The 71829-nt window shown below is 41.3% G+C and overlaps 2 protein-coding genes across 4 annotated transcripts; both read right to left on the reverse strand.

Moving 5' to 3' along the window:
- Nucleotides 1-21326: 21326 nt before the first annotated feature.
- Nucleotides 21327-39123, reverse strand: ASB9 (ankyrin repeat and SOCS box containing 9). 2 transcript variants are annotated; one of them, XM_054086005.1, is made up of 8 exons: nucleotides 38782-39122; nucleotides 32381-32460; nucleotides 31115-31222; nucleotides 30056-30206; nucleotides 29645-29779; nucleotides 28088-28279; nucleotides 24641-24804; nucleotides 21343-23459 (listed from the first exon to the last, which is right to left on the reverse strand). In XM_054086005.1, the coding sequence occupies exons 1-7, from the start codon at nucleotides 38873-38875 to the stop codon at nucleotides 24680-24682; spliced, it is 885 nt and encodes a 294-aa protein (XP_053941980.1). In that variant the 5' UTR covers nucleotides 38876-39122; the 3' UTR covers nucleotides 21343-23459; nucleotides 24641-24679. The 2 variants fall into 2 exon arrangements, with proteins under 2 accessions (XP_053941989.1, XP_053941980.1); XM_054086014.1 differs by lacking the exon at nucleotides 29645-29779 and having other exon boundaries at nucleotides 21327-23459; nucleotides 38782-39123.
- A 14068-nt stretch (nucleotides 39124-53191) lies between these two features.
- ASB11 (ankyrin repeat and SOCS box containing 11) lies at nucleotides 53192-70282 on the reverse strand. 2 transcript variants are annotated; one of them, XM_009565572.2, is made up of 7 exons: nucleotides 70084-70282; nucleotides 66996-67075; nucleotides 63926-64033; nucleotides 61390-61540; nucleotides 61048-61182; nucleotides 59950-60141; nucleotides 53192-57006 (listed from the first exon to the last, which is right to left on the reverse strand). In XM_009565572.2, exons 1-7 carry the CDS (start codon nucleotides 70265-70267, stop codon nucleotides 56882-56884), a joined length of 975 nt encoding a protein of 324 aa, XP_009563867.2. In that variant the 5' UTR covers nucleotides 70268-70282; the 3' UTR covers nucleotides 53192-56881. The 2 variants fall into 2 exon arrangements, with proteins under 2 accessions (XP_009563867.2, XP_009563870.2); XM_009565575.2 differs by lacking the exon at nucleotides 70084-70282 and adding an exon at nucleotides 68735-68868.
- Nucleotides 70283-71829: the final 1547 nt, after the last annotated feature.

Genomic DNA, 71829 nt, shown 5'->3' on the forward strand with positions numbered 1-71829 from the left:
CAGATATAGTGCAGCATCCATATGAACCCAATTAGATTCAAGTATTCCAAGTAGAAGTAATGTTTCCAGTCCTGAAGTACCAGAGCCCTCTTTCGTGGACTACACTTGTGTGCTCCTGGCACTCACAAGATAGATACTTCTCTGTCTGTGTCAGTGGAGGGGCCCAATCCACCAGATATCCCTACACCATGTCAGCTCAGTATTGTCACATTACAGCCCAGTGACAGCCAGCTGGGCCAGCGTGCAGAACCTGTGTTCTCCTGACTTAGCCTATGTCCTCCCCCTCCAAAACCAGCTGTTTAGCTACTAGATCACACACCTGCTCAGACTTGCTGAACAGAGAAGAGTTTCAATAGGTATATGTCTCCTCATGTCCAGAGCACCTCTCAGATTACAAAATAGCCTATAGCTTTATGATTAGGACACTCTGGCTGGAGGGGAGAAAAAAAAATTAAAAAACAACGAAACCAAAACGAACAGACCAAAAAAATACTGAATGACCTGAGTACCTATGCCGGTTTTGGCTGATAGTTGGCTGGGGTTAAATTATGGCAATGCCTTTAAACCGACAATGTGAATACCCTTAGTCTTATTGCCTTGGAGAAAAAGATTAAGCTTTGATGATCCAATTGAGTTCTTATGGCAAATCTTGGCTAAACACAGACTTGGGGAGAAAGGAGAAGAAGAAGAGTGGGTTCAATGTGAAACCGTCAGGCAGGAGCGTGTGGCCAAACAGTGGGTGCCTACATCCTTCAGTAACTGAGATTTTGTATTCTCTGTATTTCTGAGAGATGATATTAAATGTCTCATTGTTCAACATGCTAGTCCCTCAATATCCTTCTCTGAGACCTCCCATTTTTCCACCCTTCTGCTTTATGGAATAGTAGACCCCATTCTGAAGGTCAGGCATCTGAAAATTTGGGTAGCAGATCACAGTGCCCTGATGCACCACCATTTCCTCGTGTTTTTCATTGTTGGCATTTTCACAAGAGAGAAACTGAGATGGAGACATAAGCTGCATTCACCTATGACCTCGAATCCAACTTGATTGAAGGTTATCTAATCAAACATTATCTCTAATGGACACAGGCTCACAAAGCATTAGCTTTCTGTGATTGTTTAAATAGGTGAGGAAAAGAAAGAAAAAGAATTCTTTTTAATCTAAACAAATTTAGGAAAAATAAATAACAAAAGCAGAAAATCCTTTGTGTGGTTGTTTAAAAAAATAAATAAATCCTCTTTAAAATGACTACACAAAAATAGAAAACTTGGTTTCAAATCCAATGCACGTTGCCAGGTACTTTTGAAGGCTTTCTGCAGCTTCATGTGACTGTAGTCATAAATCATCACGGCAGGCCACAAAATGGATGGTGTGTGAGGGGGAAAGATGCTATATGGTGGCATCTGGTTAATTTTATGTGGATAAAGTTACCTTCTTTCTACCTAGATACATCCAATCCTTTTAAACAAAAAGCCCAGAAGTAACTTCTCTTATTGAACACAAGGCTGCTCTTATTCTGAAAATAACTCTTGCCAAAATTGCTCTGAGCTTTATTTCCATCCTCTACCAAATGCTGGCAGTGCACTTGCCGGCACCAAGACAGGCACGAGCATGTGCTGGAATGGGATGTACGCAGCAGAGAAGGGACGTGTGTCTGCCTGCACAGCAGCCCTTAGTCGGGAATTCGCTGGCTATCCCCAACTTGGCAGATGCAGGCAACTCTGGCTAAGTGTGAAAAGGGGCACGCAGGAGACAGTTACAAGGTCCTTTATAATGTATAGTCCTTTTCTTTCCCCTCTGTTTTCCAGTATGTAAATAGAATATTTTTGTCTTGTTAGGCTCATCTTCATAACAAATAATCTACACTATTTACCTTTTTTTATGATATAATACTCTTAAACCTCTTTCGTGTGCACACACACAGGTTTATGAGAAAACTTTTCTTCAAAATCTTTACCAGCTACAGGCATGAGGAGCATCAAAGACAATAAATTACATAACCTCCAGGAAGAAAAGACTGTACACAGTAGAAGTTATTATCTTAGATTCCCAAGGTTCAGACGATTTATTTGGTGCAAACAGCCACCCCACAGCCTACCTGCCTGAAATTTCTGGAAAATCATGTTTGTTCCATGTTAAAAGGTTAGGTCCCCTGACCTGGGAAAGGGAGTTTCAAGCATCTCCCTGGGCAACGGTGTCTTGCCTGGTGTATCACACCATGTACCACAAGGCACTCATCACCTGGTAAACGGAAAAAACCTCACAGATTATTCTTTACTCAAGGATTATGCAACATGCATCGAGTTCCACCTAACGTGCTTTGATGCCTGGGAAAAGAAAGGCATCACAAAATAGACTGAAAAAAAGGAAAGAGATTCAGACAACTCTAAGTGCGGTATTCTATGCCAATGTTTTCTGACTAACAGACAGCTGAATTAATTCACACACGGGCAGAGCTGCACCAGTCACTGCAGAAACAGGGAGGAGATGGGTCTTCCCCTGGCAGCAGTATGCATGCCTCTGTGTCCACCAATATAATTGCACTGTCATAGCCTTGCTACTCCGGATGTAAGGATCCTTTGGTGCCTTGACTAGGGATATGAAGACATCTTCATCTTTCCTCAGAAACAAAAAAAAAATCCTCCTTCTTTCCTGACCCCCAGTTCCAAAGGGTAATGTAATCCTGATAATATAATTGCTTGTGGATGGATACTAGCCACTAAATTAGTGGTGACTTACAAAAGGTATCACTCAAATCAAAAGCACTGGTGTAATTTTGTCAACTTGACTTTATACATATGCAATACAATCCAATCTTCTTTAAGATAATCTCTTTACAGAAGCTTCCCTACTTTACTGTTTGTTTAGCCTGAAGGCTGAATGAGTCAGACATTTGGAAAACCACATCCTCGCTCTCCTCTTGCTGTTTCTCTGGGAGAGATGGGAGAGAGATGGGAAGTCTGAGTAAGCCTGCCACTCTAAGGTGGTGCAGGCAGTGGTCTTTCCCAAGAGAGACCAAAGAGTAGCTACTTTGCATATAAAATCCAATGGTTTTGTTTGCACTACCTCTTGGCAATGCTTTGGATGGGACCCAGCTGTGGGACACCCTGTGCATCCTGTGGAGCTCAGCAGTGCTGCAGACTGGCCCTGCAGTGCCCTGTCACGCTAGTGGGCACAAGCCCTGCTTGGGATTCTCTGAGCTTTGTGGCCTCTCACCATGTCCTCACAGGGAGACGGATGTGGGAGGCTGCTTCAGGTATGGGCTGCTTATCGGGAATGAAATCTCTGCGAGAGACCTGTTTCAAAGCAGTAGGCTTGGTGTTTCCTGACTGTCAAATCAGAAGGAGTAGCAGAGCTCTACCAGACAGGAATATGAGATGGTGATGACCAAACATTTGTAAGCAAATGCTGTATGCTTCAGACAAACTCCACAGAAATCATCAGAAAGAGAGTGTGTGTGTTTTCCCCTGTTCTCCTTTATCTAAATGTCTGTCAAAGAAAGTTTTTTCATGCTGACTGAATGACAGGATTTGCACACCGTCCTTAATGATGTTTATTGATAGAGACAAGGCTGGGCAAAGCTGAAAACAGGAAAAGAAATATCAAAGCTTGCAACTTTGCTATGGTATAGTTTATCTGGGAGGTTTTCAGAGCTGTGGTTACAATTTACCGTAATATCCTGAGGTAAGAGATCACTTCCCTCCCAAAGTACATAGCATTTATTGCTTTCCCCACCCCCCCCCCCCAGCATCTTGAATAAGCATTTTGTATTGGTTCCTAAAACAAATAATTGACAGCTTCTAGAAAGAGGGGTGGGAGAGGGTCTTGGGAAATCACATTCTTCCGAAAGCAGAAGCTAGGAAAATTCAAGTTGAAATTGAAGTGCAATTAATCATCAGCCAGGAATTGCGAAAGCTCAGCCAGAGATGCGGCAGATTCCCTAGCATTTAGACTTTTCTCCCCTGTATTTCAAAGCTGTCTGGAAGGGACAATTTAGTGAAACGCAGCTGAGATTTTTCATGCAGGAGTTGTTGAACTAGTGCTCAATATGGATTGTACTGATAAATGGCTATAGTAGTTCTTCTGTAGATTTAAAAAATATTCTTTTTCTAAAAACAATGCATGATACCCCACAAAGCTTTACTTTGGAAATCAGAGGAGGATGTTAGTAAGGGAATACTTCTCTACCAGGGATGAGTACAATGTTTCTACATAGTCTGTCCTCTCTGAATTGCAGCCATGAGGGTGTAAAAGACCTCAGATACCCACACACACTTTCTTTGCTTGTTAGCCTGGACTAAACATGTGATTTGCAACCTTTTTTGATCTGCAGACCCCTAAATACTTTCCAGTAAGCCTCTCTGTAGTGTGCTGCATCTTGCTGAGAAAGGATTTGCTTTTCCTGATTACCATAACTGTAACCTGTACAAATAACCATGGGAATGGATTTATGGATCTGAGAGCCCTAAGAAGATCTGCACTGAATAATTTTTTTCTGATCCCTTGACTGTTTCTAGTTCATGCACTGTTATCCTTCTGCTACCCATGTTAGCCTGCAGCTGGCATTCACATTTGCCTACATGGTACAAATTCCATTCAAATCCTGTTTGATTCTACGAAGTCTCAAAGTTTCATTCACACAGCAGAAAAAGGTGCGTACAGAGAAAAAGCAAACAAAAACTTCCAATAAGCCTAAGAAAAGTAAGATCAGTTAATTTTATTCAAGTTGGAGGAAGAATTAATTCTACTTAACTCCACTTGTCATGTTTCTTATATCTCATTTTCTAACTCTGTGAAAGACTTAGTGGGTACTAGAGGTACTTCGTTGTTACTTTGTCTGTCTGTCTGCCTGATATAAACAAAAATATGTTCACTAATTACTTCCTTGGCTTAGCGTACCCCTGTCAAGAGAATGAGGCTCCCCTACTGTCTTCTGCCTTATGCCTGGTTATTTATATCCATGTAGGTGGTTGATATTTAAGCTGGCCAAGACGTAGTAAAAACCTAAAGCAATTAAAACAAATGTATCATATCTCTCTCCTAGGTTTTGCCAGGGAGCCAATATTTAATGAAGCTTAGCATTATCTGACAGCCGTTCAACTTTCCTCTAATTAACTTGCAGCACTTTGAATAAGCCCTTTGAACATAGAGGGACTGCCTGTGAATGCAATGTTTTACATGCCACTTCAGAAGACATTGACCTGCTTGGTGTGGCTGTGAGCCTAGCTATTTAGTTTTTTTCTCCACTAATTGCTCTTTCCCTCGGGAGCTGTATTGATGCATTTCCGTAAATAGAAATTTTATCGTACTTCTGTGAGAAGACTTAGCAGGATATTGCATGTGCTCCAGAATTCAAAATATTAACGTCTGTTTTATTAGGCAGGACTCCTTGTATTCAACTGATTCCAGTCACTTTCTCCCTTTCAAACAGTGCCAAAATAATAGAGACCATCTTCAAAACCTCTGTTTTCCCAAATGTGTGTTGCTCTCCTCTCCATATAAAAAAAACATTCATCATAACAGAAGGATAATTCAGAGAAGACTCCATCCAGTACACATCCACAGAAGAGCAGTAATTTTCTTGCACTTTTTAGGGGATACTTCATTTTGAATTTTTTGAAAAGGACATAAATATTAAAAATGAAAATATGGTGAGGATGGAGGATAAAGTGAACCTCAGTATGTGCAGAGTGCTGCTGATTTTCACCAGCGAAAACTGTGTTCAACCTCAGTAACTGCATAATTTTTGAGGCCAAGAATAATTGTATAAGCACCTGAGAACCTGTGAGTACCCAAGAATCTATATACTCTCCCAGTATGTGCCACTTGCTGTAATACAAAGATGAAGCTGACTCTAAAACTACTCTTTGCTTAATGACTCGTTAACTATCACTTATCAGTCACGATATAGCTTAAAAAACACCCTCTAAGACAACTGTAATATGACAGAAACGGAGCCATGTTGATCCTTCTTGCATAGCTTTTTGAAACCACATTTGACGACACATTTACCACAGTAACAACTCTTTAGTGTTTGTCAGTCCTTGACCCACTAATGTACAACACAGCCATGTAGCTTTTTGCATTTATACTGAAAAAAACCCTTCACAGACATTTGAAAAGTCTTTCTGTCATTGTTCCAGTCATTTACTAGGATATTGGCTAATAGCCCAAACTTGTACAGCTCTTCTTTTGCTTCTACAGGTCATACTACTTTGTCACTTCTTTTTGGCACTGGAAAACTAAAATTCACTTCTTGAGCATACAGCTGCTCTTCTTAAGACTTTCCACAATATTCTCTACCATCAATGATTTTTAGCTCCTCTTTTGGGTCCTCAGATTATCCCCTTCCAGGGAAATAGTACTTTATTTGTCATTAATAGCTGAAATTTCTATTAGTCTTCCCATTTGATACACTGGAAAATGTCACTTTTTTTTGGTAGAAATTGCTTTTGCAATTTTTTGCAGTAAGCTCCTTTTTTCTTTCTCCCTCTTTCTCTTTTATGTTTGGGAACAGACATTGTCTCACAACTTTGTTGGAGTCCCCTTTGATATAGATTATATTTTCTCCTACAATTTCACAGACGAAGGCTAACGTGCAGGGTGAGAAAGCTAAGAAGAGACAGAGACATAGACCCTGGACTAAAGATGTGAAATTCTGGAAAGAGAAGCAGGCTTGGTATGATGGAGAGTTTCCTAATACTGATGCCTATTGATTCACAGATTAGTCTCCAAAGACAAGAAGAGAAGCTCTGATAAATGACACATTTTAAACTACTTGGGAGTAGAGCTTGCTGGGAGTTTTTCTGTCAGAAAAAGAATGTAAACTGCTTTAAGGCAGGGTTTCTCACTTTTGTGCATCAGCTACAGTTGATAGGTTGGAGTTTAAAACATGAGTGTCAACGTGTATCAGCCTCCTGATGGCCAGCACTTTTATGATTAGGGTGCTCATCTGTGCTGTGATCCCGCTTTTCACAAATGCTAGATATTGGTACAGAGTTAAACAAGGTCTGGAGCAGAAGAGACACTGGAAAACTCAGACCTGAGGCTTGAGAAATCTGTGTGAGATTCTGATGGCAAGTCCTGGTCTGCATCAGACAGAACAGCGACTTGAGCACTATGACAGGATCTCAGACTGGTTGAGGCTGGAAAGGACCACTGGAGGTGGTCCGACCTCTCCGCTCAAGCAAGACTACCTACTTCTAGACTACCCAGAATCCACAACCCCTCTGGGCAGCCTGTGGCAGGGCTTGGTCACACACACAGAGTAAAAGAAGCGTTGAAATTTGTATTTCTGGTATTGCTGTTCCATAATGTCTCAGAAGAAAGGTTTCTTGTAGAGACATAGAGTTTTCACTTAGCTTCCATTTTGAGAAATGTATATGGAAGTTGCAGAAAAGTAATTTACTGCAGTCCTCATTTTTTCCAGAACTGCAAGGACAATTATCATCACAGCAGTGGGATACAGGTGCCTCCTCCAATAGCACTAACCTGGCCATTGGTGTATGTGTAGAGCCTGGGAATGAAAAGACAGATCAAAGGATCAGAGGGCAAACAGTGCTTGAACCTCTGCATCGTATTCTGAGGTAACCTTGTTTTCGCAGAAGTCTTTGACCTCAGATACTGCTCCGTGGATTTTGAAGGCTTTGTGATTTTCTCAGATGAGAAACTACTTGTAGTGGCTAAATATTAACAGAAATGAGTTCTCATGACAGAGGATCCCTTAAAACAGTTGTGGAGAGCAGAGGATGCTTAGTCTCCTGTAGACCTTCAGGCAGAATAACTAACAACATTTTATCAATGGTCAATTGCATTCTGTGTAGGAAAGTAGTAAACATAACAGAAATGGTAAGCTTACCTGAAGACATTTATAACCAAGAGCCTGTATAACATTTGATGTGAGCACAGCAGCAGCAAGAAGGCAAGATTAAAGAGGATGGGGTAACATCCCATAGCCACCTCCAGCAAGACGCTTCATACTGTTTTCACAGTCCACATACCACCTGCTCTTCCAGGGGTGAAGCCTGGAGTAAGAAAATCCTTGAGTGAAAAATTCAAAGCACAAGCTTCCCAATAGAGCCAACAAATACATTTGCATTTATATTCCAAATCTGAATAATAAAATGGAGATGAGAGAAGACACTGAGGTGGCTTCCCTGCAGCAAACCCTAAAATAGGAACTCAGGGCACCGTTCATAAGAGGGGTTCTTGCCACTAGTACTAGACCTCCAGTTCTTTCAGCCAGAGTGCATCCTTGGACTACAAGGTAAAAGAAAAGCACCAAGAAGACCATGCAGTTGTTAAGAAACAATTCCGATTGCACGTGTTTGTTTAATCTATAACTTTTTATTTCCTGCCTTGCAATGAGAAACTTGATCTTGAAGTCTCAATGTATAAACTCTTGCCTTTTTTCAGTAGACCTTACATCTTTATTCCCTTAGTGGCACAGTAATTTACAGACTGAGAAAGACATAACAGTCCATTTTTCCAAAATGAGAGAGTTGAAAAAGAGTAGTGTATTGAGGCAATCAAGAGTAGCCTACACCACAAGTATTTAGAATGTTTCCTGATAAATTGCAAAAGGATCTTTTAAGGACTGCCATTAACAAGTATAAATTTTGAAGCAATATTTCCTTCTGCCTTTCCCATAGCAGGCATTATCTAATGTATATCTCACAGAAAGAAAAAAAAAGAACTCATCTCGCCTTTTTTAATAACCTACATGCATCACACTTGCCTAATAAACAGATCACGTCTCCAAAGTGTTTTATGGTAGCAGAGGAACCAATGTGACTCACTATCTGTCTTTGGGGATGCTTTCTTCAAAAATCTCTTGCATGAATGGACATCTTCTTACACAATCACAGTACTTTTCTTACAAAGGATGCCCTTCAGAGAAGATATTACTCAGAAAGGTCTTCATTCCACGGAATGACTCAGATCTCAAACTGCTTACAGAACCCAAACTTCACAACAGTAATGATATCACCCTATTGTCAGGGATAAGAAGGAATGGAAGCAGAAAAATGTGGGCACGGGGCTCCTAAGACAATCAGTATATTTTTACTTTCTACCTCCTGCTACTAAAGAAACTCCCCATGCAATTTCAGGCAACATCAAGGACAGTATTATAGGGGAAGAAAGACACATCAATTTATTTTTTGTCCAGGTTGTACTTCTCGGCTTTTTGAAGACAGATGCAGGGTAAGCAATTCTCCAGTTAAATGACTAAAACTTGGTAAAGTCCTTGATAGAAGTCTTGTAACTTCATATGGTGAGTCTTTTAGTCTATTACGGTAGAGGTGATCTGATCCCTCGATGCGAGAACATTAATCCGTTGAAGCTTTGGGATCAATTCAGAGATAACAATTTTTATTTCTATGTTTTTCTTCTATTAGCTGTTCCACCTTAGCCCCAGTTCTCTTCCTTGTTTATTCCAAGGAATAAAATCAAAGGAAAGCTATGAAAAAGTTTGCAGGCTTCTTCATCAAACTCTTTCAAAGCCTACCAGCTTGGGAAGTCTTAAAGCACAAGAGCCTTACTGGGTTTAAAGACCATCTCCTTCCTGATAGCTCAGCAAAGTGGCAGAATGGTACAGAAACACAAATAATGATTTTGAAGATCTAGAAGATCAGTTGGCATTTGCAACAATCAGCAAAGCTTTACTGTGAATGACTTAAATGCTAACTGTTGAATGAAATAACATCTGAGAGACAAATTGGACTTGGTTTGAATCAAGAAATCTGTCTGACGGTTATGATCTTACAAAGTGCAGAACTATGGAAGCTGCATTGCTGGAGGACCTTACCAACTACCACGGCCTGGTTTAAAGGTGGTTGCAATCACAGAAGTCATAAGGATTTTGAGATCATCCACTGACTGTGGATTTGTTGGTGATTATGAAGTGGTATGCTGCAATTTTAAAATTAAATAAAAATTTATAAAAATTATAAACTTAGAAGTGTTACGCTCAAAATTTTGTTTAAAAAATTTGTTGTTAGTATAACTGAAATCTTAACAGCATAATCATTATTTGTCCAGATTTAATTATTGTAGTTAAAGAAGGAAAAACAATGCAATCAAAGCTGATACACAAACACCTCTTATTATCCACCCATTTGAGGAGTTATATTGACACTCTCCCTCTACTGGGCCTACTCCTCTGGGCCCCAGTGTAGGTGGTTGAAGTTAGGGGGTCGTTACACAAGTCATCTGCATTTGAAGGCTTTTGCTGGGAAAAACGTGATGTTCACTTTAATGGTTTCTTCCTTCTCATCCCAGGGTCCACTCAGGCAGATAGAAAAGTTTCCATAAGATCTACTGCCTTGCACACCACATCTGCAGTTCTGGTCCTGCAAAATGTACTAGTTTTAATGCTAGAAAAAAAAAAAAAAAGATAATGGAGAGAAGTTTAATGGTGTTTCCTAGTCTGGGAAGAGTTTGCAAATCCCTATCAAAAAAACCCTCAAAACAATCAAAACCAAACAAATACCGAAAAAACATTCCAGCAGCATTCCCTTCAATTTCTGTGAAATTGCCTTTCAGTGCCAGAAGCTTGGTGTCAGGCTTAAGCTCATAAATTACCTTCCAATTAGTGCAGGTTAGACATGAAGGTGACATGCAGGTAATTGAATATTGTTGTTGTGACTGCCTGGAGAAATGTAAACAAACTGTGGACCAATCCCCCTCCTCTCTGGAAGCTACCTGTGCTAGCAGAATAAATTGCAGAATGATTGAGTCTGAAGGGAACCTCTGGAGATCTTTTAGACCAACCCCATGCTCAGAGCAGGGTCAGCTAGAGTCGGTTGCTCAGGACTACACCTAGTCGAGTTTTGAATATTTCCAGGGATGGAGACTCCACAGCTTCTCTGGGCAACATGTGGCAGACCTCAGTCAGTCAGCCTCACAGTAAACATTTTTTATCTTCTCCCTGTGTTTTAGTTTGTGTGCACTACCCATTGTCCTGTTACTGGGCACCACCGAGTAAAGCCTGTCTCTGTCTTCTTTACTTACCTCCCATATGGAATTTATACACATGGATAAGATTCCATTGAGCCTTTTCCTCTCCAGTTTAAACATCCCCAGTTCTCTCAGCCTCTCCTTGTATGCATTCCAGCCCCTTAATCATCTTTGTGGTCTGAGCTGGACCTACTTTAGTACTGCTGTGGACCCAGCTCTCCAGGTGTGTCTCACCAGTGCTGAGCAGAGGGGAAGGATCACCTTCCTCCAACTGCAGGCTACTCTCTGCCTAATGCATCCAGGAGGCTATTAACCTTTGCTGTAAGGACATATTACTGGCTAATGTTTAACTTGGTGTTAAAGGACTCCCTGAGCTTTTTCATGCATGAGTTTTGTGTTATTTGCAAACTTGCTGAGGGTTTTTGCCCTGTTGTCCAGGCCATTAGCCCTGGTATCAATCACTGGTATACACCATTAGCAACCAGGCTCAAGGTCAGCTTCATGATGTTGTTTGTAATCCTTCGAGCCTAGCAGTTCAGCTAGCTTTCAGCCCACCTCACTGCCCATTTATCTGCCCATTCAACAGCTTGTCTATCATGATGTCACAGAGCTCAGTTTCAAAAGCCTTGCTAAAGCTGAGATAAATATCACCTACTGCTTTCATCCACTGAGCCAGCAAACTTGTTATAAAAGGCTATAAGTTTTGTTAAGCAAGACTTTCCCTTCATAAATCAATGTTGACTACTCCAAACCATCTCATCTTTCACGTTAGTCTACAGAATGCTGCTAGCAGCTGGAAACTGAAGGCTAGAAATGAGAGCTTTATTAACCTCATTACCACATTCAGGTGAAGAAGATTTTCTTTCAGCTGATTTTCCTAACCACCAATGCCCATAGTGTTCTCACCATTGGAGAAGGAAGCAGCAAGTGTTTTTCCTGTGTGTTCTCTCTACAGGCTCCTGAGTATGGTACAACAGAAACCCACCTGACAAGGACGAGACCTGTGAGGTAGGAGAGTGGAAATGACTGATGAGAGAGATTAGGTAGAGAAAGCTAAATCAGAAAATGCTTGGAAGGAAATCGGGGCTGGAGTTGTGAGCATGGAGGGGCCAGAGGGATATGGAAAAGTTACGGAAAAAATATTGAGTCTGTATGGAGATGGAGACTGAATATAGGAAAGGTGTGGATGGACAGGTGAGAGATTACTGAGGGATGGAGGAAGAATTTGGGATGAGTTTGGTGAGGAGGTTAAAGAAGGAAAGGCTTCAGGACATACTGAACCACTAGGCAGGAATGCTTAAGCCACAGCAACAGTGAAAATGTGGTATGGCCAGAAACAGACACCAAGCTAATAAAGTTTACTGGGATTATTTGTTTATATTTCACAACTGGTTTGCATTTCTCCAGCCACTGTTAATGCAGGTGGAAAGGAGAAATAAATGGAGGGGCAAAGGAGGAGGAAAGATAAGGAAGAACGGAAAGAGAGTTGGCAGAATATGATACAGGGCTGGGAGCAGAGGTCACCCTCTCCCACTATCAGAAATAGCAGCTCCATCTACAGTATTCACTCTTCATCCCTCTGGTCCTCTGGAGTTCAGAGATGCTGTTAGTCCTGTGAGTGTATTTCTTATGGGAGATGGAAGCTACATTTCCTGGGGGAAGGATGGAGTCCTAGTGGAGGGTGTTGTAGGCTGTCCTGGATATGTGGGTCTTGCTTTGCCATTACCAAATGCTCTATAGATAATGCCAGACAAGATACATAAACATAACACTTAAAAAGAAGCATTTTCTCTACATTTCTTCATGCATTTTCTCTACATCTAGCTTGATTATGAATAACTTTCTCACAGTTGCAACTGAAACAAAAAACAGCTGCACATAAACTATTTACAGTGCTACATATTACTAAACAGCTGGGGAAAAAATATGCCAAATACCACAAATGGGCATCCAAAATTAGGAGTCCTGCTGCTATTCTACTTCTTGATTGTACAGCGGGGACTTCCTGCCGAGGAACTGTAACAATGCATTGACTCATACTTGTGCAGAAGACAGTCAAGGCAGTGATCATCCACAAAGAAAAGCACAGGAAGAAAGTAATAACCTTATCACGGTTTGAATAGCCTACAATGTATAAGGCAGGGTGCCAACACTGAGAAATGACAAAGAACCACATTACTCCACATGTCTGTAATGACAACATAGGGTCTAGGGGAGGAATAGCTATCATAGAGTTATATAAGACCAAGGGACAAGGAAACTGAACTGAGGCTGAAGGGGCAGTATTACTCATAGCACTGTCCAGCTTTTTAAGGATTCATCCTGAAGCTTTACTTCTTGTGATTTTAATTAGATGGTATGGATTAGTAAGAAATACACTAGAAAGAAGAAAAAGGAGGCGAAATTATTTCAAAGTTTTTCTTCAGCTTCATGCATGTTAGAAGAACTACAGACTTAAAGAAAATAGTTGGAGTTGTGAAACATTGGTGCTACTATTCCCAGTAGCATTCAGATTAAATTCCATAAACTTCCCACCACTAATATTGAAAGATCTCATCCACCTATGACTTCTAGAGCTTGGTCCTCTCTTGAAGAAGGTGAGCCCTGAGGGTAACAGGGTCCTGGTACATGTCTAGCTGGGTAGGTTAAACTGGGTGCTTGCCACAGCCCCTCACAGGGAAAGGCAGGAGAAAATCAGCACACCTGTTCAATGGCCTACCATCCTTTCCTTCTCCTTGGCCCATCTTTCATCTTCTCTGTTATTTTGGCTTCCAAGGATATCCACATTCCATGCAGTGCATGACTGAGAGATGCAAGCATGTGGCAGGTACATGCCATGCCTCTCCCTCATTAATTTTGAACCCATCGTGTTTAATGTATCATGAAAACATTTGGCCAGGCAGAGGAGAGAAATTCTGTAGCTACATCTCTACCGGTGTTACAGAGAGAATTTCCCAGAAAAAACAAACTAAAAATCTCTTCCTACCCTGTTACACTGTTAGGAATGCAGCATTCCTCAAACAGGTTGGTTTGGGAGCTAGTGCAAGGCCAGGAAGGACTTGTCCTAATTTTTGAGGGACTCACTTTGTTTTGGAGAGGGAGAAACTAACGGTAGGGTCTTGGCAGATTTCTCTGTTATTGGCCTAAGAACCAGCAAACATGCCCAGTATATGTACTAGCACAGCTGTTGCTTATCTGTGTCTGCTCAGAAAACAAAGTTTCTGCCTAGCCATTATTAGACCTCAGAGAATCCACATAGGAGAAGTTAGTACCTGTTCTGTAGAAGTGTGAAGAATGACAAGAAAATCCAGCTGGGGTCTCTGGTCTGTGAGGTTCTTGGGTTAAGGACCTGTGTGTTAAAAAGGAGAGAGCTTATTGTTTAAGTTCTTGTAATATTGCCCGTTAAAGCAGTAGTTCAACATCCATGCAGAAAAACAGCCTTAAATCACACTCTTTGTATTTTATTACAGCATTTTGTCCCTGGTAATGTGTTTATATGACAAAGCCCCATAGTTTCAACTCTGCAAGAATGTGCTACACAGCATTCTTGGTGGCCAAGAAGAAATGGTGCTAGTGGAAACAGTTACGCCAGTCAAATTTTGCACCTGGGATCTTAACACCTAAGGATTTGAACATCCAAGTCGGTGTCCTGAACTGAAGCTGGACATTAGGTGAAGCCAGTCATGTCTCAAAAGTAATGCCATTAGGTTCTTCCAGTGTCTATTTTTTTTGCTGAACAATTGGGCAACTTGTTTTTGCAGCAGCTGTAGCTCAAGTACTCCCCAAACACTGCTGACTGTACTACACAGTGCATTAATACAAACCCCAGTCTTGAAGTCAAGATATCTTGGGTGAAAATATGTGTTTTGGAGAAACACATAAAGCTTTGTGCCAAGCACAAAGCCTCCAGGATTCTTTATAAACATAGGGGAGAACAAGGAAAGGGTAGGAAGATGCATTACATTGTGCTTATCACCCCATTGATGTTCTTCCTTCTCAAATAAAGCTGTAGCACAGATGTTTTGTTTCTTTTTTATTTCTCCACCAATATTTTTTGTCATATTTTCACTTTGTTTCTCTGGGAGAAGTATGACATCCAATACTTCATGAAACAAACCAGCCAAGCATTTTTTTTTTTTTTTAATCTGCCTTTGGTAGACCTTCAAAAGTGTTTTCCAAATCCTTCATCAATGTTCTTGTTCATGTCTCATACTTGTGGCACTTTAAAAATACTAATGCTAACAGTCACCTTTCATAGGCTAAAGGAATAGAAATGCTTCTTAAGTAACTACAAAATGCTGCAAACAAAGAGCTGTAAGTTTTTCCCCAACAATGTTTCTCTGGAGATTCAGCAGTTGATGTTTTATTGAACTTATTCTGCCTGTGGGCAATCATAATAGCTCTCCAAAAAGTAATCCACACCAAAGCTTTGAGGTACAAAGCAGAAAGCTGCAGGAAATTAGGTTTATTTTGCTGTTAATGGAAAGAGACAAAATCCTGCAGTAACTTAACTGTTTTTTTCATTTTTAAATGATTGAAACAGATTAATAAAATTTAAGAAACAGAATGAACTTGCATTTGCTATGAAAGGGCACTGTATACCAACAGTAGGTTTCTGGGGATAGCCATAGAGCAGAATTTAATGAAATTGCTTCAGAGAAATGCAGCAATAAATACATGTGATGAGCCAGGAAAAGGAGCCGGAAGGCAAGGTGCTTCCACAGATATGAGTCAGTAAGTGCATTTGCGGAAAGAAGAATGAGATCTTATAGAGGAAATTGTTTAAAGTGATCAGAAAAGAGAGCAGAAGTCATTTGTACAAAATTCCATCAAGAAAACTTTTTTTTACCCTGGTTATGTTCGACTATCTGCACTTTAATAAAAGTATGAGAAGGCCCAATATAGTAGTTAAAACACTAGGCTTTTAGCATCAGCTGACATAGCTTTGAAAGCTGATGTGTGATATGAAATTAGGTTGTTCATCCCAGGCAGTGTTAGGTTTATGGTTAGTCTTGATGATCTTAAAAGTCTTTTCCAACCGAAATGTTTCTGTGATTCTGTATTACCAACACAAATACACAAAATACAGTGCTTTTGAGGGAACAGCAGCTTCAAGATGGCCATAGCTGGAGCTTAATGATAAAACACATGTCACTTAAGATCTTACATGTCTATGGTACATGATTTCTACATGGCTGGTGCAGCATTCTCCCTCTCATCAGCTCAATCTGCAAGGCTGACTTCTAATAAAGTGAATCCAGAGTCATGCAGGTGATAGAGGGCAAAGCAGAGCTCCTGTCTCCTTTCCTTTATGGCTTTTCTGATGCCAGAAGAAACTGCTGAAGGAGCTGTGCATCTTACATACACTACCCAGCTGCAATTTGCTGTACTGATGTAGCACAAACACTGGTGCTGTTCCTGCTCCCTACATTTTTTCTTACTGATATTTGTAATATTCTAGGCAGGCCCTGCAGAAGATTCAGAGAAATGAGAGCACTATCAAAGTGCTTCTTCCGTTTGCATAAGGCAAGTGCACATCTTCACAGAGTCACTTGTATATTTTACTAAATTACCTTACCTAGAGGGATGCATGAATATCTGGCATAATAATTCACGGCATATGTTACATTTTAAAGGCCTAGTCTACATGTAGTCAGTATGTGAAGGCATTTATTTCTAAGACACAAGACTGGATTAGATCGTCATGTGCAATGCATACATCTCTTGGGCAGTAGATTGTGGAAAGTGGAATAAACAAAATATTGTAGAAAGGACACAGAAATAAGGCATTTCTTTGAAATCAAAGTCACTGCACAGCATGGAACACAGATGTGATCAGTCCTGGCTGTGACACCAAATGGCATACTTTTTAGGAGAAGGCTCCAAGGAGCACTCTCACCCAAAATAAATTACAGGAAGGACTCTTGCCTAGAGCTGCTGTCCAGAAAGTGGAGCAGTCAGCCTGTGAAATTAGGAAGCTGGCAATAGTAATTACTTCCTTAGAAAGGGATTTTAAGGATATTATACTCCAGTAAGTACTCATTCTGAACATCGAAGCAGATTTCAGTGTCTAATTGGTTAATCATAATATATGTAATTTCAGTAGGTATGGATGGTCCATTTTCTGGAACAGATTCTTTTTTTTCTGTCAATTGTTAATGGTTGTTAATGGAAAATATCTTAGAGCAAATTGCTATGTAAAAATCTAAGTCAATGATCAGACCTCTCTGATACTGGGAGTGCTGTAGGGTACCTCTAATTGCCAGGTCATTGTCAAGCAGCAACCAAGCGAGAACGTTTCCATTCATTTTTTTTCCATAGCTGTCCAGCGTTTTCTTTACAGCATCTAGGAATGGTAAAAATATTAGTCTTCACCATAAAAGTACAATAAGTATAAAGCACGGTTAATCCATCAGTTAAGAGAAACCTTGGGCAGTGCATGTATCCTGCTGAATCCCACTTTCAGAGAATCGATGCAGAAAGCCTGGGCAGTAGTAGTACAGTAGAAAAAGGAAAGTTGTAGAGATTTTGGATGAAGGTGGCAAAGATGGGTGATTCCGTGGTCCATGTGAACCCGAGGTTGTGTTTTCTGCCAGCACCTCAAGTCTCCTAGCTCGATTTTTTCCCTCTTTTTTTATTCCTCTGTATTTATTATTCCTCTTGCCGACTTTTTCTCAGCGGCGTGTGCCAGCAATACCATCTGCTGGCTAAACCTAGAACAGTCCTGAGGAGTGGGCAAAGGCAGCAGAGCTGACAGCCTCAATGACAGCCACCTTTCAGCCCCTCACCCTCCAGCCCTAGGAAGGCTCCTGGTCCTGTGGCATCAGGCAGCTACCGCCGGGATGCTGCTGTGGCAGGGGAAAGGGCACAAATCCCTATCACAGCCTCCTGAGCCAGAATTGTATTCAGTTACTTCTATCCCACATCTCTCAATGTTTAGCTTTCTGTCCGGGTTCATTTAGGAGTTGGGAGTTTGGGGGCTTTCAATCATTATGCTTTAAGAGGAAAGGAATGTCTTGCTTGAACTCCTCTCCGCTCAGCTGCCCAGGCATTCAGAAGAGCAGAGACAAACTATGGACTGTGCACAAGGATCAGGCACAATCCCTTTTCCTTATCTCAGGAAAAGAAGAGCTCTTTGTGTGATGTCCTTTGCTGGAGCTTCACATGTAGCAGTTACCCTTTAACCCAGAATAAGCATATAAAACAATTAAGATCATTTTTATAGAATGAGATAACTGAAAGGAGAGAGCATGTAAAAAAAAAAAAAAAAAAAACAAAAACAACCAAACCCTTCAGGAACTGACCTGAGAGTGTTTTCACTGGGTATTTCTTTTGGATCAAGCTGTCTAGCTATATGAGCCAGGAACACAGAAGTATCTGAGTAACACTACAGGGCACACAAGGAAAGCAGAACAGGAAAACAGCAGATAGCCCCAGCCATTTTTTGGGGTGTGGAAGGATACTTTATTTACAAATACTACCACAGTATTTAAGTCCCCCAGCTTCTGTCCAAGAAGTGTTTAAAGAGGCTGGGAGTCTGTCCTGGGGAAAAAAGGAGACTATGAGGGACTGATGAAATAAATGACTTTTAAGGGAGTACCAAGGAGAAAGTAAGGAACAATTTTTCATTTTCTCAGATAAAATTAGCTGAAAATTCTTGCAGAACAAATCCATACACAATATATATGCTAGAGCTATGGATCTCCCCTTGATATAATAGCATGGATGCTAAGAATTTGCATGGCTACCCATATGTGCAAACCCTGAAGGCACCACCAGCCCTTACTGCTCCATGGCAGTCCTCTGGGGCTCTCCTCACCCTGCCCATGGCCCCAGACCCCATTTCAGCCTGCGCAGGGTTTCCAGTCCCTGCCCCAGGGATGCCCTAGTCCCAACATCCAGTCCTATCATAGAATCACTGGGTTGGAAAGGACCCACTGGATCATCGAGTGCAACCATTCCTAACAGTCCCTAAATCATAACCCTCAGCACCTCATCCACTTGTCCCCTAAACACCTCCAGGGAAGGTGACTCAACCACCTCCCTGGGCAGCCTGTGCCAGTGCCCAATGACCCTTTCCGTGAAAATTTTTTCCTGATGTCCAGAATGCTCTCATGTACTGCAACACGACACTTGTCAGAGAGAAGCTACTAGTGGATTCAAATCAGAGAGTCTTGTTCTATAAATGGGGGAAGACAAACATTTAGATTCACCAAAATATGAGGACCATCTATCCCCAAAGCACCAGGGATGACAAAGATAGAGATTGAATCTGTTTCATTTGAGAAGGGGACTTGAATTTCCTTCTGTCACCTCTAAAGAATATGTCACAATAGGCCACCTAGTGGGTAATGATTTTTGTATGTTTTGTTCTGTTCCTGAAAGAAAAATGAGCAATTCCCTTGATTTGAATTGAACTGCTTGGGGCTAGTTTTATTTACTTTATAGCCTCAGAGATAATAGAAGTAATTATAGCTTGGAAGAGAGAAAACGTTACCTTGTACTTACTGAGGTGTGATTAGTTTAAGAGCAAAAATACCTTTGTTGTCTGCTCTGAACCCACAAACATAAGTGCAGCTGTTCTGGAAAGAAAGATTTGTAATTCTTGTTGAAGAGATTTGGAAAAGTGGAGGGAAAAATTAAATATAAACAGTTGGAAGGGCTAAAGAGTTTGTCAGCCTCAGTCCTTGTGCTCATCAGGACGGCACAGAAGCAGAGTTGTGTACGGGGTGACCCGTCCTTGGAGAACACTGGGGAGAGCAAACCATTTTCTGGGAGCTTCACTCCTTGCAGAAGTTTACAACACAAACAGTTCCTGTTTTGAGACATGTTTAGTCAAAGATAAAACCAATGGAGTCCCCTTTCCCCAAAATAAATTGATAAAAAGTGCAGTTTCAATCACAATGAGGCAGTCCTATACTTGTCATATTCATAAAATCTTTCCAGGGTCTTTATGAACCTTTGGGATTCAGAGTCAGCATGTTTTCATGAAACAAAGAGCTGTTTTTAATAGCGCCGCATTTTGCAGACCATACAAAGGAAAGCTCTCGGGATTTCAAAAGCCCCAGACTCAGCAGAGTCGCCACAGTTTAATTTGTGAAGTGAAAGAGCTGACAGATATCAAACTCAATTTTCCCTCAAAGGTGCTAAAGCTATGCATCTAATCCTGTGTCTCTTGAATCAGTGATGATTAAGGGGTTTCAGGGCCTTTGAAAATACAAAGAGCAGTAGTTCAGAAAGTACAGGCTTCACCTGGCACAGAAAAGAAACAAGCCCTTGTTGTACGGTGACGTGACCCAGGTATTGTTCAGGTTTGCTACCTGAGCACTCAGGTACAGCTGGAATAAGGATTACTGTGTTGAATGGCGATGTAAGAATTTGAAACATTTCTCTCCCCAGCAATTGTTCACTGCTGTCATTTTAAAGAAAAGTGGACTCCCTGAGGCATCCTGGAGAGCAATTCTGCATCAAATGTTGCCTGTGTGCATGAAAGCGAGTATGTCTCGGAGCAGTGAGCTGAGCAATGTATTAAGGAATGACAAATAATTGTTTGATATGCAGAGAAATAACTCCTGGGAGTTTTTATCCAAAGCCAGCAGGGTTCAAGCTGGGACTGCTGGGCAAGGTAGTTTCCATTTTGACAGATACAGAGCATGTGTTAAGCAAGAGAAAGTGTCTTCAGGAGCAACATCTCCTGGACCTGTGCCTCTCAAGAACACGAGTCTGAGGGGAACTGAATATATCCCGATTTAGGGATACAAGCAGTCTTTTCTCTCTCTTAGCAACACTAATCTGCTATTTTGCAGCTGATCTGTCCCATTTTGCTAAGCTAGTAAAGTAAAAATTGTTTTTCTTCTTGGTCATTTTAAAATAAATTCATGTCAACGGAGAGGCAAAAGGACAGTCTCTACATATTCACCAAAGCTATATAGTACATTTACTAGATTAGGATTTCTGCGGGTTGCAACTAAGAGAAAAAAATGAAATGGGAAGTAGTGGGTGGGGCAGAGCAATGGGTGGGGCAGCTGTGGACCTTTGCATGTGACAACAGAAGGGAGAACCAAGTCCTGGAAAGTGGCTGATGCCATCTAGCAACAGCTGAAGAGCCAAAACAACTTAGCAAGGATTTGTTGTGCCAGGTATCTTTCAATAAAACAGAAGAGAGTGTTCTGGCTTAAATGAATTGTCTTGTTTTGTGAGGTATTGGTTGTTTATTGTGAGGCACTGGTCGTTTCTTAAGCAGAACAACAAATCCAGCAGAAACAACAAATTGTAGAGCAATTTGCTGGAATTGTTCTCACTCTTTCAGTGGGTCCATCTGAGCAGAGACACCCAGGGATGCATCTAACAGAGAGGGAATTACTGCTCTCCCACATCTCTTCAGCCCCACAATGTACCCACTGGATTCTGACAGACACCCCTAGGACTTCTGACCGTACAGGGGTCTCTACACACTCGCTTCAAGTAAAGGGTTCCTGTTGTGTAGGGACAAGGGCACTCAAGATCATTACATGTGACTCTTGCCGAGGAGGCAGGAGAAACAAACTGATGCAAACTATTGTAAAAAAACATCTAAACGAACTAAAGATGTTGACCATCCTAATTTACATCTTTTCCTACTTTGTGAAATCTCTGGCTTTTTTCACTAACCCTCAAGCCAGAAGAAGAATTGCAAGAGCCCAACTCTACCTTAAGACGTCAGCAGAAAGCAAGATTTGCACAGTATTTGCATTTTAGTCTTACCTTTACTATAGGTCTATTTTGTACTCTGCCTGCCTGGAGGCAGGATTGCAAACAATTAGAGTTCATTCCAAAACACAATCAGTCTTAGTATCACACAATCCACAACATTTTTGGTATCATTTTAAAACCAAATTAATTTTTTTTAAAAAAAGAGTATAAATCATTTATTTTTGAGGAAACATCCTATACAATTGTAGCTTGACTACCATTAAACTGCTATCAAAATATTAGCAGAGAATCTCATAAAAAATATTCCTGACAATATTTCAAGTCCTGCATTACTTTTGGAATAGTTTTAAATATAAAAAAGATCCAAACCTCACCTATAATGAGCTTATACAGTTTGCGTCTTGTAGAAATTTTACAGTTTATAACTGGATAAATGTTGATGCATAAAGCTGTAATTCACCAGTGTAGATCACAATTTATATTAAAATAAATAAGAAAACATACTGAGATGGTACAAGCCAAGCACAAAGAATTCATCTTAATTACTGTTGGTCAGAGGGATTCAAGTAAACAGAGTCACACTATGAAATTTCCAGAAGAAAAGCAATCTAGAAGCAACAATCCCCACCTTCTCAGAGCAATTTTCCCGTGGTATTAGCAGTATTCCTATAAAACCATTGGCTGAAATTACAAAATAAGATGCTTGAAAGCAAATGACAAAACTACAATGTAAAAAATTGGTTGTTCATCACCTAAAATATAATAAGATGGATTTTCAGCTTTCAGATGTGTCACCGAAGCAGGTATTCTTCACACTTTAATCTGCAAAAGGTAAGCACTAGGTTTTTTGTCTGTTGTCTGCCTGTTCATTGCAGATTCAGCTTAACCAAGGTACTGACTTATAAGAAGAATCCACCTTTCCCATCCAAGATACCTGCTTTCAGCCTATGAAGACATGTACCTGTTTTTCTTCCCCATCAGATGGGAAAGTGTACAAATGGCCATCTTAAACCAGCCAGTGAATTTTTATATGGCTCAAATTATGTGTGATGACTTGGGTCAAACCAGCAAAGATTTCTGTGTGTCTCTATCACAAGTGGAGTTATGGACTTAACTGTGTTTGTCATTTTTTCCCCTTAGGGTACAATGCAATGTCCCACAAAACCAGCAGAATTGCTTTTACTGTGTTTGGTCAGCACAAAAATGCCAAACCGTCGTACAGGATACCCATAACAAGCAGTCATGTCATCCAGCTGAGCATCTGAATTGTAATTTACATCATGTATAAACATGCAGGTAGCATTTGATCCATTATTTTTAACTCCCTATATGTGAAAGGAGGCTTGCACTGTGCACACTGGCACACTAGTAAACATCAGAATGATTTTGTGTATTTGAAGGCTGCTGGTCTCACCACTAACGAGATGAGGTCTGCATATATATCGTTGCTCGCGCTAAAGATTTCATCACACTTCTCACGCACCAAGCCCATTCTTGCAGGGGTCTCCACAGCAAAATGAAAAAGACAATTATCTCCAAAAGAAACAAAGTGCTTGGTGTGCCCCTACGATGCTGGGGTGATGTGGCAATAGCCCACAGGGGAGGAGGTGGGTGCACTGCTGCTCCCAGGTAATGCAGATGCACCTGGTTCAGAGCTGGAGAGGGGAATAGGGCAGAAGGCACGAGAGCCAGAGATTCAGCATCTTCGCTCCCCCATGTATCAGGCAGACGGTATTCCCATGGGAGCTCTCGGGAGAGCACAGAGTGGTCATAAACGTGCTTTGGTTTGTGACAGCAGGATATGTTTCTGCAAAGGAAAGAAAAACACACAGTGTTAAAGTTCAGCTGGAAGAAATATTTGTTCTTACTACCTCAGTGGAATAAGAACCATATGTCATGTTTGCTTCAAGGACACCAAGCCAGCAACTCAGCAACCAGGCAAGGGTGCAAAATAATCCATTATCTTTTTACTTTAGAATGGACTTCAATTTCAGTATTTTCAATAATTGTTTTATTATCACACATTAGAGGCATCATTATTACTATTCCCATGGAAAATGCTACAAATGATGTCGCACATCTCCAAGAAAATAAATTATCTCACTGTTTAGGTGATCTCTTTTCTTGAGTGGGGAAAGGGGGTAGAAGCTGATGCATGCTAAGAAATGCTTAGGAAATTTCATCTAACTTTGAGGACTGAAAGGGGGAGGACTTAATGCCTACAACTGATAACCTGTCGGCCTATTTCCTTGAAAAATAGTGCGCTACAAGGAGAAAATATGTAATACTGAAGTGTGGCATCAGGAATAAGGGATTTAGAAATGGATGATTAAAAACTTTACCCCACTGCACTGTAGGAGCTGCCATCTGCAGTGACTTGCTTGATGTAATGACAGAAACGTGTTTCGGGTGCTGGCCTAACTGCAGATGATTGTTGGTTGGTGCTCATGTTTAGGAAATAAATAACGTCTGTCAGAAAGCCTCTCTTGCTTTGCAGCTATGTCCAATTGGATTCCCTTTCCTTGCCTGTACAGCAGTGTGGGTACAGCACCCACAGATGAGAGGCACGTTTGCGCTGCTTACGGAGAGAATGTAGCTACTCTTAATATTCTTAATATCTCTGTGAAGTGCTGTTAGCGCGGGGCCGGGATATGTGTTTCTCTGTGAGGGGCTGTGGACCACAAGCCCCTGTGAACTTGTGGTGAAAGTTCAAACTGAACTTTCTGAAACTGTGCCAGGATATAGAGAATCAAGAGATCTATTTTAAAATGCTGTGCTCATTTTCTACACCTTCTAGGTGGGGTCTTGAGTCCCATTTTCAAGCTTCAGATGATGGATTTGCCACGGTTGGTGGCAGTGAGGACTGAGTGAGTTGGCCAGTCTTGTACTTCTTGGACACAGGGCTTTACTAGGTACAAGCAGGTATCATAAATTAGCATTGCAGACATTGGCAATACTGCTGTTGAGAAAACCCTTTTCTCAACAAACCTTGTTGTGTTATTAAAGGCACCATTTTGGAAATGAAACTTAAACATGGAGAAGGAAATGTTTCAGCTCATCCGGAAGGAGAAGTCCAGTTATTTTTTGATGCTGCTTGTGTCCAAAGCACCTCCTGATGCACAGACGGCACAACTGCATCAAGGACAGCGGGCCTGGAGAAAGAACCAGAGAAGAACTTACACATACGGCTTTATCACTCCAAAACTGTAAAGCTGAAATGGTGATTGTGCATCACTGCTCCTACCAATTCCTATAACCCACCCCATGCAGCCACCCCAACACACTTAGAAGCGAAAAGCCAGACCTTCACCCACTGAAGGACATCAGCTCACCTGGAACTCAATTCAAGCCCAGTCACTCTGCCACTACACAGTCATAATTAACATTAAAGGCATCAGTCTTTCCTTTTAAGCTTCACAAGTGTGAAATGGTTTGTGTTGTCAAAAGAGATGATCTATGCTGCCTTCAAAGCCCTTTCCCCCCTATTTCCCCAGTGAGATCCAAGCACGCAGCCCACTGCTTTCTTGAGATATATTTCATAATTGTGACAAACATGTAAAAAAAGAAATACTATATAATCCTTTATTTAAACCTTTCAGATTAATTGATCCCATGCTGATAAATACAAGCCCTGTTGAAGAATATATGGTGGTTTTTTTCATTTAAGTATAATGGCATTATACCCTTCCTTGTGGGGCTTATCCTTTTCACAAAGAGCTAGATGCTGTGTGATGCTTTTAACTGTGGTACCAGTCAGTGTTCAGCCCCATCAAAATGTCATTGGTGCCTCAGTGTGCACCACTGGATCTGGGGTTTGGATGCTGGGAGTGGGGAGGAGATAAAAAGAGAATGTTAAAAACAAGAGGGAGGTAAGTGGTTTGGGAAGAGGCAGTTTAAGTGCTACTTGCTTGCCTACTTGCTAAGTGGGTAAGACAGAAGTCACCACAGAGCTGAAATGTTAGTGCTGAGGGAGATGTGCACTGGAAAGGAACCAGAGGCTGTGGAAAAAAAATGCACTGAGGTGGCAGATTTAGTCAGTTTTTGAGTCTTCCCCCATATGGGACTCCAATTTTCTAGCACCTCTGCAAGGATGAAGACTGCTTTGGGATTTGAAGGGCAATGCCCTCCTGCTAAGAGTCAGCAAATGAGTTACCATGTGCTTAGATACAGGACAAGTCAAGCCGATATGGGGCAAGTGAGACTGGCTATTGCAGTGTCACACTGCCTGTGTGTTTCATCACTCAGATGCCACACATAAGCACCCTGTCTGCAAACACCTTGTTTAAAAAAGCTTCCATTCAAAAAAGAAAAAGGAAAAATAAAGACTTATCAAAATACAAGCAGTGTCACTGTGTGGCAAATCTTTAGCATAAGCAAGTTTGTTCTTCTAAAACACAGTGCATTTCTGGATCATCAGCTAATTCTCCAACCCACGTGTAAGATTCTCCCTGCAACACAAGCAAGGTAGGGCATGGTCCGGTAGCATGGTGAAGTCCTGGGAAGGGAGACCACTCCACATGGTATACCTTCTCTGGACTAATCCTACAGCAATTCTTGGTCAGCACACTCACCGCCTTATCTCTGTTGGAAAACACACTTCCTACTGCCCTGGCCATGAGTATAGGACTGCTGCCCCCCAGCATCTACGGCATGGGGGGAGAAGAGCTCTGTGTGGGACTGGGCCAGAAGAGCATTTGCTCAGCGGTGCTGGTGCTGAGGTGCTGTGGGGTTGGTGTGGTGACTATAATCCCTGCAGCACTTTGCCAAACCAATACGTGAAACCAGATGAGTAATGGTTACACTGCTCTTCCATGCTGCAACCATTCAAATGGCCAACTAAGTTAGACATCAGCTGCCCATCAGAAGTGATCCTAATTGAAGAAGGGGATGTTGGAGAACATGAGCTAAGCACTATTCAGACACAAAGTGTCCTTCAGACATTTATCTTTTCTGATTTTGACTACTGAAGTTCACTTAGAAAGCTCCCTTACTGCCCGAGCTGTCAGCTCAGCCCAAGCAGCTCTGCAGGGTGTACACGAAATGTTTTTTTATCTCAAATAAACAAGACACATGCAGTGCCACAACAGTCAGGAATCTAACACAGCAGGGATTAGAACTTGAAAAGATCACTGCTCCGTGCACCATAGATTAGGCTGCAAAACGAAATATCTGTTGCTGACACATAACATGTGTAACACTGCTGTTTTCACGCTATTATTTTTGTGTTACTCTTTCAAGCAGGGCCTGATTCATCATTTCATTATTCCAGTTTTACCTTGGTATAAATCCGTTCATGAAATGATCACATCAACACGTAACTGAAATAATGAGAGTCATGGACCACAATGTTGGCAATTTGTTTAAAATAATGAAAATCCTGATTATTTAGTAATGTGTATAGTTTACTGACTGAATGAGACCATCTAAAGAACACAATTACATCAACAATCAGACATGAGAGACCTTTTTCTAATTTTTCTGAAGTTCAGTAAGATTTCTCTCCATAATTTATTAAAGTATTCATAATCCATACAATAAAATGGACTTGGAACTATTTAATTTGCAAGTAGAAAATAAGCACTTCCTAAAGGTTAAGCCTACAATTTGATACTGCTGCACTATTCAGCACATGCTGTTAGCCTTTTAAAAAAGTCTAGTTTGTAAATACATATACATACATACATATTCATTATACCATTCTTGTACAATTTTCCTTAATCCTCACAAAAAACCTAACATAGTGTCTTTCATTTTAAAGATACTTTTGCACCTGCATGAGAACTTGACCCAACAATGAAAATAAAGTTCACAGAGTCTTTAAATACATTTTTTTTTGTTTTCAGTATAATATGCATGGATCATTTTCTAGTTGCAATTTTGCGTTTATGCTGAGACCAATATTTGGCACATATCTGACCATCAGCATACCGTATAACCAAATATCCCATCCTGAGCCCTCACCACCTAGTCTCAACTTGTGTCACAGAAGATTTTCTGTCTGCATTTGTCAGCACGTTCCAGATAACACGCCTTGATTTACTCCATCTCAGAAAAAAGGGAACTGAAACTATCATTGACTTCAGTTCTTTATGTATTAGAAAAATCCACCATTAATTTCTAAGAAGCATTTTGCTTGTTTTTTCACCCTAAATCTATTTTGCTTAATATTGCAAGTTATAATTTCTCCCCAATGCAGTAGATTCACAGCCTGTAGCTTGATAGATGATTTACTGTTGATACCTTTACTACTGTTAGTGTGCCACTAAATTCTGACTCTAGAAAATATGCTGTCTGTATGTCAGCAAATGGGAGTAAGCTTAGTTATCCTGTTTTGTAGTGCTTGTCGAATGGAATAGTGTATTCTTTGGCAGCAGTTTGTGTACTTTTTCTGTAATGAATCCCAAGTAACGGAATAAAACAAGTGCTAAGGGGCACCTTCTTTTTGCAGGAAAAGTAGGCCTACAGGGCTGCTGGGTGGGACCAGTTCCATTGGCCTCTTGCCTTCAGCGTTCTTCACCCAAATGTCTGCTCCAAAGTCAATCAGCAGCGTCACCAGCTCCACACTGCAGTTCCTGGAAGCCACGTGCAGAGGGGAGTCAAGACCCTTCCCACTGTTCACATTTGCTCCTGAACACCAAGAGATAATGAGAAAGAGTAATGAGTGTAGTAGCTTATTTCCATTTCTTACACTAATTGCTATTTCTCTGAACAAACCGTAAATGCTGTAGCATCCATCCAGAGGTGGATTTCCGTACACTGGGAAATCTGCACATGCACAGCTCTCACTGGTTTAGGAAGATTTGGCTTATGACTAAGAAAATGATCCTGGAGGAACAATGCATGAGGAATTCCTTCATCCACAGCCCAGAATATGCATATTTTGAAGCAGGACAAAGTTGTAGCTCCACCTATGACCCATCTTTTCTCCTCAGCCCAGTAAAATACATGCAGCAAAATACTCTGTACAAGTGGCTTAAGCCAGTGGGATTTCTAGATGCTGAAGTATCTGTTGTGAAAAAAAAAATGTAACAGAAAAGTTCTAGAGGTCCTTGGTAGAGGAGGATAGAAGCAAGTGTCCCTGATGGGTGTTCTTCCATCTGTTGCCCTGGGATATTGGCTTCTCAAACACCCAAAGAAGGGTGACCTGCAGAACTGATTCAGGACTGTTTATAATGTTTGTATAGTATACATTCTCGTATATAGAAGACAGCAAAAGCAAAATGGCAGAAAACAGCAACAGCCAAATAATAGCCAGAAAATAATAGCCAAACATTTAATATTTAACTTAATTTGTATTTGACTTCTTCAAAAAAAAAGATCACTGTGCTGAAATAGTGCATAAGGTGATGTACACAATGTTTGTTATTTTTTCCAAAGTGGCTTTGTTGGTCCATCATTTTTGTAATAGCTATGTGGCTGCTATAAGTTGTACGACCCCTTTAGTTAGAAGAGATGCACTACTCTAGATTGAAAGCAATGGTTTTGTATAATTATCAAGTACTTAGATTTATAGTTAGGTTTATTTGCTGCAATGTATATAGCGCTGAATGTTTTTCTGTATTGGAAAGGTTTCATACTTTTTTAGAACTCATTGGGAATTAAAACGTTTGCAGAAATAACATGTAAAAATTATTGAGTTGACTGTTTGGCGTAAAGAGGGAGGAAAACAAAACAAGGAAATTTTTTCCTGCCCACTTCAAATAACTGTAACATCACACATACAGACACTGGACAGGATGGTGTTTGTTTGTGGCACCATTGGGCATGTGAAATCCAGGATCACCCATAAATTTGTTGGGAGTTGTAAAGCTGGGTTCCTGGGTCAAGAAGACCCTTGTTACCTTGCTACCCTATTTAACCCAGGGCTGCCATGAAGAGCAAAACTTTTCCATGTTCCAGAGCGGAAGTTCTTCCATAACTTTGATGCAAAGAAAATCCAAAAATAGATGTTGCAGGAAATGAAAATACACCATCCTTTATTTTTCTTTTTACCTGACTCAAGCAGCTTCTTGGCACAGCTCACTTGCTGGTTCTCACAAGCTACATAGAGAGGAGTACCCAGATGCTTGATGTTGTGATCTATATTTACACCATTGGATGCGAGGAATTCTACACATTGCACATGACCTTAAAAGGGATAAAGGAAGAGTCAACTTACAGAGAACAGGCACTTTTTCAGCAAATCCTCTATTGGAGTGGTGTAATTTGGTCAAGCCCTGAGTGCCCAGACGAGCTGCCCTCAGTGAGCACCACAGGTTGGAGGAACCATACTGCTCATGACAAGACCAACAGGGAAGGTATTTCAGATGACACAGATCAAGAAAATTATCTTCTTTATCTCTCTTTTCTACTTCAACAGATTGCTAGTAGCGCGAAAAGTGGTGCTGATACCCATGGCGTTACCTCTCTTAGCAGCTTCATGGATGGGGGATGCCAAGTCACAGGGTGGGTGTAGGTTGGCTCCATGCTGCAGCAATAAATTCAAGCAATCCATGCTGCCACTGACACAGGCACTGAACAACGGAGTGTGCCAGTCAACAGTAACTCCATTCACCTGGGGAGAAAAAAAACAAACAATAAGGCTTTTTGTTCGTTTTCTCTGTATTTCAAAATAGATTAAAATTATTCAGTTTCTCAGCAGAAAATAGGGTTCCAAATAATTTTTGCTTAATTCCTTGCAAAAACTGCCTACTGCTTCTGAGGATTACAAGTTTTTCCTAAAAAAAAATCATTAAGAAAAGTCTTTTTAAAAATTGCCTCCAAGTCTCTTGCAAAAGAATGTTTAACCTGTGCCACTCTGAGGTGCATAGGGAGTTACCAAGTTAAAGAGTTGTATGTGTCCCCATTTCTCAATTATCTCAGCTGAAATATACTTGACCGCGGCTTTGTCCTATAATGGTTCATTTTTAGCTGAAAGTGTGCAGCCCACCCTTTCTTACAAAACTTTAAAGTCATATATGTATAATTAGTTTATTTTCTTAATCACTATAATTTTGACTTTAGCTTGAGAAGTAGAGTCCATGAGATGCCAGTTTCACCATCATATCTGCATGTTTTTCCCATTGTCTTCTGATTTTATAGTCAATTGATCCTAACAGTCCTACACCTCTACTTAAGGCTCTGTATTGACACCAACGAGATTAGCGTGTGAAGAAAATAAAATACACCTTTAATTGCTGCAGTATTAGAAACCCTTTCCAAGTGAATCTTCCCCTTATTCTTTTAGTAAATGATAAGAACATTGCACCATCATCTAAAGAATAATAGTAACTATTGTTTATAATTGTGATTTTTGGACTGTTTCGTCAAGAACTGCGTTTTATAACACATGTACTTAGCTTAGCTAAGTAGAATGTAAATTGCAGTGATACACTGTCATGAAATAGTAAATCACTTAGCATTAAAAACTGTTAATAGAACATACTAATACTGGAGACAATGGTCTGTCCATCATTCACTCACCTGAGCACCATGTTTTAATAGGACACTGGCACAAGCAGCATGACCGCCTAAGCAGGCTTCATGGAGAGGAGACACCTGATCTGCTGTAACAAGATTCACATCACTCCCCTGATGAATTAATAGAAAATATCATTACAACCAACTACCAAAGCCCCCATAAAAACAAAAAAAAAAAACCCATAAAACTTTATGTAACAGCACCTCCCTCAACTGCCTGGAGTTGTTCATTTCAAAAGATAAACAGAGAAAAAGGCTGTGATGCTTTGGCTGGAGTGGATATTGGCACAGCATACCAGAGGTCATGCCTTCCACACACTGCTAATTGGTACAGAAAGCTGCAGGCAGTGGACTGTCCAGTGGGATGATACAGACATCCTTTTAGGGACTCAGAAAAATTTTATTTCTACTAGACCATGAATAACAAACTCTGAAATAAAAAAAAATTATTAAAAATTGCTGCTATGATTCTTGGCAAGGTCATGACTGCTGCCTTCTTACATCAGTGCTCAAGCATTCTGACCTCCTGCCTGCTGAGTCTGTGACTGTCTGACTGGGTCAAATCCTGAAATGCTTTTAAGGTGTTTTCTGGTCTTTGGTCAGAGCATGGTGTGCTCTGAAGGAAATCCAGCTTTCCATTAAAAAACATTGGTTTGATTCTACCAGATCTTTTGTTTCTATAAATCTTGGTGCTCTGGAAGGTTAAGCCCTTTCCATTATCATCCCCACAGGATAAATCCAGGAAATTCAAAGAAACAGAGCAGTGAAGTTCAGCAATTGCTTCTCCCTAGCCATGCTCTTCTGCAGTGGGAGCAAGGGGCCCAGTTACTCGCAGACACTTTACATACAGATGTATGGGTGGCTGGGTTGAAACTTCAACAGGAGCCTTGTCTGGATCTGGAGCTGCCCACCTGCTGAGGCACAAAATGCTGCTCACAGACACAGGAGTTGCAGGAGGAATCCCTCTGTTGGCTGGAGATACCAGCAACAGGATCCTAACCAGCAACCAGGATCCCATTACCTGCACCAGCATCAAAGCATGATCCAGGATATTTTAATACATCATCAGCTTAGTGCACAGAGCTTGTGCTAGACATGGAACTGCTTGTATAAAAATGTATATATATATACATATATATATCTGTTACACACAACTAACATTCTGGTTAACATGATTTTCTCACCCTGGAGGTTTCACGGTAAAGCATGGACTGCATTCAACAACTGAACAAACCCAGCAGAGATTATATCAATCCAGCAGAGAACTACCTGTTTGATGAGTTTCTTCAGAGTAAGCAGACGCCCATGGATAGAGGCATCATGTAAAGGAGAGCAGTCTGAAACAAAGTCTGTATAAAGAGAAAGACAGGAAAAAGGCTAACAGCTCCATGTACTGTTTCATCAGTGTTTTTACTTTGGCTGTGTGACCCCAGTAGACCTTTCTAATTTATTACATGAGCTGCCAAGCTTTCCTTGGAGCAGCTGCCAGGAGGGAGCGAGACACCTCTCTGGGTGAGTTTTTAACACATCTCATGTAGGAGCTGAGCAGCTGTGCTCCCTTTAAGAAGATGAGAGAGGGATTTGCAGAACATCACCTTGCTCTGACTGATCTTGTCCCTTGCTTTGAATTATTTCCAGGGCTTTTGTTTTTACAAGCTCATTACAGTTTACCAGTTAGCTCAAAAGGACTATGTTTTGAAGAGGATATGGCTGCTCAGTCATTTATCTCTGTTCAGAGCTGAACTAGAGTCAACAATACCTAACAAGAGAAGATGCCAAAGTACAAGGAGATAAATTGTGTTACCTGTTGAACTTGCCTTTCAGTTTCCAGTGTTTACTGTTTGCCTGTGCAGCAGTACATTTTAGTTATAATAATAGTATTCTTTGTATTGTTGAAACCACAAAGTGAGGTACAGCACATATATAACCACACAAATATTAATAGAAGTAGCTCTTCAGTATTACAAATATTATGGCTCGGAGCCAGCTAACAATAACCCTTCTGGGAAACATTTCCCTACTTCAGCATTCATTGCCTCAAAACCCAGTGTGTTCTACATTAATGCCCCAGGTTCCCCGTGGGAAGGAGGAGAAGCATTTCCAGAGGGCATTTCACTCAGCTTCTTTTGGAAATACATTTTGCTACTCTCTGGAGACATCCCAGTCTCCTTCCACTAACTGCAGAGAAATCTCCAATGACCGACTTGGACAAGTTGCTGAGATTTCAAGGGGCAATACTAGATCACATGCATGGAACAGGATGCTTAACAGTGAGAAGTCTACCTTCAGCAATAAAACCTATTAGGCCACCATAATTCTTTAGAATAATTATTACAGATTAGCTACTGATGTCAGTGCTTATGTAAGACCTGTAGATCTTGTCTCCTGTATGAATGTGCATGGGACAGCAGAACTCATGGCCAATATCCTATCTCTTTTGGCTATCTCACAATGTGCTGGAATGAGATGATAACCAACTATGTTAGCCATCTTCTAGGCTATTAGGCTATTGCTTTCATCTGCAAGTGTGCTTACTAAAGGACATTACATTTAAACAAGGTAAGATGTAGTATAGAAAGAATGGTTTTGTGAATGAAAAATTCTGCACTTAGTAAATCTCAACCAGAAGATAGTGATATCTAAAATCTGTTGTTTATCACACATAGAAGATCTTTGCTTACATAACTATATTAGGTTGGAGTGTGAATTTTTCGTGGCATAACAGCTGTGCAATACATCTATGACTGTGCAATACATTTGTCTAGAGTTGTTCATGTAGGCAAAAGGATATTTCTGTTACTACTGTACACTACTTTTGAGCCACTCAATGTATATCACAATGCTTATCTGAATTTCACACTTTTGCAAATATGTACGTGTTGCATCTTACTGTTTCTGAACAACAGCTCATTGATAGATTAAACCAGGATAAATTTTAGTGTTTCCCTTTGTGGTAACCAAAACTGTGTATCTCTGTTACAAGCAGCTAGTCAAGTTGTTAATAGTCACATACACATCACAAGAGAGAACCCAGCCTGTCCCTGTGATATATCTTATCAATTTAAAAAAAATCTAGGAGAATCATCAGGACTTCACCTCTTGTAACAATCCTTCCCTATCAATGCTCCAGCATGGTCCCAGCTTAGAGGACAAATCCAGTGACATCCTGGAAATAACCACAGGGTAGATCCAAAGAAGGGTGAGCTGTGGGTGGAATGAGGCCCTTAGGAAACATTTTTAACATTTCTCCACCTTTCCCTGTCCCTGATTATGACTACTACTCATTTAGGAGAGGGGAAAGGGGAAAGGCTTGTATAAAATACTAGATCATTCACTGGTTTATGCTAGGTTTATATTTACTTGATCTAAGCTATCACTGGGCACACCTTGGGGCCAGAAAGGAGGTTTATTTTGTGTCCACCAGGGACTGACAATTACTAGACACAAAAAGCAGATCTGGCAGCTGGAGCTTCTGTTACCTGGTCAGCACATCCTGCAGATAGAAGCAGTTCAAACAACTATCAGCTTTGTATTCTGAAGGAGAAATGCCTTGGAGTGCAGGCTGGGAGGGACCATCAGCACTGGGACCTTTAGACCTGCACAGCCACATCCTCTGAGCTCCTCCTGCGCTCTCTCTGGGAAAAAAAATGATGATTTGGGTCTCTTCCTTCAGATCATTGGTCCATTACCAGGGAACTAGGAAAATATTCGGTGATCTATTGACCATGGCCTTCAGACCATGTGTTTGATGCTCACTTTGAAACCTGCCATTTATTCCACCTCTATGTGACTATGAGACACTGTCAGATACTGTGCAGACTCGTTAGCTAAATCTGCACTGCCAAACAATGTAGGCCAGGAGGGAAATTCAGCATTGAGCTTCAAGCAGGTGAAGATGGGAAGGCAAGTTGGTCGGCACCATTTGGTCTCAAAGGCAGAAATGGTCCCAGTGTTTCCTGTTTAGCAGCGCAGAGATAGCTAACAAGATGGGTATCTATGACTTAAGTGAACTTTTCCAGTTTTGTATTACTTTCACTATGAAATTCAAAGGGGAAAAAATGAGAAACTGAGAAGCAACTCAAACTTCACAGGATCAGAAAGATTCGCCAACTCAGATATGATTCATATTTGGGAGAAGCCTCAAAATTAAAAGGATAAAGGATGGAAGAGGTGTAACCCCAATACAGCTTTATGGGCAGTACTGAGCACATGATATGCAAAGAGGAATGAACTTGGGAAATATACACAAATAAGTTTTCTTAAAAAATATTTTGTTCTTTATTTTTTGCATCATTTGAGCTCTGCCTGCTTCCTTCTGTGTTCCATGGGCTGTGTCCCACAACAAACATGTAATTCTAGTAAGTTCACAAATGTCCTTCAGCTTTAGCAAATGGACAGCCATTTCCAGAAGCTTTGCTTCTGATCTCATAAGGATAGCCAAACTATGCTATAATTATTAAAGTACAGTATTATTAATTGGCTAAAATAGCTTTGCTTTAAGTGGTATGTGTCAAATGATGCTTATCTGACTGTGGTGTTGTTCTTGCTGATCCTGCCTGTGTTACCACTGGTTGAGTTTCCAGGCTTCAGAAAAAGCTTTTTATCTTCCCATTTAGAAACTAGTGCCATTGGCCAATCTGCATGAGTTGCAAGGGAATCCTGTTTATAGTAATTCTAAAAATCTGATTCAGGAACAAGTTTTCTGAGCTGCAGCTTGTTCTTTTTTTGGCCAGTCAGATATAGGTGGGGTTTTGTATGAACTACTAAGTTGTTGTATTAATGTGTGAGAACTCTGGTGACAAGGAGGGAGGTGCATGGTCATGCCATTACATCCATGTGCAGAATTTTTCCCTTCAGTGCTTCCTTGAGAGAAGCCAGGTTTCTACTCAGACTAAGAAAGAGCAAGACCGGACCATAGCCATCTATAGATTGGCCATTAGCTGCCAATTTTGTCAAATGCTAACAATAAATTAAAAAATTGACCACATAACCATCAAAATGAGAGTAGAAAATAAAAAGATGTGCCAACACAGTGTAATCCAGCTGGGAATTCTGCTTTGAGAGAAACAAGGCTTTTATTCTAAATGACAGTGGAGATCCTTAGTAACTTCACACTAGTTTTGGATGCATTGGGAAGAAGGGGTCTAAGAGCATGTCTGATTACTAATGGTCACAATGTGCTTCCAAATCTGACATCATGAACAGCATGGCCTTGAGCTGCTGTCTTTCCTGCTCTAGCTCTGTCCGAAGCAAACACCTCTACCCTGAAGCAAACTGGGAAGGCAACCTCCCCGCAGGGGAAGGCAAATTTCCCCAGTTCCTGCCCCCAGGCCTTCACCCTCCAGCAAAACACGGTTTTGTTTTTCTGCTTGTTCTGGGTGGGAGCTTGTGTTTCTTGCCTGGACAAGGAGGGAGGCTGTATTTCACTCCTTTCTTCTGCACAGCAGAGAAGTCACACCATCCTTAGTAGAAATTATCAGTGTTGACAACATTGACAAGCTTTTGATTAAAGCAAACTTTAATGGCCAAAAAGTAACTGGCCGTGGACTTTTAAAATCCTGAAATAGTGACTTTCAGGGAAGTTCTCAAAACACTTTGCCCACTGAAGCCGCCTGGCATGGAGTACTGGTGTACGCAGGTGGCATGGCTGTGTTCACTGTATGTACCACCAGAGCATCAAGGAATTCTAATTGCCAAAAAATATGTACAGCTGCCCTCTCATGGAGGAATGAGACCACTTATCCAAATTCAAAATTTACCCATGACTTAGTCCACAGGCAAGCTGAGTCAGGCCTCAATAGCTTCAGCATCTACAGATCCAAAAACCCACTGGCTTTCAGTGGTATTGGGGCACCTAGCTCTCCTTTCACAGCTGAAAGTCCCAGACATGTCAGAGGCTTCATTGAACTTCTGGTCAAATTTGATTGCACTGCCATCACTTGGGCACGTGAACACTGGCATGGTGGTGCGTACAAAGGGAGCCTTATAGCCGTAACCACCCAAATGTGCAAACCCTGAATGCCCCCTGTGGACTAGAGAGCATTCACTGGACCTTTCTAAAAGAGCACTTGTTTTTGTGGTGATGGCTGACGGTGTCTTTTTCCAACTTCTAAATGTGAAGGGTGTTGCACACTCCAGGTCTGTCCCCAGGCTAGTTTCTTTCCAGGGTGGTCACACATAGTACAACTCACAAGGGGCTTTGAAATCCTTTTAGTAAAGGTACGCTCTTGCATACACATATGCCTATGGCATTACATGTAATAGTATTACAAAAGGTATTTTTCATATTCTAAGTCTTCCCCTAAAGTTTGTGATATATATTGCCTGAGCCAGCTACGTTCCTGCTGTAAATCACCAGCAGAAATTATTGAGTCTACTAAGGAGCAGGCAGGCAAAAAAAGGAATGGACTGAACTCTGATTCTCAAAGAACCAAATTGTCTGTGTGCAGCAGTATGGCATGTGGGCTCCCCTCCTTCCAGCCTCCATCTTGCTGGAGCTTACCTCCAGTATGGACCTGGTTTGATTCACACTGTTAGTAATATCACTGTCCTTTCCCTCCCACACCAGACTCAGGATGCACGTATGTGACACAGCAGATATATTGATCATCTTTGCATTATTGTTTTAGAGTCTTAATTTTTGATTTGGTATGAATGGAAGCATACTTAACATCCCAGTAACGGAGTAAGGGCAGTGTAAATTCACATTATCTTAATTTACTTCATTCCCTCTGCACTTGCCAATATGCTGAAGGAGTAGCTTCTCAAAAACCAGACCTACAGGGTGCATGTCCACCTAAACAGTTATGTGAAATTAAATTACTTGTCTTTTGTCACCATGTCATATTTTCAATAGCTCTGGGCTGTACAATAGAGTACTGATAAGATTGAAGCCATTTGTCTGAATAACTGTTCACTGATCACCACAACAGTATTGGTCACAAGTGACCATAATGCCCTGGCTGTTGCAGAAGAACTTGCTAGGGTTGGCGGCTCCGATTATGTAACAAAACTTGGGTCTGCTCATCTGAAAGTAAAAAGTAAAAAGTAAAAAGTAAAGGGAGAGAAAAAAAAGAAAAGGAAAAAGAAAAAGAAAAGGAAAAAGAAAGAAAAAGAAAAAGAAAAAGAAAAAGAAAAAGAAAAAGAAAAAGAAAAAGAAAAAGAAAAAGAAAAAGAAAAAGAAAAAGAAAAAGAAAAAGAAAAAGAAAAAGAAAAAGAAAAAGAAAAAGAGGCGAAAAGGAAGGAAGAATGAAAGGAAAAGAAATAATGAAAAGGTGAACTGAACCAGTGCTGAGCTTCCAGCTGGCACTAATCTAAGCCAAATATGCCACATTACAACTTCTGTTTCAGCGTGCTGTGGTACAAGTGTTGCTTTTGTTTCTGCTCCTACAAACTGCAATAAGGATTCAGACACTTTTTTTTCTGTGATGCACCAAAAAAAAAAAAAAAATCAAACCAAATGAAACCCCACCAAATTCGGTATCAAATATGAACAGCTTAATAAAATTGCTTCTGAAGTGCGAGGGCATGGGGACATTGTGTGGGACTGACTGTAGATCTGCACTGGAAGTAGGACATGAGGATGAGCGTGCCACCGTAGCCTAACCCTACCCGCCGCTGCTGCTGCTGACAGAGGTGAATGCTGGCGATGAGGCAGGAGCATTACTTACCCCTCATCAGCGAGTTTGGTAGAGACATTGCAGATGCCTGGCCTCTGGCTTCTTGCAATTTGCTGGCGTTTTGATTTGTTCCCTCATCATCCATCTCAGTCCCGTCTCTCCAATATCTGTTTTTTCACTTCACAGTCGGTCTCAAGAGTTCAAATTCCAACATCTCTAGTGAGCCCCCGGCAGTGGGAGTAATTTATTAAGCAGACTCTGCGTGCACGAGTCAAACAGTCTTGCAGCAGACTGGGTGCTGCCTGCACTTTGTGCAGAAACTTGAGTACCTGGGTTGGGGTTTAACGAAACAGCTCCGTGGCTGCCCTGGGAGGCAGCCAGCAATTCGGTGAAGCGAAAGATGTGCCTGATGTCACATCCTCCCCAACACAGCGTCCAATCGGGGCACCCGCCGTCCGTTTTTATCAGGAAGGAAATTCTTAGTTTGCCAAAAAAACAAGACAGAAAGAGCCAGTTCAACTAGTTGAGCAAACTCTGCCTGGAGGGGATTTGCAAAGAGAAGCCGCAGAGATAGGGCGCACGTGGATCTGCACTAATCCCGAGCAAGTTGTTTGCAGGCAACTTTTCTGCTCACCTCCCTGGCCACTGGCCACTGTGCAAAACCGCCCCTTTTATCTGCCAAGCCCATGATGGTATGCAAGAAATGGAGAGCCCAAATGCCTGCTGTGCAGTAGTGGTTGCCAAATACAGTACAGATATTGAAAACACATGTCTGGGGAGCTGTGCTTCCCACTGGAGGCCCTGTGTTGTCTCCGTGGCATGAAAATTGCAGTGCTGCATGGGCTCATTTCCCCCCCACCCCAGTTCAACCAATTTCATTGAGTCAGTCACCCAAGGAGTTTCATATCTGAGAAGTTTCGTTTTATTTTTAAGCCATTTCTCAGTCTAAATGAAACATCACTAACCTACCAGTGAACAAATGGCAACTTTTGTTCAGGAGGATTTCCACCTTATTTCTCTGGGTCTGATGACAAAACTCATGTTCTCATGGATCTTCTCAAGAAGCACATTTTTCTTTTTCAAAGTAGTACAATTTACAAGTGCAAAATCCTTTTCTGTCCCTGAATATTTGCTCATTTGTGTACAAATGCAAGTAGGCAGAACTTTCATGTGTAAGTCTAAGCCATGCAAATAAAAACTAAGTTGTTGGGTTTTTTTTTCAATTTCAATGTTTCATTTTTTTTCAATGCAGCAGAATTTGCGTTTGAGAATTTGGAGATACAAAATTGCTAATCCTGTGGCAATTCTGATCCTAATTACGCTAAGGCTAATCAATCAGCTTTCTGTTACTATCTGTAACACATGCAGGAAATCTGGAATAATAGCTAGGGTTTATTTGCCCGCATCTTTAGTAAAATCAACTGTGTTAAAAGATACAAACAGCAGCTGAACGTCACACACAAAACCCCCTGGAAGCTATCTGTGAAGGCAACTTGGGCACACGCTGGTGCACACCTGCTGAAATATGGATGAGAACAGGGACTGAGTATTCCAGGGCTATCCCTCCTGAATGTCTTCATGTCTCCTGGGTTTGACCTCACATGCTGCATGCAAGCTGAAACTTTGGTCTGACTGGAAATTACATTTGTGTTTTAGACGTTAAAATTTCTGTATTAAAATGTTGTGGGAAATATTGCGAAAATGGAGAAAGTAGTGTAAGTATTGGATTTGATGATTAACATATAAAATGAGGAAAGGAAAAACAATTTTTCCCCCTTTACTATTGCTTGAATTTAGACACTAGGTTGCCACATCTCATGCATAATCAATCTTTAGCCATACTAGCAAATATTTCAGCAATTCCACCCCTAAAAGGAATCCACATAGGTATCCAAATATGTGATGGTATGAGTTATAAGCAAAGAAGCTTTAGGTAAGAGCTTTAAAATAAACCATAGTAAGAAGAAGCCTATGAGACAGAAGTCCCTTAGTTCCTAGTAACCCACAAACATGGAGACTTTGGCTATTTGGTCCTTTGACCAAGGGACCTGCTGACTGATAGTCATTTGAACAGTCTGGTATTGGTTGAACATATTTTGGTTATATTGTGTTATATAAACCTCTGCCTCAACAAATGAGCTGTAGCCTTTTCTTCCTGGAGGCTGTTAAAGTTGCACAGAACATTTAACAGGGCTGATGAGCCTGCAGCCCTCCCTGTGGGGGCAGACATCCCTGCCCGATACCACCCTTTCTGAAAGTATGGGATTCTGAGATCCCTACAGCAGGCTGGTAGCCCACAAATATACTTTATCCTGGGCTCTTAGTGTCCTGGTCCACATGTATTTGCATCTCACGGGGTAAGTAGGCACAGGGCTCAGAAAAAGAGTTTCTGGTTTGATCATACTTGTCTTCTGTAGCACCAAAGAGTTGGAGACTGAGGCAAAGCCACAATGAGCACAGAATCCACTTGCCACATCCATTCCTCAGAAGTGACCCTCCTTTCAGGGCTACAGGACCACATTCTGTAACTCCACTCTTTAGGTGTGGTTTCTCCCTTGGATCATGATATATTCCCAAATAACTAGATATTGGTCCCCTGGACTGTTCCTGAAGTCTTTGCTTAGTCTGAGCATCTTCAGTTCCTGTGATGGTTCTTCCATCTTTGTTCCAGCCTGGAAATGTCTTATGTTACAAAACCCTACCCTTGTGCTAACAAACTGGAGAAAAACAAACCTTACCTGGAATGCAGACATCCCCTTTTTTTTTTTTTTGGCTCAAGCAGAATTTCTTCAGGTGTTAATAGACTTAGCAACAATTCTACCCAAAATTAGGCACTCAGCTGGCTCTGGATCTGCCTGGTAAAAGTAGGAGGTAAGAAGGCAGCATGGCTAATTTCTTCAAATCTAAAAAAAGTTAATAAGATTAAAGAAGTTTTCACACAAATTCTTCAAACAAGTATACTGCTTTTATTTCAAAATATACTTTATCCCATCTTTGCATCCTAAAGATCCTACAGGCAAAGACTGTGTTGAGGCATTAAGTGAGAGATTCAGGGATTCATAAGTGATGAGATGAGATTATTGTCCGTGCACACAGTGGGGGAGAGCCACCATTTGACAGAAATGCTGCAGTCCCTGGAACTGCATGGTTCCATCTCCATCGAGCTCTGCCTGACCCATCTACATTGCTATCTTCCATAGCAATCTTGCAAGATTATGACAGTGCTGGAGAGGACAACACAGGTTGCTTTGTCCATTAGGATTTAGGTAGGGCAGGGAGCTCTGCCCAAGTCCAGAATTCATTTCACGCTGTACCTGTATGTATGTATACATGTATATATTTTTGTGTGTGTACATACATATATACAGATAGATACATTTGTATATTTATATATATGTGTGTGTATATCTGTGTATACATATATAATCAAACTACATCTACTACCCATTTAATTTAAAACCAAATTTCTCCCATGACATGGCAGGAGAGTATGAAAAGTACCTGCTAATGAACCTATTATAAGTGAACACCTTAGTCAACATCCAGAACAGCTCGGTTTCCTATGCACTTATTAAGGGACAAGACGATCTACTTGGATTTACAAGCTCACCCCAAAGAACTGAGGGAAACATTGGTTCATGCTCTCTCTCTTCAGCTGATGGTTGCAGTAGCTGTTTTCATGCTTTGCCACTTCTGAAAATGCCTTTGTGGTGCTCCTACATGATGAATGAGCCCTTATTCTCAGATCATAGGTCAATAAATATTTTTCTTGCAGTATGTGAAAATGAAGGCTTTTGCATTTCCCCATTTGTCCTGTGTGGTGTCTACCACAACCTCTTTCCAGTACGTGTGCACACATGCTTTCTCCTCAAAAAATTATTTTCTATTTGGACAGATTTCACATTTCAGCAATTTTCTGTGTCCCATATATTAATACAGGTCAGTACTTTTTCAGTTGTAAGGAGTTTAGGTTTAAGTTCTGCTAACTGAGTTTATAGTGAAGGTAGAACAAGTAGAAAAGGCTGAATTAACAACATAGACAGTGGAGTGAAAAAGAAAGAAACACCACTTTTCTTCCCAATTGCACAATTGCATTCCTTTCTCTTTGCTGAGATTTTCCCCACGACAGCATAGGCAGCCAGGAAATCAGCACGTGAGCTTCCTAAAACCCCATTATAAGACACATATCATTACCTGCCAGGACTAAAGCCTTATTGGTTATACTCAGATTGCAAACAAAGCATGAGTCCCTGGAGCAATGAGCTCTAGGAATTTTTAGAGGGAATGTTCAAGCCCTGAAATATTATTGCTTTAGAGTAAACCCAAGCTGCTTTTCACCTCATTTGCAAGTGTGGGGCATGCTCAGAGCTGAAAGTATAGTCACTTTCTCTGCTGAACAAGAACTGTGCTCCTCTGATTTATACTATTACATCCCCTTATGCTGATGTGCAGTCAGATTACAGCAAAGACTAGCTGGGAAACACATAGGTAAAGAGTTTCATGGGCGTTAACTGTCTTTTGAGCTCTTACTTCAGCTAGTGATTCAGACATACCTACAGAGACAGTGTGCTGGCTTTGGACTAGTGTGGAAAATAATATTATTTACCATAATATTCTTTTACCATCTAGTACCACTTGCTTCTTAAGCATCATTTGGATATGAATGGCATCATCAAGCTAAATGGAACTCCCCAAATAAAACATCCCCAAATTCGAGGACTTCTATAGGATATACACAGTCTTGCCGGGTGCCAGGAATATGCAAGTAAGCTTTGATTAGTCTCCATAGTTGCACATCTTTTTTGGCAGCAAGCAGAAAAATCTCCAGCAACATGGGAACATGTTTTAATATAAACTTGGATCCCAAGTCAAACAGCATACAACTTCAAATGCATATTAGAAACAGCTTACACAACACAGAGACACACGCAAGCTTTTAGTCATTGAAATACTGTTTTCCATTTAAATAGCACGTAGATCCTTAAGTTCTACATAAACATAGCTAGCTACAGAAATCACTTAATTTTTGTTCAAACTCAAACTCAGTGGACAAAAGTGCACAGTGAAGTATAAAAGTCAGACCTAAATGATGAGCAGAGATGTAAGTGTATACATTTCATCAGCTAAAACTCACATTAAAAGTATGGCTAAATCCACAGCCAAGTGACCCTACTCTGAACATTGTTGTGCACTTTTGTACTGCACAGCCTTTGGGAGTAACAGCTCAGGGTGTCCATAGTACATTAGTTAGCTCAAAACCCCATAAAAGCAGTTTTCTTCTCCAGACTGTAAAACTGAGCCTTGAGATGATAGCATATGCCACATTCTCCTATAAGGCAGTAAATTCCAGCCGACGAGCAAGGAAAACATCTGGCACAGCCATGTTTTAAATAACAGCAGTTAAATCTGCCAGAGCTTGTCTACAAGAGTACTAAAAAACTGGCACTTCTTCCAGAGGTACCTGGGCTTTCTTTGGAAAGCTGCTGTGAAATCTCTGAGCAGACACGGGGTGTCTTCTTTGGAGAAATTCATAATATTGTCCAGTACTTCCATCCCTAATTTCCTTTCCTCAAATCGAGCCTTTTCTCCAAAGGCTTTCCTTCTCTTGCAGTTGTTCTGAGGATGCAATTTTTTCCTTTCCTCTCACCATCATGGAAACTTCCCCTTGCGAAGATCCCATCAGCCTGGTTTGGGACCAGACAGACTTCTGCAATTAACTGCTATACCCTTATGCATGTTGGCGGTTTTACATAACAAGAGAGTCTCTAAATCAAAGCCAACACAGCCTGAAGGAAGTAGTAAACACTTCCTTGTATCGGTAGCACCTGGATCTATGTTATAACTCATTGCATATGTACAGAAACACCAAGATTCCCCAAGGAGCAGGACAAATTTAGCATGAGAACTTGCACACTAGTCTATTGTATTTCCCTTGTGGCAAAGGGGGGGAAATAGGGGCATTCTTCTCATGGAGAGAAGAGCAACACTCCGTTACTCACCGTCTGGTACCAAAAGTCTCTCGGTAAACACCTGCATAAGGGTCTTCGTATGCTACAAAGTAAATCTTGATTTTGCTTTCTGAAGTGGCTTTGAAATGTGTATGCTATAGTCAATGGAAAAAGAATCCAAGCCCTAAAAGGTTTATTTACAATCATTGCAATTCCAAGCTTGTCTTAGGATATTTTTTGTTCTGCCTTGTGGGTCGTAATCATAGTTTGTCCACACTGCCAGATTACTATTGTGGTAAAATGATCTCATCTGACAAGCACACACCAGTAAGCAGATGGTAAACTTAATAACAGCAAAAACCTCGACTTAATACTTGAGAGCTGTGGTGGATTTTTACCACATTCTCCTAGAATTTGGCTAACTGTAAGGTAGTCTTGTCCAATAATGAATTTACATGAAACCCAAATCCAGGCATAGGACAGATTTCAATTGCTCTCTCCTGCTTTTTTCTAACTTCTCATTATTAGTTTCAAAAAATAGTGGGTGTTCTTTGGCTTGCTGGCAAATCTTTTTTGTTCTCAACCTTTCCAAAGTAAAATAGCCATTTCCAAACCAAGTAAAACAATTTCCACAAAAACATTAATTTTTCTTAGAAAAACAATTTCTATTTAAAAAAAAAAAAGTTATTATAGTTTTCCACTAGTCCCAGTGATTAGACCAGCACGGAGAAAAGACTAATAATATATTACAAGGAATCTCAGTGTCACAGAGGTCAGCTGAATTGGCCCTGCTAAGGAGTGCTCATGGTGGTAAGTCCCATTCAGAGCGCATTCCCCAGTGTGCTGATGACTAGAAAATGTGTTATCTCCACAAACCCAAAGGCCCATGGTAGTTCTTACCAAACCAAGAAACTTTCCATGTCTCCCTCTATTACCTTCTCTTCTTACTGTCTATCAGTACCAGGAGGCAACAGTAGTAATAGCTGAGGAGTATCAGAAAGGCAGGTGGTAAGGTGATATCTAATCTAATATCTGGAGGTGTCTAATTAGGGAAATCCTCTATTCTGGTGATTTTTTTCGCAGTTTCTCTGAGGTTAAATGCTCGCTGCTAATTTAGCACATTACATTGCAATAATCTTTTCCATCCACACTTATGGGCTGCTTTCCAGACCTTGTTGTAGCTTACCTCTAGAAATTTCCCTCATGTATCTTTCCACACTTCTTGCCTGTGATGGGAACACAGCTATAGCTGTTGTCACAACCACATGCTTCCAGGATTTTTCCATGGAGAATGTTACCAGTACTTTGTCACTACTGCAAAATGTGATTCGTGGGTTTGCACAAAAATTATCCCATGATCCCTTAAACACTTATCCTGAACTGGGGCTTCTGTCAGCTTCCGAAAAATGGCCTGCAGAAAGCTACACTGCCAGCTCAAATGCTTTTGAGCAATAAGGGGAGAGAGACTATACCTCTGGACCTTGCATCTGCCTCTGTTCCCTCTAGCATCCCACTGGCATAGTGGGTGCTCTTGTTTTCTTTTTAAAAAGATTATTAGAAAATTACTAAATTGAGTGAAATTACTAGACTCTCCTGAACAGCATGCTTGTTTCTCTGCCGTGTTTCTGGAAGATGGCATGCAGTACTGTGGAGAAGAGGTCTTCTAGAAGAGGGCTTCCTAAGAAATCCATACATCTGGTATTGGACAGATTAGCTGCTCAGATCAGGAGCTATGCATACCTTCTGTCTTGAAAATGCAAAGGTGGGACTGCAATAAGCAGCCACGTACAACAGTATTGTGCCTCCACAGATGTTTCTTTTGCTGTCCCCAAGCACAACTTGTTTTTTGTTTTGCATGAGGCTGGAAATCCTCTAAAACAGCTAACAGGTGCTGATTCATAATGCTGATATTGTAGAAACATTTCCCTTCCTAAAAGTTTATGATCTGAGCACAGTAGCAAGTATACAAGCTTGACCTAGTTACCACTCATCCAGATTGGCCATTTATCTGAATATCTGATGTTGTGGCCAAAGGATGTACCAAGTGTAAGGCTTATCTGAAGCCAAAGCATGAAGACCAAAGTATGTGGCAGGACCACCTGGTCCTCCCATTCCCCCAGCAGTGAGAACATTCCTGATTCATTGGCAGGCTTCAGCCAACCTCTTCTGAGGTTGCACATAACCTAGAATGTGAATAATTCCACATCTGGTCCCAGAATCATCCCTCAAGTCTGAGACCAGGAATGACAGAGCCTTCCAGGGACCCCAGCTGCCCTTTGGCTGGTAGTGGGAGGGAAAGGTCTGCATCCAGCTCTTGTCCTGGAAGAGGTGCAGTAGAGATGGTGGGGCCAGATCCATGTCCTTTCACATCCTCCCAGCCTGAGCACCCACTCAGACTTCTTGGAGGGGCCAGTTCTCCGTGCAACTGCCTCCTTCAGAGCAGACCTGGAAGCTGCCAGCAGCTGCAGACCACAAAGCTATAGATCCCTTAATCTTTCTCCATCTTGAAAAGGTGAGCAGGTTTTATTCAAATACTATGGCCTCATCGCCTCTCCTTGTGACAGCATTGCACCAGGCATCTGAAGATCTGGAGCAACCTCCTCAGCCTACCTAATGACAAAGATTGCAAGAGGTTTACTGGCAAGGAGGTTTATCTGTTAATATATCCCAAGGATTAACCTTTTTAGTTGCTAAAGAGAAGAGACACTTCCAGGGGAAGGAAAGGAAGGAAGGAAGGGAAGGAAAGGAAGGAAGGAAGGAAGGAAGGAAGGAAGGAAGGAAGGAAGGAAGGAAGGAAGGAAGGAAGGAAGGAAGGAAGGAAGGAAGGAAGGAAGGAAGGAAGGAAGGAAGGAAGGAAGGAAGGAAGGAGGAAAATCCCTAACAAGTGATTTCATGATCTGTGGCAAAACCAGATTTCTTCCCAACCTGCTGCAAGCGTGAAAAGCCTAGTTATTTCTTATCCATTTACAATGGATGAGCAGCAGACAGGGAATATTTCTGCACAGGATGAGTCATTTCAGCTCAAAGATGAGTGGTCTTTGACAGGGACTCAGTGATGAAAGCCACAAAGCTTCTGGGACCGAGTCAAAGTACCCTTATGCACATCTCAGGCTACGGCAGCAGGAACTCACCTTCCAAAACTGTTAAAAGCAAGCATCTATCTGCAAGATAATGAGATATAAAAAAAAGAAGGAAAAGATGTGCCTCTGGGCCAGAGCCATTAAAAATATTTCAGCTTGCACTGTGATGGAAACGGCATGAAAGGAGAATGCTAGTGTATACACAGAGTTTGAGTATGGTCTTTAAGCAGGCAGGGATTCATGAAGGTTCATCTGAAGAGCGGACCTATTCTTTGAAACATATCTGAGGATAGCTATACACTGATTTCATGTTTGAAAATGTAGTAAAATGCTGAACTTTTTAGTCACTGTGTGTTCTGTGTCCCTGCTGCATTCCCTGTCCTCAGCCGGTATTGCACTATTATCAGTACTCTTTAATTAGCACTTCTCTCATTTGCCAGAACTAGTTGTATATTTCTTTTTGTTAATGTATAAAACTGGAAAAAAAATATATACCTTGTTTCCACTGTTAATAAACACTGTCACACTTCTGGGGATGAATACATCAGCCTTCAAAGAAACACAGGGCCATTGTCAACGTCTGTAACCATTTGCTTAGAGCAACTAGAGTAAAATATGTACTTGATCAGCATCCAGGGGGAGAAAAGAGCAGTGAATAAATATTGTGAGCATCCTAGCTCTAAACTTTCTCCAGGATTCAGTAAGTTCATACATCTCCCTCCTCCAAATACAAGGCATAAAGCATATTCTTCACTACCCTAGGAAAAAAAAAATACATTGGAATAGTGTTTGTGAAGTTAGTGGAGCAGGACATGGGCGTCATACAATGAGTAAGTAATGATGCCTGTGGAGTCTTTAATTCTTTTCTTCCTAGGAGAAAAAAGCTCATTTTACTCACAAACACTCCTAGGAGAGAAAATAAATGTTAGAACAAGTTTTCTCTGGCAATCTCTAAATCTCTCTTGCTTCCCAACCTGTTTAATTTCTACACTGTTATGGCATGTTAACCTCTATAGCCAACAGACAGACCTGGAAGAAAATGAACCATCCACCTCAAAAACATACTGCTAGCAAGCACATGGTAACATACAGCTAAAAACGTGGCAAGATGCTGCAAAGTTCACTTATCAAATGCCAAAAAAACAAAGCACATAGTCAACAGCAATTTTTGTCCTCATTAACCTTCTTTTCCGTCTTATTTTCTACAATTTTGGGTTACCAGAATTGCAGGTACTAACTCAGCAGTCTTTGGTCAGGCACCACCCTTGATCACGGTGCACCATCTCAGTGGCAGCAGCTCCTCGCTCCGGGCAAGAACAGGAGAAAACAACCCTCATTCCACCCTAGGGCTGGGGTGCTAACAGCAATGGATCACCTCTCAGCGAGGTTGTCTGGGCAGGGAAGCCTGCTTGACCCCCACATTTTTTAAAACATGCTGTAGCCCAAAGTACAGTCTGGGTTAGTGTAATTACTGGGTGAGGTCCTGTGGCTTGCGTTGCAAAGGAGATCAGATTAAATAGCCTCAGCCTCCAGGCCTGAATATCTATAAAAAGGCAGGATATTTCTTCTCTCACCTACTTCAGAATTTTTCCGCTCAATCTCTACATCTAGGGGAAAGGCCAAAACTAGAGAGACTTGTATATTAGTGCATTACGTTGTTTCAAGAAAACATGGGTTTAAACTCAGACCCTCACTTCCCCACAAAGACTGATTTGGGAGTCTCTTTTTTTCCCCCTGTTGCTAGTGACAGGAGAGTTTGGTACATCTTGTAACTAAAAGCATTAAATACCTCACTACTATAAATACAAAAATCACTTCCATTTTTTTATATAGCTGGAACAGAACTGTATTTCTCAGACCTCTGTTTTACACTTGAATGAAAGTGAACCAAGCTAGGGGTTATGATTCTGGTAACCCATACTTTTAAAAGATAATATCACAGATTAGGTGCATAATGACAAAAATTGCTATATTGACTATGTGCTGGGTTTTGGCATTTACAATAGTTTTGTTCTTATTGCTGTGAATAAAAGTTCTGGATATATACGTTTAATTCCCTGAAAAATAAGTTTCTCATACATGAAACTTTATCTATTGCTAGTCAGTATATATAAAACCATTACTTGTAACGGTTTGCTAATTAATGTGTTGGCTGACTTGTTAAACAAAATGCTAGAGTGAATGCCGATCCATCTCTTTCCCCCCTTTCAGATGTTATTCTCAACTGACTATGCAAATTATGTTTTCTTCCACAATTTATTGTGCCTATTATTGAAGACTTTTCAGTTCCAAACCTGATGTAGTTTTCTGCTTGTTTGTAACATACGTCATGAGTTTCTACAAATGGTATAAATTTTAAGGACAAATGAATTTTCAAGAAATAGAAATAAAATTAGGCAGAAAGTCTGTGTGGAAGAACCTGTATTTGACATAAACATATAATACATTTCTTGCAGAACATTAAAAAAAATCACAGTAAGGAGCAATTGGTGTGTGAAAAAAAGTTGATTTCTGAAAAAAACACAAAAAGACATCATGAACTGTCAGCGCATCATATATGTCAGTCAGATTTTTTGACTAGAACTCAGTGAATGTGTTTCATTTTCATTACCATCAAACTTGCCCTCACACCCCACTGAGACACACCACCAATCCAATAACGACTAGAGGGTTGTTAAATGCTAATAGCAAAGTTGTGCTGCAGGAGACAGAGGTCAGACATGAGACAGAAAGGTGTTGGACAGCCCCTGTGCCTCCTGCTGTGCAGAGCAGACAGCAAGTGAAGGACGGAGAGTCACACAGAGGGGATGCTGATTCCCTTGGCATTGTTTTGCACAGGGGCAACACAACAATAATTTCTAGGTGGATGATGAGAAGCCTAAATGCCATGATGTAGATGGAGATCAGACTTGAGTTCCCTGGAGAGAAACAGAGTTGGTAGGAGACGAGCCCCAAGTCCCACTAAATTTCAGGAAAGAAGACTTCCAGCTCTTCTTACTCAGTAGGACCTCCTGAGATATGGTCATCTGAGACAAGGGAGCGGAACAGAGCTGGGAAAATATTTAAGGAAGCTTTCCACAAGGTGCAAGAGGCTCAGTCCCCGTATGTAGAAAATCAGGCAGGAAAGGGAAGAGATTGGCATGGCGGAGTCGAGACCTGCTGGTCAAACTAAAAAAGAAGGCAGTGCAAGCAGGGACAGGGAACCTGGGATGTGTATAGAGACGCTGCCTGGTTGTGTAGGGATGAAGTCAGGAAGGCTGAGGCGCAGCTGGAGCTGAACTTGGAGAGGGAAGTAAAGACCAACAAGAAGGGCTTTTGCAGGTGTGTCAATCAAAAGAGGAGGATCAAAGAGAATGTACCCCCATTGGTGACTGGAAATGGGGATCATGTATCAACAGATGACTAAAAGGCTGAGGTACTTAATAACTTTTTTGCCTCAGTCTTCACTGATAACTGCTTTCCTCGCCCCTCCTGGGTCATGGGACAGCAAGATGGTGACCGGGGGGGTAAAACCCCTCCCACAGTAGAGGAGGATCAGGCTCATGAACACATGAGGAACCTGAACATGTGTAAGTCCATACGACCTGATGAGATGCATCCCAGAGTCCTGAGGGAATTGGCAGATATGGTTGCCAAGCCACTCTCCATGATATCTGAAAAGTCATGGCACTCAGGAGAAGTCCCTGGTGACTGGAAGAAGGATAACATTGTGCCCATTTTTAAAAAGACAACCCTGAGAACTACCAACCTGTCAGCCTCACCTCTGTGCCTGGGAAGATCATGGAACAGAATCCTCCTAGAAGCTATGCTAAAGCACATGGAGGGCAGGGAGGTGATTAATGGCAGCCAGCATGGCTTCACCAGGGGCAAGTCCTGTAGGACCAACTTAGTGGCTTTCTTTGATGGGGTAACAGCAGCAGTGGATATAGGTACACCAATGGATGTGATTTATCTGGACTTCTGTAAAGCTTTTGACATGGTCCCCCACAACATCCTTCTCTCTAAATTGGAGAGATATGGATTTGATGGATGGACGGTGAGGTGGATAAGAGACTGGTTGGATGGTCATATTCAAAGAGTAGTAGTCAATGGAGATCCGTGACAAGTGATGTCCCTCAGGCGTCCGTACTGGGACCGGTGTTGTTCAATGTCTTTATCAATGATATTGACAGTGAGATTGAGTGCACCCTCAGCAAGTTTGCAGATGACATCAAGCTGAGTGGTGTAGTTGCCACACCAGAAGGATGGGATGTCATCCAGAAGGACCTCGACGGGCTGGAGAAGTGAGCCTCTGAGAACCTCATGAGGTTCAACAAGGCCAAGTGTGAGGTCCTGCACCTGGCTTGGGGCAATCCCCATTTTCAGTACACGATGGGGATGACGTGCTTGAGAGCAGTCCTGCAGAGAAGAACTCGGGGGTGCTGGTTGATGAGAAGCTTGACATGAGCTGGCAATGTGCGCTCGCAGTCCAGAAGGCCAACCATATCCTAGGCTGCTTCAAAAGAAGCGTGTCCGGCAGGTCGAGGGAAGTGATTCTGACCCTCTCTGCCTCTCTTGTGAGACCTCATCTGGAATACTGTGTCCAGTTCTGGAATCCTCAACGTAAGAAGAACATGGAGCCATTGGAACGGGTCCAGAGTAATGCTACAAAAATGATCAGAGGGCTGGAGCACCTTCCCTATGAGGACAGGCTGAGAGAGTTTGGCCTGTTCAGCCTGGAGAAGAGAAGGCTCAGAGGAGATCTTATAGCTCTCCTCTGATAGCTCTTATAGCTCTAGGAGAGCTATATCTCTCAGAGGAGATCTTATAGATCTTAAGCTGGGGAGGGGCTATTCGTACAGGCTTGTGGGGACAGGACCGGGGGAATGGGTATAAACTGGAGAGGGGCACATTTACACTGGACATTAGGAAGGATTCTAAGGTCTAGGGAAGTGATTCCGACCCTCTCTTATGAGACCTCATCTGGAATATTGTGTCCGGTTCTGGAATCCTCAACGTAAGAAGGACATGGAGCTGTTGGAACAGGTCCAGAGGATTGCTACAAAGATGATCGGAGGGCTGGAGCACCTTCTATACGAGGACAGGCTGAGAGAGTTGGGGTTGTTCAGCCTGAAGAAGAGAAGGCTCAGAGGAGATCTTATAGCGACCTCCCAGTACCTGAAGGGGGGCTACAGGAAAGCTGGAGAGGGGCTATTCATAAAGGCTTGTGGGGATAGGACCAGGGGGAACAGGTATAAACTGGAGAGGGGCAGATATAGACTAGATATTAGGAAGAATTTCTTCACAATGAGAGTGGTGAGACACTGGCACAGGTTGCCCAGGGAGGTTGTGGATATCCCATCCCTGGAGGTGTTCAAGGCCAGGTTGGATGGGGCCTTGGGCAGCCTCATCTGGTGGGAGGTGTCCCTGCCCATGGCAGAGGGGTGGGGTTGGAACTGGATGATCTTTAAGGTCCCTTCCAACCCAAACCATTCTATGATCCTATGATACAGGGTTTGGGGCGGGGGGGAGGTGGACGGAATAAAGGACTGCAAGGATGTTTGGAAACATGGGAGTGCATCTACTGGAAGAAAGAATATAGCTATGAAGACTATTTATTTTAAATATAAATACAGGGCTGATACAAAGCCCATTTAATTTTGTTTTTCTTTGGATCATGAGCAATGACAGACATAAACTGAGTAATGAACGATGGCTTGAAGTCAGCATCTGATTTGGTTGAGATCAGCGAGGGCCTGATCACTGGCATTTCTGAGTTCACACCGGATCTCTCATTATAGATGGATAAGAAAACTGAAAAGTGGCCCAACAGATCAAGAATCATGAAAGGAAGTTGTTTGGGTTGCACATCAGTAGCCTATTTAAGCCATTCCTTCAAAATACACTCAGGAGCAGGGACATTATGGCTATTAAGCACCCCTAGCCCAAGCTCATGCTTTATGCTGCAAGTCAGTGTCTATACTAAGAATCAGTAAGTGTTTGTAGTTCAGGAAAAGTTTTCCAACAAGCAGCATATTGTGTAAACATTCCTGTTAAGATACACAGCACTTTTCACTGAAGCAGATAGACTGGCTCTTGTTGGGGATGAGGTCATAGAGACATGCTATAGCAGTGGACATTGCAGCACATAAAACTATCTGTGTTCCCAGGAAAATCATATTTTCCTCAAATAGCTGGTTTCTGCCAGTGATCATAAAATGACAGAGAAAAGACCACTTGTCTTGAAGAAAAGAGACCTTGTGAGATTAGCTAGCCCTTCTCCTGCCTGGAGAAAAGCAGCAGAATCTACCTCTGACAGAAGCTTTTCAAACTCATTCTGAAAAATCACCAACAAGATCCAGTAGTCTCCTAGAAAATTGTTCCAGTCTTTCCCTGTCCTCACATGAGACGGTAAGTTTGCAAAAAAGAATGAAGTACCTCCTCAAGCTCTTTTCTTAGCAGTATTTCCATGCATTGTTACAACACAAAGCAAGTCAAAGAGAATTAAATGCATAATTTAATCTTTTGAGATAAAAGCAAGAAAGTCTAGGTAAATTTTCTAAGGAAATTTCTTAACATTGAGACTTCTGAACTTCTTTTCTGATTTATTAAAGCTCTGTTCCCTCCAGACTCTCTGATGTAGAGAATTTCAGTAAGAATTATGGCTTCAGGAGAAAGCAAAGGTGAGGTGATTTTTTGATGGGAAGCTAATATCAGCAATAAATATAGGGCAGCTTCTTCTGCTTCTTAACATAAACCTTTCTGAGAGGCTGAACAGACTTTGCATTTCTTAACGGAGATACATTTTTTCAATTTAAAATCCTATACAAGTGAAATATTGCTTTCATTGATGATTGCAGTAGGAAATCAATTCAGTATTACACATTCTGAAATAGACCCCATAAATTGCTTTAGCTCCTTGATTGCAACGCAAGTCTGACAGCCCACACAGCTGAGGCTGTCTCTCTACTTAGATAATGGATGGTATTCTGTCTGCCACCTTATAAACAGAGGAAGTGAGTTGGCAGTAAAAATAAGGGTGAGAGAGAGCTGCTGATATCAGATTAATATAGACATTTCTTTCTTGATAGTATTTGATTTTCAGAGGCTTTTGAGAATTCAGAGTTCAAATCTCTGAGATTTGTGATATACTGTACTGTACAAGGTCATTCATGTCACTGAGAACTTTACAGGCAATAGCTCTTGCCATCAGATAACATTCAATATGTGCAAACGCAGCCCAAAAACTACATTCATTTTTGACTCCAACGTTGCAAGTCCTGTCTTATGAACTGCTGGGAGCAAAACTGATCCTATTTGTGCTGAATTAATCTTAAGAAAGAACGGGAAATGCTAGACCTATATCTCAGAATGGATAATTGTTATGGTGAAATTAAGGGATTAGCAGAGAGGCTGCTGCTGCTGGAGCAGAGACAGGAGCCCGAAAGCCGCTGGAAGCCAATCTCGTATTCAGGCTTTAGCTGATCGATTCCCCCTGAATTAAGATGTATGGCCAGTGAAAATTGGTGCCAGCATGCATAGCTTATAATGAAACCACTACATCTCATAGCCTGAAAATATGTAATCAGCCTCTTAGACCTGTGAGGTTGACCTAAGTAGAAACATACTCTCCTTTTAACTCCCCATTTTGTTACAATTAGTGAAATACCATTGTCTCACATCCGAGGTTTACCAAAACCTGGGTCTGAAGAAACATTTCTCCTCACAAAATGATCTCCACAGGAAAAATAAACAGTCCTTAACAGAGCCATGCAGGCATTGCACCAATCACTGGATCCTACACTTCTCAGCTCAGAGGTGTACATTTTTAGATCTGCTGTGTCCAAGCTTCTAAGCTTGATGATACTTAAACTAATACCACAACAGGCAAAATCATAACACTCTAAAAATCCTCTCTCACAGCAAGGTAATGAAAGGCTCTAGAGTAGGGGAAGAGGGAGCAGACAAACCTGCACACTTCTTTTCCTGGTAAGCAATGTCCAACAAGGTGATACGTTTGGATGATACACAATCGTCCTTCGGGATCTTGCTTCTCTCCTGCTCTACAGTTCAAGGACATACCTTGAGAAACATCAAGGTATGCAAAGCCCAAAAGAGCAGAAAATCATCCTTTTAGTTTTTTTTTAAACCTTGCAAAGCATAGACATTGAAAGCTGACCTACTGTGCCTATGGAAACATTTGAAGTTCTGTCCTGGAATCAAGCTAAGAAAAATTATTCATATAACAAACACAGACAGGTCTTAGGTGCTATAGCTTGGGAGGGATATTTTCTTTGGAAGTTATTAAGATTTATTGCCCAGGGAGGTGGTCAAGTCGCCTTCCCTGGAGATGTTTAAGGAACGGGTGGGTGAAGTGCTGAGGGACATGGTTTAGGGAGTGTTAGGAATGGTTGGACTCGATGATCCAGTGGGTCCTTTCCAATCTGGTGATTCTGTGATTAAGAACTTCACACATTTTTGTGGGCTTACTTCTAACCCCCGTACCTGCTTTGGTAACATCACTTGCATTTCAGAGTACAATATGTATTAGCATTGGAGGAACTGAGCTCAGGGACAACCAGAGTCTGCTGGAAGTTGCTATGACTGCATTAGACTATAGGAAAGAGATTGCAGGATGTGGAGTCAGAGCTGAGAAAAGGTGTGCAGTATATCACACACAGCTGATGTTGGGCACTGAAGACTTTCTTTCTCACACTAGTGTAAGAATAATAGCCATTACCTTGATTTTGATGGTAAGATTGGATAGACAAAAGGAAGAAGCTGCACAGATACTACATGCATAAATACAACACTAAGTGGAGGGGAAATCTATGTCTGACTGTCTGTGAGTGGGTGGATGTGTGCAGCTGCATCTACAAACACGTCAAGTGAGCTGTCGATGTACTACATCTTTTCAGGCTGGTGTAAGTGGATGTGGCCATAGACTGTGAGAGAACTGTATCCATAATATCATTCAATGTCTGTGAAAAGGTGTTTTCAATTGGCACTGTCAGGTAGCAGCTAATGTTTGATATCCACAGTAGACAGTAAATGATGTCTTTGATTTTTTTCTTTGATATAAGAATTTTGGAGGAAACAGCCATTTGTTCCTCTTTCTTCTCAACTGTAAAGATAGTCACAGACTTATCGATAAAGCAGAAAGTTCTCAAGTGGCTCAGGCAGGTGCAGCTTGTGAACTGCGTATAGGCACGACCGACCCAGATGTTTTCTGATACACAACCGGCACAGCTGGGCAAGGCTGGCAGGACCTGGGGAAAAAATAAAGGTAAAAACAAGCACCCCCAACTCACCACCAGAATAAATCAAAAACAAACAAAAACAAGATGTGCAAATCAGATCAAGCGCTGCTTGTTGAAGTCAGGGAGAGCTAAACACATTATTGTTCCTATTTAACTTATGTTGTTAAATTTGTCAAATAGAAAACTATAAGTACTAAAAAACCTTTTTTCTGTGTGCACGGCGAGGTGTTCTGCATATTTCTTGAGCAAATACTCAAAATACTATACAGAAGAGTGAGAGCGCCAGGATGCATAGCGCTTGCTCAGGATATAAAACAACTACCAGTGGTTTTGTGAGGACAAAGGCGAGAGAAATTATGGGGAGCAGCAGAGGTGTTCAGGATAGACCGGCCATAATTGAGTGGATTTGGCAAATACAATTAATTGTTCATATATACACAACATGCTTCTTCCAGTCACTGGTGTCTCAGCAAGTCCTGCACAAGTAGTAACTGCAAATTAGCTTTTTCACATGACTACATGTTCTGAATATTTATGTATGTCAGTCAGTCTATCAGTGCTCTTCAAAATTATTTCTTAATATGACATGCAATTTTTATTAAGTCTAAATGAAAGGAGAACACCTCAAAGAAAAATTTCCAGAAGTTTTGTGCAAAAAGGCAGTAAAGGGAAAAAATTAAAAATTAAACTATTGAAAAAGGCAGAATAAAAAATAAAAATATGAGAGGCCTTTTTACCCTTCCCTTGCCTTGGGGGAAAGGCTGCTGTTTGTGAAAAACTCTTGTTAAATGTCAGAGCCCACTGGTAGGAAAGCTGTTAGAGGACTCATCGGGATGACAGCGATCCCGGCTTGGGCAGCGGCTTGCATGGCACTGCACACAGTGGTGCTGCCCCAGTGGTTTCTGCATGAGGTGAATAGGAAGTTGCTCCCAACCCACTCCACCACACGTCAGATGAGAGGCGCACCAAGCACAAACTCCCTGAAAATGAATCTCTGTTTTTTCTGCTGCTGCATGCCTGCAAGTGCAAATGCAACTTGCTAGTGAATGTGTCCTTGCCTCCCCTCCGCTTTCCTCTTTTTGGAGCTGGTTCGTGTTGAACCTTTAAGCCTGCTCAGAGGCGGTCAGTTTTCAAGCCCAGTCTCAGCCTTGTCCCTCCAGTTTCTGGTCAAACAGTAGCAATCAGAGCAGTGTTTGGCAAGGAATCGTTAGAGATGTGGGCTTAAAAGTCTGTCTTTATTTCTTCCAGGAAAGCTTCCTAATCTGTGCTTTTACTACAGGAGTATTTAGGAGCTTAAGCAGACTGATAATGCCCCCTCTGGGAAGAAATTAATAGACAAATGTGGGATATACAGAAAAAAGCACTTTTACTGCTGTCACTGGAAGGGAAGGAAGAAGCTACCTTCCCCCAAAGCAGTTAGGAAAACATAAACTTTTTATATTTCACATCACTTAATAGCTAGGAAAAAGAGCAATTAAACGGAGCCATCTAAGTAACCACAGCAAAAAGGGCAGTTGCAGATGTTAGATGCAGCAAAGTATCTGAAGGCAGGACTGAAGGGATAGGTAAGGAAACTGAGGAAAATTCATTTCTGAAAAGCAAAGAGCCTGCAGAAGCTGAAGTGGACCTATAGGCCCTTAACTCTAAGGGAGGAGAGGGTGGCAAGCAGAAAGGGGAAAATCAAAACGAAAGTTCAGGAAGAGAAAATTATTAATATTGGGATATTTCTTCATCTACTCAGACTCTTGTTCATGCAGGGCAACTGGAACAGGACAACTGCAAGCACTGCTTTTGCTCACACAGCCTGCTGTTACTGGGCTCTGAACATCTCAGATATGCCGACAACAGCCGCAAAACGTGAGAAGCATTCAAGGACAAGTCCTTGCAGAACATTTTAAACATGACAGATTAAAGCTCTGCATGAAAAGACATGGAGAAATGGAGTAAGAGAGAAGGAAATTAATCCAATGTTTCATTTCCTCCATAAAACCACCTGTCTGGAGAGTCAGCACAAAGCCTATGCACAACGTTGACAATATTAATTTAGCATCCAAGAGCTATTCTGTAGCTGGAAGTGGGCTTTCAGTGCACATCGTGCTTTGCTCCTTGGTTGGTATCAAGTGGGATTGGGAAGGTGGCAGTCTGCCTGCGTGGAGGAGCATCATTCACGCTCCATGTCAGCAAAGCCCTAGGGAGGGGCGGGGCACAGACCAACTAGCAGGGTGCCAGTGAGCTGGGAAGCATGAAAGTTAGAGGAAGAAGGCGCTTAATCCAGCATGTCCGTATCCCAGGGACATTGTTACAGATGCATCAAGTTTTAGCTGTATGTGGTGCAGGTCAAAATGGCACAAGAAGATCTAGATTCATTTCTGCTCAAAAGTTTCTCCGAGTAGACTGTAAAGATAATTAATTGTAGGAAGGTTGAAAGTAAGCTGCAAAGGGCATGGCTCGTTTGTGCTGGGATTGCAGCCCCATGAACTGCATGCAAGAATTGCGTGCCATGAAGCTGAATAGCCACCTGGCAAATAACTCTGCTTTCTCCTGAAGGCCAAGGGCACACACACTCATGTCGCTTTTTCTGCAGGAAGCAGGACATTGAGCCACAGTGCTAGGTTTAACACAAGGTGATGGTACTAAAATATCTATGAATAAACTCTCGCAGCAATTAGAGTCCAGATAAGTAAGTACATATTTGTCCTTCAGTAGACAGGAAAAGAAAGCACAGAATAACTGACCAATTTACCACTAAAACTCTTAGACTTGATGGCAGCAATAAAACAGAGATCTCTTACTCATTTCTATGTCATGTGCTGCTAGCTTGAAATCAAAAAAGAAGATAAGAGAATTTATATAGAGCATTACTTATAAAAGCAGTTGAGAAAATATACATAGGTAAAGGAAATAAATTCTGTTCTACTTAAAAAGAAAGAGAAGAAAAAATGAAATTGTTACCTTCCCGTAGCAGAAGCGCCTGCTCCACTTTGCTGTTGGGTATGGCAAGATCCAGGGCACATTTGAGTTCAGCATTTCTGCATTTCAGGTTAGCACCATAGTCTGCCAGTAAAACAACTACATCCACACTGGATTTTCTTGCTGCCGCATGGAGGGGTGTGTCTAATCGCTTCCCTGCATTAACGTTGGCTCCTTGAGTGAACAAGAGTGCATGGTTAGATCTGGGAGGCAGCAAAACTGCCCAAACTCATACCACATGGGGCTGGTTTACACCAGCAGCCTAAATAAACGAGGGGGATGTATAGCACACAGGCCTCCCTCAGTTCTCTCAACAGCAGCACTGTAAAACTCAGCAGGTCAACTACCTGCTGTGTAAACATCCTCTGAGTGATCAAACCCTGTCAGTGACGGACAAGAACTGAGAAGCTTGACTTTCAACTCAATAGATGGTCAAAGCCAACCATATGCCCTGTAAATTTGTTAATAACATACAATCTAATATAGATTATGTTAATTTAATTACTGAAGGGTGAAACCTTTAGTTATCTCATTGTAATAGCTCTGGGAGCACAGCAATCAAAATGCTTGCCTTAGGCTCACCAGGCACAGCAGGGACACGCTTCAAGCAGATGTAAGTCAGCTCATGTATACTGACAGCAAAAATTTATGCTAGCTCATAGGCTGTGCCTGGACCTGCAGGGATTATTCTTTCAAGCAGCTTTACTGCTGTCTTCATCAGCAGCTGAGAAGCAGGTGAAGTTAATCCTTAGCAAGGCAGTTTACCACAATCAGGGATTGGTTTCGGTCACTAATATTAGCTAGAATTGCCTGTGCTTCCTGCCATCATCCTAGAAAACTAGAAGTGTTTTATTTTCACGTGCAGGCAATCTCATCATAAACACTTCATGAGTGAGGGGAGATTGTTAATAGCCTCAAACAAGTCTCTCAGACTTGGGCTGCCGAAACACCTCTTGTGGAAATAAAAATACCACTTGCGGAAACAACCCATGATGTTTGCAGTGGAGAGGCAACCTGGAGAGATGAACAGCGCTGGGTGACACCAGCACAACTCTCCTTCAGCTCCTTTTACAGGGGTACCTAGCTCCAAAAGCTTCCTGACGCAGTCTGTTCTTTGGTATGTGCAAGCCACATAGAGCGGGGTCCCATGCTGTGGGTCCTCTTGGTCAATGTCAGCCTCATGGGCCAGAAGGATCTCCATGCACTCCCTGTGACCTGCAGAGAAAAGAAGAGCCATCACTGAAGTGCTGTAGAGCAGAATACACCCAGAAATGACCAATGAGGCACAAGACCTGGAAATAAACCAAGCCTATTTATCTGTACCAGCACGGACAAGTTTTTATTCGAAAAATATTTTAACATCAATAAAAGATGTATTGCTCATTTAGTTATTGTTAGCTTCACTCATAGCCTGAACGTTACCTCTCTTGACAGCTTCATGAATAGGCGATGCAAGGTGGTTCCTGGGCTGTGGCTTGGCTCCAAATTCAAGCAGCATGTTGACACAAGCCACGCTTCCACTGCAGCAGGCATTAAACAGAGGAGTGATCCCATCGATGGTGACTGCATTGACCTAGAACACCAAGACATGCTTAGAATAATCCAATTTAATAGGAATGCCCTTGCAACATGCCTCATGTGCACACCAGAAATGCACCAGAAAAAGACGCTTGTCTTGTTTGATTTCAGAACTGATTTCATTAACAACTTTCAGAGCTATATGTGGTGGCACAACACATATAGCATTCTTGTTTGAGGTTTGCCCTGTTTCCCAGATAGCTAGTGCCATAATGCAGCCACACTGCCTGCTATGAATGCTCCTCCTAGAGTTGCTGAGAAAATAAGATTTTAATTTTTTTTTTTTATGTGGAGAACTTGAACATCTTCATGGCTATCTAGTCTGCACCATCCCAAAGCCAGAATACACTCAGATGAAAATGGCTTTGATTTTTAAATGCAAACAGAGACTTCATGTTTAATAATTTCACTTGAAAACACATTTCCAGCAAAAGAAATTTTCATAGAAACAATATCTTAATAGTCTTCATCCCAAACAGAAAAGGAGCTTGAGTTTGTGTTCATATGCATGTATATGTATAAGAGAATAAGGATTTCCTTCTTCTACTGCCAGCGTATAGACCTGCTAAGAACCACCGTCTGTCATTCTCCACTGGGAGAGCGCAGCAGTTCCTGGACTGTATTGTGCACAGCACCATAGCTGCTATGTTTAAGTATGTAGCAAGCACTCAGAGGCAATTTACTCTGCAAATCTGCTTTAATTCTTCATTTAATTATTTAATTCTGTGGGACACTGGAGGATAGCAGTGGATTATGCAAGCGTGTGGCAATTGTGTGATTTGCAGAGGAGAAGAAGGAAGAAAGAGACAGGAGAGAAACGCCTGGAGAAGTCCTGGGCCACTAGGAAAGCTGGAGGACCTTGCTATCAGTGCAAGCACAGGAGCTGCCTTGCAAAGGGGCAAGAGCACCAGGCTAGAAATGCCTTAGCTCAAACAATTTAACTAGCATGATATTTTGCCTTTAAAGTGGAGAAAGGTAGTGATTTTTAAAACCCTATTGGTTTATTCTGGGTAATTCAGCAGTAGACCACTTGCAGTTGAAACCTTCCTGGATAAAATTTTTTCTCATTCATTGAACTACTGACTTGTTTGCAATGCTGTGTGAGTTAACTCCTTTTCCCACAAGACAGTTTTCCAACATTTACAAGCCAGCCTTCGCCATTTCCAGTTTTTAAGTCCTTGTCATTTTCAGCAGCATCCAACCAGGTAGCAGCCAGTGTGAGGTCACACTCCCTGACATAGAGCTTCATTTGCAGATTAGGCTCTGGAGGATGCAGCCCTTGTTCCTTAGTGCCCTCTCTGCTTGCTCACTTTCATGGAAAACCAGTGAGAGGAACAGACCTGTCAGGAAAATAAGTATGACGGGGCCAGGACATGGGCAAGCTGGCATGGTATGGGGACATACCAGGTCCCACAGCATGGGGTACATTCATCTGCCTAGATTTTGTAGCCCCAAACCCATCTTGCTCTTCTTGAAATTGCAAGGCTCCTACTAATTCTTTGTTTCGACAGTATCATCCATACAGATCCCTGACTCTTCTTTGATCTTCCTCCCCTCCTGCTAATTGCTGAGCTAAACTATCCTTCATCCTGCACAGCTTCTGGAACAGTGAAGAGAAAGATAAGCCTTGGGGTATCTGAAACAGAGAGTCGAGAGAAAACAAAAACAAAAAAACCCTCAGAGCTATATATTATGCCAGGAATAGGCTGATTTCTTAGGAAAGCAACAGGCAGTTCAGAGTTCTTTGCGTTATAAAAAAGCAGTGACATTATTATACAATAATCAACTAAAACTGAAAAGGGATTCTTCAGAGAATAACTTGATTGCCTGTTTTGGTGTAGGTCAGTTTGTTGCCATATAAATTGTACTTGAACACCCACTGAATAAAATGCGTTCTTATATATTTCATCTCCATTTTTAACGCGCGTTCTACTTACATGTTATTTTATTAGCAGATAAAATGTTTCATTGCTTCAAGCACATCTATTTTTACTTACGCGAGACTTCCAAACCATCCCACAGAAAAACAGAGACAATCTCAGTGATGGTTGTGAGGGGGGGAAAAGGAATAAGTCATTTTCTTCAAGGTTATTTTCACATAGTATCTCTCATTCCTTTTCCATCAATCGTGACTACATTTCATATACAGAGGGAAAACGAAACAGAATAATGGGGTGATTCAAGCAGCTACCGGGGGATGGGAAATCTATCACCCACGGAAACAAAGCACTGTTTTCTTTTTCACCATTTCTGTTTGAGATGCTCCTATCCATCTGCATCCTGGCCCTGCCACACGAGCAGGCTGTCTCGCATCTCCACTCATGCAAGGAGCATCCGTGCTCCAGGCGCCTGCATCACTGCCAGCAGGTCCAGGACTTACCTGAGCACCACTCTCCAGCAGCACCTTTGCACAGGCGACGTGGCCACCCAGGCAGGCCTCGTGAAGAGCCGTCACACGGTCCATCGTTACCAGGTTCACATTGAAACCCTGCAACGCAGGGCAGGAGGCGTGAGGGGAAAGCCCTGCCAGAACCATACAGATACCCCAGGGCTCTTGCGGGTGCAAAGGGTGGTTGGACCCTGTCGGGGGAGAGCCACATCGATGGCTGCATGGCCAGGGAAGATGCCTGGGTTGGATTAATGTTATTCAGTGCTTTGGTGCTCATCCCTTAAGACAGTAGCTGGTAGAGGGGTTAAAGAGGAAGCAAGGACAAGCAATGCTGTCTATTTCTATTTCTTTACAATGCATGGTCAATCAAAGGAAAGACATTGAATTTTTTCACTTAATAGGAAAGGTAATGAAACCCTTATAAGTCCAGCACTCGGAGCTACAGCTGGTGGGAGAGCTACAGCTGGTGGGATTCATGTCCCTGAATACAGGCACTTTCTCTGGCACAGGTGGCAGCAACACATCTGGAGCCCTCAGCTCCTTCAGTGGGGAGATACGTGCTTCCCTAGGATATTATTCAACCCATGCTAAACCAGCTGTTTCTAGTAGGTCAGATTAGATGTGTTGTAAGAATACTTCCACAGACTATATAGAGTGCCCAGTGTATTTCACTCAGAGGTAGTTAGGCACTTGGTAAACCCATAAGATAGATGATACAAATCCCACCCACAAAACGGTTCTTCTTATTTGACCACCTGAGAAACATTTTACACTGGAAGAAAGAACTGTGATTTACAAATGCCTTATTACAGGTATTTCCCAAAGTGACTGTTCCTACATCTATTTCTGTACAAACAGAAACCAGACATATTCACAAAGGAGAGAAAGCAACTGTCATATGTGTTTTCCCCAGAAAGCAGATAAATCTCTTGGCAATTAAGGTTTTACAACCCTGTGTGAGAACAGGCCTGGAAGCAGCTCCGCTTTCCGCTTGATGTCTTGTATTTTGTAATGCCTTTGGGGTCTACCCAATGTGCTATAAACCAGGCAGCTCACAAGATGGCAGCAATGCACTTTTTGGTATGCAGTAGCAAATGCAATGGGCAGAAACTGTATCTGTGAGCAATATAACCGTGTAAGAAAAGTCACTGGGCCCAATACAATGAGCATTAAAAGCAACTACTGTAATCACTTCAAGCTAGAAATTCGATGATAGACAAACACTTATTTTTCAGTCATGTGAAAGCATTATCAATGTAAAAGCTGCAGCTAGAAAATCTCTCTCTGCTACATCAGTGCCAGCAGAATAGATACAACCCTGAAAAAATGTTGAGATTATTCCATTTTCTGATTGCATAGATGTTTCATACTTAATGATCAGCATATTCCTTCAAGAGGAATGACTTCTAGAGTTGATAAGCTGGCCGATTCTCAGTCATTACTTATATATATATTTAATAAATGAAACTCAGCTGTTGCAAGCGACACTGATACCTTGGTCAAAACAGCATTCCCTTTCATTACAAAAGGGAAAATCAGTTCTATATCTTACAACAGCTGTTTGCTAAACATCACTCTTCTTAAAACTTGCTTTCAATTTATGTGAAAAACCAAACTCCTCTTTTGGTACTGCAACAGTTATTGATGAGTCCTTAAGCTCTTTCAAAACTCCAGCACTCCATTGTCTCCTTATGTCCCGGCATCCCTTGGGGAGCAAAAGCCTCACTGGTTTTCTTGAAAGTTGTGGCCCTATAGGAGAGACTCCAAACATACCCAAAGGTATGGCTTCATATTTCATTTTAGGCTAGTAGTGCAACTGTATTAGAAGCAAGAAGCAATGATTATGTTGCTCCATGAACAGTTTCGTCCCTACATTTATTAAGCTGTGGTCAATCAGCTTCAATTCAGTCTCTACAGACGTTGCTACTTTGATCTCTTTTCATCAGCAAAGACCCTCATCCTTCACTCCCAAAATTAAATGCCTTCAGGAGAAGGGGTAGGTTAACTAATGATGTATAACCACAATACTGGATGCTTCTCCAGTAGGTAACCACAACCAGTATATAACTGGCACATCAAGTGTATAACCATGACATGGGGCCTCCCACCAATAAGATAGTGTAAGGTCAGTGTAAATGGAGATAGAGGGGGTCAGAAAACCAGCAAAGCACTAAATGAATAAACCCTCTCCCTTAATAACCCTTACCTCCAGCACTTCCTTTTCCATAAAAAATCTTTTTATATCAACAGGTGAATTAAAGAGGGATCAGGAATTGGGAGAGGGAACACTGGCTGTAAACAGCTACCTCTTTTAGCTGCAGCCATGCCTTGAAATGTGTTTGGAGTGGAGGTTTTCACACTGGCACCTCCACTCCTTGAGGACATTGTCCATTAGAGCTGTGGCCTCACTGGCAAAAATTATTCACCTTGGATATAAAAAGTCTGATGAACAAGTCACAGAGCTTACACCCATGGAATTAATTTCCCTTCACTTGTCTTGACTAAGGAGTGGGAAGAACAGCAGTTACTCATTCATGCCAGGTGAGGGCATTAAGTTAGAGTAGAGGTAGTAAGGATGATGGTAGACAAAGAACCATAATTTTGCAGCTGCACACTTTCAGACCCAGCTTATTGTCCTTCCTAGTATATTCTTTCCTCCTCTTTCTCTTGTCTGAACTCTTAGTTTCATTTGGAAGAGAGGGTCTCAGGATGACCTGATCTTCCTCTCTTTAGGAGGATCACGCTTGCTGTTTTATAAAGCAATATGTACTTTTACAGCTTTCTACAGATTTATTTTTTTTTTAAATAGCTGTTACATATATTGTTCCTATTCTCCAGCACAGTTTGCATGGTTTATAATTGAGAAAGAGCACAAACATCATACAGCAAGCAACAAGCTGTAACAGTCTTTGTCCTGGCCTTATCCCCAGCATACTCACCAAGAAAATTAAAACACACCCAAATAAGTGCATGTGGATATACTATTTATACAACTGAACTGGATGCACTTCAACAGAAACTGTGCTGCTTCCCAACCTTTTCTTTATCTGATGGCTTTTACCTGTGCAATCAAGGTTTTCAATGACAGGAGGCGTCCTTGGAAGGCAGCGTCATGAAGAGGGGATCGGTCTGCCCAGCTGCCTGAAACAGCAAATGCATAAATGTTAATTCAGCTAAGCAGCAAAAGCAGATACTGGGAGGACAGGGAAAAACCAGCTGCGTTTAAATGCAGATCAGGACTGAAATCAATGTGGCATCAGCAGTGAAACTGTATGATAAATTGATTTCAGCAGAGCAGTGGAGGGCTCAGCACTCCTGAGAAAGCTGGCTGCTCACTAAGGAACCTAAACAAAAGCTTCTTGGCAGAACTTTTAAAAGCAGGAAAAAACACGCTTCAGCAAAGACCACAAGTTTAGTGCTGCTGGGACTCACCCAGGGACTTCAGAGCCCTGCAGTCCAGCTACTCAAACCCATATCAGCTTCCGTCTTTCCTCAAGAGCTTTTGTCACAAATTGTACTGCAGCTTCTCTTGCATTTTGTTAAGAGACTCACAGAAGGGAGATACAGGGATGGCTTATTCTTCAAATGAATTCTGGCACATGCCTGGCAGTTTTATTTCCTGAACTGACAATTTCATAAATAATATCCTCCAGTTCAAACTACCAGGTAACAGGATTCATCCTCCTCCTAACTGGAAGGTTTCAGAGGAGACACGAAAAAATAAATAAATTCAGCCTGAGGCATTACTTTTCTTCCATTATAATTCTGATTTGTTGAACAGTTCAGACTCCTTCATGTAGGCTAGCTTGCCCTTTTTCTTACCTATTCATGTGCTGAGACAAAAATTCCTTGGTCTAGCTACTACCTAGAGACATAGTCAGGGAGCCCAGGTTAAATCCCTGTGAGTAGAGAGCAAATTTACTTGACCTATATAAAAATTTATGACCATACCACAACACAGTGTGTAGTAACTCCAAGGGCCAGCTGTATTTACACTGCCACAGGACAGAAGCAATACGAGTGTTTGCATTCATGCTCTGTTGTACAGCAACCCCACGAGCACCGGATTTGAAACCCATGTCTTGTTTAATTTTTTCAGCTACACCGCACACCAGAGAGAATGGAAAGGGTGATTTATCTCCATTTCAGGTGTTACTTGAGGCAGGGAGAAATCAATAAGAGGAACAGACACATCCCTGGGGATCTGAGGCCAACAACACAGCAGAAGTTTGAACCTTGGCCAAGGGAGTCTCCTTTTGTTACCCGAGAACCAAGATGCACTTCAGATCATGGGGTAATGGTATTAACTATAGATATTAGTTTTGCTTCTGTTTACTTCAGTTGTTCCTGGCTTCCTAAGGCAGGAAGGTGGCATGGAAAGACCAACCAGCACAATATATGACCAGGCTCCCAAGGACCAAGTAGGATGCACCAAGCAAAATGACAGAAACAGAAAGCAGGTAGGAACTGAGAAACGTTTTCCTGAAAACATCCAACCCCCCATATCCTTCATTATCCTCGCGACCGAAAGAGGCAAGCTCAGTTCAGAAAGTCAGAAGACATTGCAAGTGACAAAAAACAGGGCTCTAATACAGTAGGAATATTCTGAAGTGAATCACACAACAGAGCTACTGTGCCTTATTTAATATTTTATGCATATAGTATAGCATGTACAAGCACGTCACATGCATTTAGAATGCAAGTGTAAATTGCAATTTACAATGCATGTGTATACGCACACGTGCCTCACCTTGAAAACACATGCTGCTGCATACTTCCATGCTAGCCACAGCAACCTACCTCCCTGAAACGCGTGGCAAATATAGTTCCCATACGGGACACATCTTCCCTTCACTGTTGTGAGTGACATGTCTGAAAACAATGTGTCTTTTTGAATGTCTATGTATGAATAATCAGCCCTGCTGCTGCTACTGAGCTACTCCGCTGCAAAGAGAAAAGGCTGTGAAGCTCCGTCTGTAATCCAATATAGAGCCCTGCAACAACATCACATGATCTTAATGTTTTGTAAGAGTATCTTTAATCTCTTTTTGCAAATGGCAACTTGCAGATAAAAATATGTTGTGGTCTGCTAAACTTTCAAGGCATTTCAATAAGAACCTGCATGAAGGAAAAAATCTTGTTGGCCACATGTCCGATTACAATTGCATGAGGGCATCTGGAAAAAAATGAGAGTAATAAGTGATTGGAATTATATTCTGGAGAATAACAGATAAATTATAATCCAGACATGCCTCTATATAAAGCCTTTGTAAAAAAATACTTTGCTGTAATGTTTCTCTTGGCCGGATCTTAATCTTTGTGCTTTGGGTGGCCACCTCGCACCACCTATGTTCTGCTTTAGGTCATGTGCCAGTTCATGACAGTACTATTGATCATAAAGTAAGTGCCCAACAAATGAGTCATATAAAAATCTGTGCTGTCACAACCCTGATAAGAATCTTCAAGTATTAAAATAAGTCTTCACTGGTAGTTAATTTTAAATACTGTATCATTTTAATTAGTGGAATTAGCAGGCATGCACACACGTCTACTCATTATTATGACAGTGACATGAAGGAGTAAAATTACTTGGAAAAAAAAATAAATGACCTACTAAAGAGTCTGCATAGTACAGTATATTCCTGTGCCGTATAATTTTCAGAATAATTTTAGCTGTATTCCGTTTTTATCGTCTGATTTAACGAAACAGTTGTTCTTGGCTTGGATTCATAAAGTCATTAGTTTTATCTTTCTAGTATCTCCTTTCAGAAAATCAACATGTTAAAACTTTTCCTTAAACATTCTCTGGTGGAAAAGCTAGCTATTTAGTAAAACCATCTGCAACCCCCACTAAGGAATGCCTGGCTTCCAAGGACAACCTTTTTATTTACCATAGTGCCTTGAGCAAATGTTGTCCTCATTCTATCTGGGTAATTGTTGGAGTCTCATATTTTGCACACCTAAATCATGCCAACAAGTACTGACACTGCAAAGACCCCAGAAATGGAAAGCACTTCAGGTTAAAACATTCACTCATACATTTAGGCACAGATTCCTCATTTCATTGCAACTGGATGATTTAAATCCTCATGTTACAAAAATGTAGCAAATATACACTTAAATGATAGAGTGTCCATATTTTACTTTACCTGGGACTATTCCATAGATCTCTTCTGCTATCCTGGCAGCCTCTTTTCTGTTGCCTTTAACAATATAGAAATGAGTCAGCAAAGCCAAGGAAATCTTAATTAAAAGCTTGAAGCAAAACAGAGCAAAAATGGCAAAATAAATGTTAGTGAAAGCATGGAGTATAGAACTGCCCTCCATTTTCATTTGCTCCTCGAATAGTTTCTCAGGTCGGCTAAGTTGCACCAGCCTATTCTTGGTATCATATGTCATCTATTTTAAACCGTCCAGAACCTGCTGTTCCTCAGATACCAAAAATACATGCTGATTTTATTTGGTATGGGCTATTTGATACAAAATAACAATACTAAGGATAAGATAGTTTAAACATCTCATGCCATACCCAAACAAACAAAATCCTTTCCAAACCCATATGAATTAGGATAGATTTTCAGATAGATGCCCTCTATATCACCTGAAAGCCTTTACATCCAGTTCCATTTACAAACACCGCATAGATAAAGTTGCAGAACTTGTACAGAGATACTGCAAAAAGAATATTTTTCTGTCTTTCCCATCTTGATAATAAGCCTTGCTGATACTCAGATGCAGAACAAATGCAAGCATATCAAGGAAAAGCATTATCATGAAAGAATCTGAAATAAACCCACATATATTTGAAGCCAAGACTAAGAAGTCAATGCTGTTCTAGAAGGGTAAAAATACATTGAAAGCATGTAATCAGAAACACATGATAACAAACTAGTATTTTTTATCACTCTGGGATGAAGAATGGTGTCCATTATTATGTCTTGCAAACAACATCATACTGTCTTGACAGAATGGAAATATTTTTACATTATCCATCATTGATTCAAAGGTGTAATATTACAAACTGAAGATGTACCCTTTCTTTAACTGCCCTTTTGAAGGCACATGGCTTCCACAGAGAACAGAGTATTTTTTATGCATGTAACTAATTCAACCTATGTAGAATGCTTTGTTTCTTTTTCATTTAAACTTTTCTTGATTCCTATTTTCATACATGTACAGAAGGATGGAGGTTTATTTCTTTGAAAATAACCTATAACATATATATATAACACTCTAGCTGAGCTAGAATAATTACTAAATTATCAGATCAAAATATCCAGAAAATATGAATCCTTCAATAAAATTTTATGAGATGGTGAATGAATAGAAGTAGTTTGGCTTGATCCTTCAAAAAACTAGAAAGCTAATGTTCATACACCCTTCATTTACAAGCATGCAAAGAAGAAGCACAACAGAAAAGGCAGTCCAGCTTAGAAAATTACTCATTTTCAACTACAGCTCACCTTAACTGACCTGCAGAATTTGGCAAGGAAATAAAGATTAGAAGGATCCTTTACATAAAGAAAATATAAGAGTTATTTGTCTACCCTCATGCTAGACACTTGGAATTACAGTAGTGTATTTCTAATGTATATAGTCGAGAATTTGTATATAGTTGAGAATTTTCAAATCAAAGTAAGACAGCTGGGGTGGGGCGAGGCAGGAGGGGAGGAGACCGAAACCCTTTATCTCAAAGGGAAAGGATCAAAACAAAGATGTGTGGATACTAGCTATTTCTTTTCTATCAGACTGATCTAATAAATGACTTTACTTCCCATACAAGCCTGGCCTCATTTGAATACTTAGGTCAGCACACTTACAGCACTTCTGCTTTTAAAAAGAGACATATGTCGTGACTCACTGCTTGCTCTCACACGAGCAGGAGTGGCATTCAT

Source organism: Cuculus canorus, chromosome 1 (assembly GCF_017976375.1).
Source record: "Cuculus canorus isolate bCucCan1 chromosome 1, bCucCan1.pri, whole genome shotgun sequence".
Classification (NCBI taxonomy): Eukaryota; Metazoa; Chordata; class Aves; order Cuculiformes; family Cuculidae; genus Cuculus; species Cuculus canorus.

What these genes read in the sequence shown, in the direction of transcription:
- ASB9 (XM_054086005.1), bottom strand. Translation starts at nt 38,875, where the DNA reads ATGGATGATGAGGGAACAAATCAAAACGCCAGCAAATTGCAAGAAGCC. An exon ending in ACCAAACTCGCTGATGAGGG is followed by an intron (nt 32,461 to 38,781) that starts GTAAGTAATGCT and finishes CTCTTTATACAG; the next exon opens with ACTTTGTTTCAGACTGCTCT. An exon ending in CAAGAAGCTGCTTGAGTCAG is followed by an intron (nt 28,280 to 29,644) that starts GTAAAAAGAAAA and finishes CTTGGTGTTCAG; the next exon opens with GAGCAAATGTGAACAGTGGG.
- ASB11 (XM_009565572.2), bottom strand. Translation starts at nt 70,267, where the DNA reads ATGAAAATGGAGGGCAGTTCTATACTCCATGCTTTCACTAACATTTAT. An exon ending in TGAAAACCTTGATTGCACAG is followed by an intron (nt 64,034 to 66,995) that starts GTAAAAGCCATC and finishes CCTGCGTTGCAG; the next exon opens with GGTTTCAATGTGAACCTGGT. An exon ending in GGCGCTTCTGCTACGGGAAG is followed by an intron (nt 57,007 to 59,949) that starts GTAACAATTTCA and finishes TTTTTTCCCCAG; the next exon opens with GTCCTGCCAGCCTTGCCCAG.